Source organism: Tetrao urogallus, assembly GCF_951394365.1.
Source record: "Tetrao urogallus genome assembly, chromosome: 23".
Classification (NCBI taxonomy): Eukaryota; Metazoa; Chordata; class Aves; order Galliformes; family Phasianidae; genus Tetrao; species Tetrao urogallus.
The window spans coordinates 5,163,894-5,224,841 of NC_136836.1; the positions used below are offsets into that span (position 1 = coordinate 5,163,894).

Below are 60,948 nucleotides of genomic sequence, written 5' to 3' on the forward strand. Positions count from 1 at the left end.
ATCCTCTGCCTTGCTGCATTCTCCTCGCTGACAACCGGCTGACACGGTTTTCATTGCACTTAATCAGCTCCTTAAATGTAATGCCCCAATCGGCAGCATCTGCATTCCCAGGCCGAGGTGGTGGAGCTGGGGATGGGAAGCTGCCTCCAGCACCCACCAGCCCCATCCATCCCATCACCCGTGAGCCCTGATGGCATCCCGTCCAACATCACCAGCTGCCGCTGCCCCTACCCCTGTCTTCTTCAACCACGCAGCATGAGCACACTGCAGCCCTCTGCAGCTCTGCTGCTGGAGTCCTGCCTGCATCAGCACCGCTGCTCCTTCCTGGGAGGTTCAGCAAGCACTGGGAGCAATCGCAGCCCTGCAGCACGGCCTGGAACGTGTGGGGCAGCAGCAGCTCCTGGTGCTCTGACACAGCTGCATGGCCCTGCTCCAGAACTGCTGTCCCCAGCTGCCACGGGGCTGCTGAGCTCCTGCGGCCCTAAAAGGAGAAAGGTCCCAATGCACGGCTCCCACAGAGGGGCAACAAATCCCCCGAGATGATGGTGATAAAGAAGAGGACCCCAGCAGCACTGTGGGGACAGTGGATCGAGGTGATCCTGCAGCAAAGCAGCAGGGATGGCAGCAGGAGGAGGGAGCAGCAAAGCTGCCAGGCTGGGCTGTGCCAGCGAGGACTAAAAGCAGGAGGAAGAAAGCCATGCTGGGAGCAGGGGAGCACGACGAGGCGGGGGGCCGCTGCCAAGTTGGTGCTGCAGGGAGCTGTGATGGTTGGGCAGCACGGAGCTGCACGCCACTGCTGTGCAGAGACTGTGGGGGGATTCTGCCCCACCAGTGCACGTGCAAAGCAATGGGTGTGAGGGGCACCGGGAGATCTGGGGGCTGCAAGGGCAGCTTGGGCCGATCCCACATGGGCTGAATGCGGTGCTGCTGGGGAGCAGAACAGCAGTGGGGATGGAGCGACTTCCCGGGGACGGAGAGGCAGCCGGGGGCCCCCAAGGCCTCGTGGTGGTGGGGTTCTATTCCTCAGTGCACCCCACTCCCTGCTGTGGGCTTCCTCCCTCCCAGCACCCGAAATCCTGCCAGCACCAAACCCCATCCAGCAGCACGGCCCCCACTGCTCGCTGCGCTGCAGGGGAATTGGGACGGGCCGATTTTTCTCTCTTCACCTCTCTTTGTACTTTTATGCTAATGGCGATAAGAAGAATTAAACATCTCCTGTGCTGCGGAACAAAGGCTTCTATTGAGAGGAGATCAGTGTGACCGCGCTGACAGCCGGCGGCACGGCAGCCAGACAAAGAGCTCTCACTGCGCGTCGGGGTGGGGAGCACCCCTGCCTCCCCCAGCGCGGCCACAGCATCACCAGAACTGGGGCTCATCGGCCACGAGCGCCACGTGCCCCCCCGCACAGCAGCCCCAGCCCCAGAAAATGCCTTTGGAGGAAATTTCCCTCGCCCAAACGCGGCTGAACGGAGCTGAGCGCACGGCTACCCCCGCAGCCCCCCCAGCAGCCAGAGCCCGAGGGCAGCGCTCGCCCGGCCCCACGTGCTCTGCTCCGTGCAGGATGAGAGGGGGAAGGCGATCGCCTCGGATGCTCCGTGCTGCCCTACATTCCTCCTAAATATAGCCGGCCAGGTGCTGCCGCTTTGCCCGGCGGGGAGAGATGGGGGAGCATCGCCAGCTCCTGCTCGCCTCGTCCCGCGGGGCTCAGCCCTTCCCTGCCCCATCCCGTCCCACCCCATTCCGTTCAATCCCGTTCAATCCCAACCCCATCCCCGTGTCCTGAACCCCCATCAGAGCGGCTCTGTGCTCACTCCCTTCTTCAGCCCTGCTCGGGATGGCCGTCCTCAGCCACCACATCCGTGGGCAGAGTGCTGCGCTCCCGAAGCTCACAGAGCAGCAGCTGCCCCATCCCGCACTGCTGGGGCAGCCCCATGGCTGCTGGGGGGGCTGAGGGGCTCCGCTCCACAAACCCAGTGCGCAATCGTTTGCTCACCCCGGGGTGCCCATGCAGAAATGCAATGGGCGCTCGTGCGTGAGCTGAACAGCGCTCCAGCATCAATTATTCAGGTGCTCACATGTGAGCCCACTGTGCTCCTGCACGGCCCCCCCTGTGCCAGCGCAACAAGGGGCAAGGCAATGTAGGATGGTACGGCATGGCACAGTATGGTGTGGAACAGAGAACAGCATGGCACAGCACAGAGCGGCACAGGACAGCGTGGTGTGGCCCAGGACAGAATGGAGTGGCCCAGTATGGCCCAATATGGCACTGCATGGCCCAATATGGCACTGCATGGCCCAGTATGGCACTGCATGGCCCAGTATGGCACTGCATGGCCCGGCCTCGTGTCTGCCCCCCGCCTCTCTCCACTCCACGTGCTCCTGCCCTCAGCTCCCCCTCCCTGGGAGTTTCTGTGGGGGGGGAGGGGTCATGGCATGGAGCCCTGATCCCATTTAGGGCCTCCGGACGCTGCTGCCGAATAAAGGATGCTCTTTTAAAAGCTCCCCTATGCCCCAGCTCTGGCAGAAAGCTGCTGTTCACCTTGAAAAAGCCATTTGCTGAAGGCCAAAGATGCGATCTGTGCCGCAGTCAAAAGCTGCTCCGGTAATGGGTTCGCAGACAAAAGCACGGAGCTGGCAGCTGATGGCATGCAGGGCCACATCCCCACACTGCATGCCCACAAACCCACCCTGCTCCATGCTGTCCCCAAGAGCCCCAGGCTCACGTGGTGCTGGTTTGTGTGGGGCAGCCCCATCCCAGCACTGCTGTGCGCACAGCCCCGTCCTGACACATGCTGATACGGACAGCACACCCTGCACGTGTGGGATGTGGGGTGAGAGATGGAGGGTGTGGGATACAGGATGAGGGACAGAGGATGCAGGATGAGGGATAATGAGGGAAGCAGGATGAGGGATGTGGGATGCAGGATTGGGGATGAGGAACATGCAGGATGGGGGATGTAGGATGAGGGATGCAGGATGGGGATGCAGGATGGGGGATGTAGGATGAGGGATACAGGATGGGGGATGCAGGATGGGGATGCAGGATGGGGGATGCAGGATGGGGGATGCAGGATGGGGATGCAGGATGGGGATGCAGGATGGGGATGCAGGATGGGGGATGCAGGATGGGGGATGCAGGATGAGGGATGCAGGATGGGGGATGCAGGATGGGGATGCAGGATGGGGGATACAGGATGGGGATGCAGGATGGGGGATGCAGGATGGGGGATGCAGGATGGGGATGCAGGATGGGGGATGCAGGATGAGGGATGCAGGATGGGGGATGCAGGATGGGGATGCAGGATGGGGATGCAGGATGGGGGATGCAGGATGGGGGATACAGGATGGGGATGCAGGATGGGGGATACAGGATGGGGATGCAGGATGGGGGATGCAGGATGGGGGATGCAGGATGGGGATGCAGGATGGGGGATGAGGAACATGCAGGATGGGGGATACAGGATGGGGGATGCAGGATTGGGGATGAGGAACATGCAGGATGGGGGATGCAGGATGGGGATGCAGGATGGGGGATGCAGGATGGGGATGCAGGATGGGGGATGCAGGATGGGGATGCAGGATGGGGATGCAGGATGGGGATGCAGGATGGGGGATGCACTCTGCAGAGAGCAGTCGGTGCTCGCTGCAGGAAGGGAGCAGCACAGAGGCTGCAGCAGGATGGCTGCATGCTGCACCGTGCCAAAAACGCACTTTCTCCCGCCCCTCCTCCACCAGCACTGCTGGGTGGGGAGCAGATGCAGTGGCCCCATTGCAGTGACCCCATTGCAGTGGCCCCATTGCAGCTGCCCCTGTGAGCCCGCAGCCTGCAGGGCACCAGCAGCACTCACCCTGCCCGTAATTAGCTGCCATCGTTAGGGCCACCTGACACTGCTGTGAGAAGCCTAATTACAGCAGCACTGCGGGGTTAGATGAACATCTCGGGGGCTCCCTGCTGCCCCCCATTTGCTCTGTGCTTTTCCCATCTCTGCACATCAGAGTGCTGTGGGTGCAGGGAGAGCCCCGTCCCAAAGGCTCCCGGCAGCACCCAGCCCTCATTGGAACTGATGTGCGGAGGCGAGGAGACGCACAGCCCTTTTACACCGGGAAGCCACTCATAAATCCCAATATTTCAGATCACAATTGCCTTTTTTCCCCAAACTGCCCAACCTCATAAATATGCATTTCCCTCTTTCCGCTTTCTACAAATCTATTATTGTTTTTAACGACGACGGGAGACCGCAGTTTGCATTAGGAGTGCGTAATTTATCATTAAAACGTAATTTATAACATATAGAGCGCAGCATAATAAAGTCTGGATGCGGTGATGGATGGCGGGATGGGATGCGTCCGAAGGGGATCCTGTTTGCATTCCTGTGGGTCTGAGCAGAGGGAAATGAAATTGCTGTAACAGAATCACCTCCGTGCTCTGCAGTGCGCGGCCCCACGGCGCGGGGCTCCCATCGCAGCCCCCTCCCCTCGTTAGGGCTGACGAGCAGCAGCTCATGAACTGCCCTGGTGGGGAGAGGCATCCCGGGGCTGCAAACCCCGCAGTGCCGAGAGCCGAATTTGTCCCATTGTTTCCAACGCGTCTGCTTCCAAATTGCCGCTAAATAACACAGTTTATCTTTGGCTGATTGAGGCGAAGAATTTTGCAATTACAGACAAACGAGGACGTTCGGCACCACACATCATTTGCATTTTTAAGGACCGAGGTTTTTCCGCCCGCACGGCTGTTGCCTAACGATGTTTGGGTCTGGGGCTGACAACTGGATGCCATCCACGTCCGCCCCGTCCCAGGCAGCACCGAGCCGTGCTGCCCACACTGGGGGCTGGGGGAGAAAATGGGAGCCCTGATGGTGCTTGTGGTGCTGCTTCCCTTGCCCTGGCTGTGCTGGGGCCTTGGGGAGGACGGGGCGCCATCTCCGCACACGGGTGCCGATGCGATGCTGCGCCGCGCTCCAGCTTTTATCCCCTTCTCCCACCAGCACAGTGCAACCCGCTCCATTAGGGAGAGCTGCATCCTCCAGGCCCCTTTTTCTGCTCTAATTCCTTCCTTCTCCGAGCAGCCGCTGCCCCGCCAGCACCGCCGCCCTCATTGATCAACTTGTCCAAACTTTGCTCTCTGCTGGGCCGGCGCTGCGGCGAGGAAGAGGAGCACAAGAGGTGGAATTACTGCGAGCGGTGCCAGGGGTCTGAGCCGTATGAATGATTAATTGCCAGGCAGGCTGCACACCGGGAAGGGCTGCTAATGCACTAAGTGCTTCCCCTGCACCATCCCTGCCCTCCGCTCGGCCCGGTGGGAGCGATGCAACCGCGGAGCATCACGGGTGGGCGGCGCAGGGCTGAGTTCTGCCCCGGCCCCACAGCCCCCACTGCAGCCCCATGGGCGCTCAGCGAGGCCGCTGCTCCCCAGACCCCACGCGCCCATCGTCCCAACTCCCCTGGGTCGCAGCCGCTGCCTCTCGCCCTTCGCATCTGATCTCATTCACCCTGAGATGGAAAGATCAGGCGAGCGCTTGGGTTTGCGTGCATGGAAGCAGAGCGCTGCCCCACTGCCACACGCGGGATGCCGTGGCTGCAGGAGGGGGCTCAGCCCCACCGCACTGCACCCCCCCAGCCCAGCACTCCCTGCCTCACGACCTCCCTTTCACCCCCCTCCCCGTTTTATTGCTCTATTTATGGCGCTCAGTGCAATTAATTCCCCATTTGGGGATGGCTCAGGGCAGGGGCAGCCCTGCAGCACGGCTCCCCCGCAGCACGGACACCCAGCGCTCCAACTCACAGTCGTACGGTTTGGCGCTGTGACGGAAGAAGGACCTAATTAAAAAGGGAAATGAGGACGGCGTGGTAAAATTGTTCAATTACATTTATCTCATTATGGTTAATATTAGACGGGGAACTTTGCGCTTTTCAGACTTTACTCTAAAATTCGGAGCTGGCAGTTACAAACAGCACTGAATCACAGCCTCCCTCTTCCGAAAGGACACAGGGGATGGGGCAGGGAGGGGGGAAGGGGGAATTAAGAAGAATTTAATTAAATGCACACCTCGTTAAAGCTCAAGGGACTAACGAGGCCTTTTGGCGCTGCGCTGAGCGGGCACGGGGTCACATGGCCGCAGATCTGCCCCCCCCACGTCCCCCCATCCCTCGTGTCCCCTCGTCCCCGCTGTCACCCCGTCCCACCGCTCACCCCACAGCCATCAGCCGTGGCTGCAGCTGCGCTCGCACTCAGCGAATGGCAGCGAGGGAACAAAGCCACCGAGATGCTTGGATCCAATTAGCTGTAATTTATTGCGCGCTCATCAGCAGCGCCCGCCGGGGGATTGGCAGCTTCCTGGGGACACACAGCTCCTCTGTGCCCACAGAGCTGCGGCCCCGGGGGACGAGCTGCTCCCAGGGCAGCGCTGGTGGCACCGAGGGGCACCGGGAGCTCAGCGCATCGCCGGGAATCCCGGCTGGATCTGCTGAATGGGCAAAGCTCAGCGATGAACCGGAGATCCCAAGTGGGGAATGGGCAGAGTCGGCCCTGTGAACGCACCAAGTGGGGCTGGGCAGCCCTGCAGCGTTGCTCAGTGCCGCTCCTTGCGGCCTCTGCACCCCTCCGTGGATAACAGGAATCGCCCCCCATGCCCACCTGCAGCTCCAGCCCCAAATCCCACGGGCAGCCCTGGGGGCTGGGAGGTGCTGTGCCGGGTGGGGGCTCTAGGGCAGGCAGGCGCTTCCCCTCCTCCTTTAGGAGCTGCGCGGCTGAGGAGGGGAAGCAGATGTTGTTTTCTTCACAGAGGCTCTAATTTATGTCTGAACCCACACAGGAGGGGAAAGGAAGAGGAGGGAGGAATGGGGTTCTCTCCACAGTCCCTGAGGGAGCGGGGAGACCCAGGTGGAGCCGGGACACCTCTGGGTCCCTCCCAGCCCCGCTGTGACCCTTTGGTCCCCATCAGCTCCCACTGAGCACGCAGGGATGGGGATTTGGAGGCGTTGGCTGCTCACATGACATAGATATCATGGATACAGAGAGGCTCCAAAAGCAAATCGCACACATAGAGCGGTGTTAGTGCAGAAAGAAAATAATCCCCATACACACAGGAGGCGAGGAGCCCCAAAATCCCACTGCCACCCATCACACCCACGGATGGGGCTACGATGTTCCCTGCCCCACAGCTGCACTCCCCACAACCACAGCCCCACGGGGCTGTGAGCTGCACATTGGGGGGGGGAGGCTGAACTTCCGCTCCTTATAATCAGCCCTGATATTAACGAGGCATCAAATTGCCTCTGATTAAAAGAACCTTTTGCAGCCCCTGCAGCAGGTGGATGGAGCGATGCTGAGCCCCCACCCCCATCCAGAGCCCAGGGGGGCAGAGGTGCCAATGGGTTCAGCTGGAGGTGATGATCAGCACTGCAAGCGATGTGAGCACTTGTGGGGCATCACGGCCACCCCCCAGCAGAAGGGACAGGGACACAAAGACCCCGCAGGTGGGACGTGGTGCTCAGCATCACCTGCTGCTCACAGACCCCCACGTGCCAACCCCAGTGCCACGAGGCGGGGTGCTGAGCTCCCTGCCCCATTGCAGCCTCCATTTACCTCCCCAAGGTTTTTGGAGGGCAGATCCCAACCATGCAGCGATGGGATTGAACCAAGCAGCAACAGCTCCCACCCTCAGCATCCCTGCTCACCACCCCCATCGGCCGTGTCAGGGGGATGCAAGCAGGCTGCACAAACTCCACGACCTCCATCCCTACAGCCTCACACCGACAGGACTCAGCCCTCACTGCTCCACCACTGAAACGCAAAGGGACCCACGCAGAGCCCACGGGTGCTGCTGTGCCATAACTGCAGCCTGGAGCCCCGGCCCTGCAGGATGGGCCGCGCTGTCCGGGCAGAACTAACGGTGCTTATCTCCATTAAGCACCGCGGCTGTCAGTGAGGAATTGATTTCCGAGCGGCGAGAGATGAAAGTTCCCCATTTTTCAGGGAAATCTGCGCCGCGCAAAGCGGCTGGAGAAAAATAACTTCAACGTGATTAAAAACGATCCCCGTTTTATTAAGAATAATTCCAATTCGTCTCTCCCTCCAGCAGAATCCCCGCTCGGCGGCCCCAGACCGGGGAACGCCGCACCAACGGGGATGGAGACGGCAGCGTCCAGGACGCCAAAATCCTGGAAAACGGGGAGAAATGAGCGCACGGAGGGCCGGGAGCTGCGGGGGGAGATTGGTTTCATTGCACCCCTCCTCCCCATCGCGCTGCAGAAATTAATTCGCCGCGAACGAGACGGCGGCGCTCCGGAGCTCCGCAGCAAAACAGGACGGCGGTGCAGAACGCGGCGGCTGCCGGCGCTGCTCGGCTCGTTAAGGGCAATTAACAGCGCTCCCCCCGTGCTGGGCCCTGCTGGGAGCGGGGCGAAGGCTGCGGAGCGGGGTGGTCTCAGCCCCCGCAGAGCCGTTCATTCTCACCCAAATTCAGGGGATTGAGTCAATCCGCCGGATAAAAACGGCCCAACAAACGGAATCTTCCTCGCCTTCCAAAAATACCTCCGTGCGGAGCAGTGGGGGCTGCGGGGCCGCTCGGCTCACAGCTCCGCTCCGCTTTCATTGCGCTTCCCCGCCCGCCCCGCGCGGCTCTAATAATACTCCATTGTAACCCTCAAAGCCTTTTCCTTTCTGTGCGGTTCCGATTCTCTGCGTATCACAGAGCTCCGCTTTCCCTTCTTAACCACCGCGAGGCCGGATCGCAAATCATCATTCATCGGAATCAGAAGAAAATCCTGGGAAACGGGGACTCGGCGCGGACCGCAGGGCCCCAAAACGGCACGGAGGGGAAGGCCGGGACGGCGCCCCCCCCGCTCCTCATTGCCTCCCTTCCTCGCTTTCCGGTTGTTAATTGCTCCCCCCTCCTTTGCTGCCTTCCTCCACGCGCCGCTCCTCATTTCCCTCTCTGCTGCAGGTGCTGGCGGTAGCATTAACTTTTAATGCGGAGCGCTCGGGATCCGCGCGTTTGTTTTCCTCGTTACTGATGGATATTTAATTGGCGAGCGGCTGCCGGGCCGGCAGGGCATCCAGCAGGAGCCCAGTGCAAATACCGCTGCTGCTCCCTCGGCGATTGCCGAACGCGTTGAATAAACGAGGAGGGCCGCATCGGCGCCCGGCTGAGCGCCGTTCCACCCTCGTGGGACACCGAGAGCAGCGGGGCGCTGCGGCACAACTGGAAGCCAGGGCTGCCATCGCCCTTCCACAGCGCTGTGCTGGACCTGCAGCTTCCCCCCCCCCCACTCCCCAGCGCCGCGTTCTGGTGCGGCCCGAACCCAGCGCTGAGCCCCGACCTTTTCCCCCGTTCCCAGGTCACAGCTCAGCTCCACTGCAGCCCCGCTGCTGCTGTCCCCGCGTCACCTCCCACGCTCACACCGCATCCCCAGCACGGACACGCCGGGCATTGCAATGCTCTGCGGCCTCCCCTGCCCCCCACCACGCACTGCACACCACGGGCCGATGGCTTCAGCCCACGACGAGCGGCTCCTCCAGCTCCGATGGCCCCTCCGAGGGGCTGCGGCGCGGCCGGCACACGGCTGTGACCCCTCGAGCGGCAGCTGGACCCCAAACGTGGGGAAACTGAGGCACGGAAAGGGACAGAGCCAGCAGCCGGGCCCCGGCACGCCGCCTGCTCCGCGCTCAGCGCCGTAACCATGGCTCGCAGGGCCATTAACGAGAGCGGCTGCGATAATTAAAGACCTGTTAGCGATACAGTCATTACTGAGGGCAATAAAAGCCGCCTCTAGGCTCCCTACCGCCCGGCTCTGCCCTCAGCTCCGCTCAGCGCACCGCAGCGCCGCGCTGTGAGCCCCGGGCGCAGCCCTCCGTGCGGGGCCGCGACGGGTCAGCGCCTCCGCTCCTCCTCGCGGTGTCGGTAGCGCCGATTGCGGAGTAATTGCAGCTTAATTGCCTGCACAACCAGCACTGGAGGGAGGGAGGGCTGGGCTGAGGCGTGTGCCACGTGCGAACCGCTCCCATCATCGCTGCCCCGACTGCTCCCCGAGCTCTGAGGCCACCAAAGACATCGGGGAGGACCGGCAGGCGCTCAGCTGTACCGCAGGATGCGCCCATCACCCCCTACAGCCCCACGGCATCCCCTGATCCAGTGCCACCCCGAGGGCTGCAACACCAGGGGGGAAACCGAGGCACGGAGCGCTCTGAACTCACCCCTCCAGCGCTGCTTCTGCTGCTCCGCGGCACTGGGCGGCTCGGCTCCCTCCCTCCCCACGTTGGTAGCTGAGTGAGGGGCTCAGCCCCCCTCCCCACGCAGCTTTGCTCTGCCCTCAGCTGGCTCTGCAGCCGCCCAGGTGCGATGAGTTCAGGATGCTCAGCACCCCCCCAGGTGGCTCATCAGCACCTCGCCACAGCCCTGTGCGTTCCAAGAGCGCAGCTCTGTGGGGCCACAGGCAGCGATGTCCCCACGCTGACCCCTCAGCTCTCTCCCTGTCCCCATCCGAGCACAGCAGCTGACTGTTAGCAGTCCCAGCTGCTGCCTTGGCTCGGCGCTGTCATCTCATCCCCGGTCTGCTGCCACACAACAACCCAGCCATCTGCCTGTCCCCATCCGTGTCCCCACACAGAGGGACAGCACCAAACCTTCGGCTCTTCCGACACCCCACGGTGGGCACCTCCGGCTGCCGGACCCCACGGGGGGAGAGGGGGGAAATGGAGCCCTGTGCCCACGGCCAGCCCAGCCATTTCACACCATCCATCAGCGGTGCTCCATCCAGGCCGCTGGGCCCGGAACGCAGCCCGGGAGAGGGAAAGCATCTCTCAGAGCGAAGCATCCCGGCGTGCAGAGCATCCCTGTCCCCAGGAGGACGCGGGCAGGGAGCGGGGCTGCAGGAGCCGATGCGACGGCAATGGCAACGCGTCCCCGCTCACCTTCCCGGGATGTTTGATCTCCACGAAGCTTCGCACCGCTGCTGCTCCCTCCTCCTCCCCTCCGGCTTTTATTAGTTTAAACACATGGACGCATGAAAAATAAATGTTGCTCGGGAAAGACAGCGGCAGAGGGCTGGGAAGCAATTAGCATCCAAAGAGGCATAATTAGTGCTCAGAATGCAAGCGGCAGAGAAGAAATAAAGTAGCATTCGGATGCAATCAGGGTCGTGCCTGAATTACAAACCGTTAACTGAATTGCTAATTAAGCACCGCGTGTGAATCACGGCCTGTTAAGGGCCCGTAACCGCGGCTGGGACGGGCGGGGGGCATCGCGCCGGGCGGGGAGGGGGCTCGGGGGTCCCCAGTCCCTGCTGGGCAGCAGCAGCCGCGTGTCGCTGTGCCACAGCCACGGGATGACGGCCGCCCGCCTGCCAGCTGACCTGCTGCGATTAGGAGGATTTGCTCCGCTTGAACCATTTGGACAAATATTTGTCCGGGGAGCCCCGGTGGGGATGGAGGTGGGGGAGGTGGGATGGGGGCAGCCTCTGGGTTATGCCTGCACTTCCATCCGCATCTCCCCCCCCCTCGATGCCCGTCCCCACAGCACATCTCCCCCGTTGCTCCGCACCCAGCTTCACGTGCACGCAGAGCCCAACCCACACGGGGGAGGATTAATTATTCACATTTTACCAAATTCAGGCACGTCGTTCTAAAGGTCTAACAAGCTCTCTTTGCCCAGGGGGGCAGCTACCCTCGATTCCTGTCTTTTCTTTTCCCCGCCATTGTTTCTATCTTCACCTTCCCGTTGCCTTTCTGCCACCCCCAGCGTTTCGGCGACCCCCCTGTGAGCCCACATCCCCATTCCCACGGCGCAGCACCGGGTCCCACCGCGCACACCGGGCCGGGCAGCAGCTCCACGTGTTGCGGGGATGAAAGGAGGACGGCTTCGCTTGAAGCCTCGCAGTGGGGAAAGGTCTTCGGAACGGCGCGGCGGATCAAAGGCGGCTCTTCATCTATTTTAATAAGGCTCCGCTCGGCTCCGTGCGAGGAAGGGGCTTTCCGGAGGAGATCAAAGCGCAGGAACAGAAGCGGAGGGCTCAGGGGTGAGGAAGAGGAGGGAGGCAGGAGGCAGGGGTTGGGCATCGCCCGGAGCTCTGCTGGAAACCCCTCCTGGCCGAGCGGGAGGTGCTGAGCCGTGCGCCCACGGCGCGGCCGCGTCCCACAGGGCGGCTCCCCGCTGCACAGCTCGTCTCCAAACCCCAGCTCCCACCCGCGAGCAGCAGCAGGGCCGGGCACGCACCCAGCAGCCGTTCCCCACACCGGGGTCTCCCCACTGATCTGCAGTTTGAAAGAAGTGAGGGCGAAGCGAAGGCGCTCGGAAACGTGGAGCAAATGAAGACGCAGGGCTGGAGCCTTTATCGGCGCCGAGATGCGCCCTTTGGAGACGAAAGGCCTTTTTCTTTTGCAGACGATTTATGACGTTTTGTTTAAAAATCGCCGAGGCAGGTTCCCCGCTCGGATGAGCCTCAGCCCCGCGCTGCACTCCTGCCCTGACCCGGAGAGCAGCAGCAGCGCACGGTGGCACCGCGAGCTCCATCCTGCAGGGCGGCACGCAGCCCGGCCCCGCTGAGGGATTGCTTTGATTCCAAAGGAGGGAAGCCCAGCAGAGCCCCCCTGCGCTGCAGGGCTCACCTGGCTCCGTGCAGCACGGTTTCCTGGTGGCACACGCTGCGTTCCCCGGCTCCTCTGTGCCGTGCAGTGAACGCGACATCCCTGCGCTCACCCGGCAAGGCGAGGAGCGGCCCCAGCCCTGCTGCACCTCAGGAAAGCACCAGGTCTGGGGGCACCGGCAGATGGCAGCCCCGCGGCCCCCTCCCCAACTGGGGCGGCTCCGCGTCCCCGTGCAGCCCCGAAGGAAAAGGAAGGAGCCACCGCCCCAGGGAGCCAGCGGTCCCCACGGGAACCCGCCTCTGCTCCGTGGTTCCTCTGCCTGGGGCCACGGCATCGCCCCGTGTGCCGCACGGCTCCTCCTCGCTGATGGCTCAATTATCAGCATTCAGCTCCCGCCTGCCCGCAGATCCTGTAATCAACGTCTGCGTGTGTATTCTGGCAAAATTAATCATAATTGCTGAAAGCAAGGCACATCGCACTTGTAACTTTGGTCCGTTAATTAGGATTCTGTAATTGGATACAGCGCTGCCTGTAAATCCAATTACCTGGGATCAGAGCAGCCGTGGCCGGGCAGCGGCGCCGGGACCCCGGGGGCCGTGCAGACCCACAGAGCGCAGCAGCCCCAGGCTCTGCTCCCAGCCCCGGCGCCATCCGAGCTCCGTCCCCAGCACGGCCACGCAGGACCATTGGATCCAACTCGGCCCCGGCAGCCAGGACAGCACAGAAAGGCGCTGGGACGACCCTGGTGCGGTCAGGATGGGGCTGAGCCCCCCAGGGATGCACACAGATCCCCCACAGCAGGGCAGGACGCCCGCTTCCACACTGCGGGCAGCCCTATTAACGTAATTAATTATATCAGGGGCTGGTGGATTATCTAATTATAAGTGTGCCTAGCTTTGATTTTCCTGCTAATTGATTTGTATTATTTACATACAGCAACAGCTGCCCGGGCAGAGGTCGGAGCAAACGTCTCGTCAGTGCGTGGCACCAGGAGTGCATCCACAGGGCGGGGGGCAACGAGGGCTGAGCCCCGTGGCACAGGGCAGGGCAGAGGGCACCCAACGCAGCTCAGGGTCCTGCCGTGCTGCAGGCAATGCCAGCTGCTTTGGGTCGGTTTGTGGTGAGCCTGCAGAGGACAGCAGCAAAACTCACCGTATGGCTGTAAGGAGGGGGGGTCCCGAGGGACGTGCCCAGGTCTGAGGGACCCCAAAAGGACACGGCGGTGCCACGGGGCCCCCGGAAGGAGGCAGGCGGTTGGGCTTCACTAGAGGGCAGCAAACTGCTGCCATTCCCAGGGCTGCTGACACGGGGCACCCAGCACAGAGGCCACTTCTCCCTTGGGGTCCCCCACGCTGTCCCCTTGCCTGGGGCACAGGATCCTGCAGGCATCCCACAGCTGCACAGCCTCCCTGCTCCCACCCCGCCTGCACCAGCAGCGACACGAGGGTTCTGAGCCCAACTCTCCACAAAAGGAACCCTCCTCCTTCCCGAGCTGCCACCAATGGGGCAACCCACCCCAAACACATGGATGCAGCTCCAAGCTGACCACAGCTAAAAGTAAAGCTGGGCAGCAGCTCGCATTGATCACAGCCAGCAGCTGCAGAGCACAGCACAGCCATCTCAGCACTGCGCCCCTCCGTTCCCCAGGCATTGGGAGCAGCCCCAGGTTTGCTCACAGCTCCAACATCTCAGCGCCCACCCTTCACACCTGCCCAGAGCGTCTCCTGAGCTCCTGCTTTTAAAGCCAGAGGAGCAAAACGACACGAGATCATCGCTGTTATTTATGTGGTGCCCTTCAGATTTACCCAAGGCCGATGCATGCAACGCAGCACCAAGGTTGTTATTGCTATTAATCTCTATTATTTAGTTCTGACATTTATTAAGCGGCCTTCCTGCAGGCTGGGGCACGCGCTTCGCATTTCTCAGACCAGAAGCAAACAGTGGGAAGTGAAATACCCACCACCTGCCCACTGAAAGCCCCGCTCAGGGCTCCCCATCAGAGCTCCATCCTGGGGCAGGACGCAGCCAGGCCCCCTCTGTGAGGGATGGCACTGAAGCTCTGGGTTTGTTCCAGGCGCACCAACCTCCCCTGGAGCGAGCAGCAGCTTTGCTGTGTGCACTGCAGAGCAGCTCCGTGCCACGGAAAGGCAATCACAGCCCAAACAAGGTCTCACTGCCTTCACGCTTAAGGAGAGCAGCATCAGACGTGAGACTTCGCCTGCTAATTGCACGCAGCTCCCACAAAAGCCATCAGCATGCTGTGCACCATTGCCACCCATGAGCTGCTCTGCCCTCCCCAGCTCAGCACACAGCCTCGCTCCGCCCTGCCCTGCACGGGGCTCCCTTTGAAGGCACCTCTGCCTCCACCCCAACAAAACACAGAACCACAGACCTCAGCTCCCCTCCCCTGACACAGAACGCTCTGAGCAGGAGCACGGGGCCAGCACCGCTCTGATCTCCTACTGAAGGCATTTCAGAGCGTGAGCATCCAATTAAAATCTTTACCTCCCCAAACCTTCCTTCCACATTGGTGTGGGCAGCGGAGGAAAATCGTTACTGCTGGAGAGCTGCAGCCATGGCTCACACTGCCAGCTCATTAATGGCACAGCGGCGGCACGGTGCACACAACGACCGCTCTCACTGTAAGCAGGCTGGGACCATCACCTGCTGCCCAAGCCCCAGGTGCTGTTATGGGGGAGCTCTTCCCTTTCCCCAGGCTGGAGAACTCCCCCATGGTCCCTCAGCACTGCTTTATCTTTTTAGGATTAAGGTCTAATCCGCTCAGAGCGAGCCCAGGGCCTGCGCTACAGATGGGACTGCTGCTCGTCCAGGGCACGGGGAATTGGGGCAGAGCAGGAGGGAAGCACCGATCGCCTCCCTGCTGGTGGGGCGGGGTGATGTGGGGCCGTCCGAGACCCCAACCAGCACAGAGATCCCCTCCCCAACCCCTGTGCTGCTGCAGAGCTGCACTGAGAAGCCCTGGGCTCGGTACAGCAGTCTGTGTGCGATGGACCTGGAGCACGGCAGCCCTGATGCACTCACAGCAGTGCTAACGAGGCCCTACTAATTAGGAGGGACAGGAGCGGCAGGCAGAGGTCGACAGCTGCCTGAGGATGCTCCACGATTTGCTGCAGCACCGCAGCACGAAGGATCGCTGCCAGGAAGGCACCTCTGGGCCGGGGCTGCAGACCTCAGCCTCAACCTGAAGTGACAGCTGCTGCTCAGCAGAGCCTTCAGCCCAACCAGCGCAGGGCTGGAAACGAGCAGGAGAACAGCACGGGGCTTTCCCTGCCCCGCCAGGCTAAACCTGGCTAATCCACAGCCTTACTGGGACAAGGAGAGGGGTTAACAGCAGAGAGCTGAACGGCAGCCCTCCTCCAACATCCGCCTGCAGGGCGAAATCCATCACAGTGCAGCCCTTCTGTAGAGGCTGCGGGGATCTCCGTAATCCAATTGCCTGCTTCCTCCCTGCTCCGTTCATCAAAAGGCACGGAGGATCCGGACAGCCTGCCAGCAGAAGGAAAGAACTCAGAGGCAGATCTCGTGCCTTGGAGCTGCCACCCCGTAGTGCTGCCCAGCTCACAGCCGTTTCATGTGCTGGAAGTTAACGGCCCGGCCAGAAGGAGCAGGGATGAGGAGCACCCCAGGGAGAAGGGCATCACCCACAGCATCGCCAGCAGTTTTCCCCTTGTGTCACAGCAGACGTTCAGGAGAGGAAAACACGGGACGGGAATCTTTAGGGACAGGGTCACCTCCCAGCCCTGCACCCAAAGCTTCCGGGTGACTCCCAGCTGCTTGGCACCCTGGGCCAGCCCAGCATTGAGCCCAAATCCCCATTAAGCCAAGAGCCGTTTTTCCAAGGTCAGTGCCCTGGAAAGTCCCCCTTTGAAGGTGACTTCTCAAGCTGCTGAAATCCAGCATCTGCAGGATTTTCCCTTATAATAATAATAATCCTGTGGAGATTTAGCTAATCTCTGGGTGACTCACTCTCCTGCCTGTATCCCATCCTAATTACTGTAACGCTCCTCAGCCTCTCATGAATTCCATCTCCCTGTGTGGCCACACTTCAGTTCACCCCAGCCCTCTTTAAATAGCTTCTCCAGCCTGCAAAGAACCTCTCCCTCCTGCCAATACTCCCAAACCCCGGTGTGTGCAGAGCGCCCTCCTGCTGTACAGGAGCCTCCCCCTGCCCAGCCTTCCCCAGGGCTCTGCCGGACGGCAGCAGTGCAGGGAAGCAGCCCCTGCCCTCCTCCAGGCAGCACCTGGGAGCCTCCTGCTGCACACAGGACCTGGGGCAGATCTGGATGAGCCACCGTGGGGTGACACACTCATCCATCAGCATCCATTCCCTCCTCCATCATTTCAGAATCCCCTTTGGGAAGGGACGGCCGTGCCTCCCTGCTCCCCTCCGTGTCACTGCAAGGGACAGAGCCCCCAAACGGCTTCAAAAGGCAGCAAATCCCTCACCACGGCGACTCGGGCAGCTCCGCATCTCAGGTGAATTTGGAGTTCCATGCTGACCCGCTCTGCCACCTTCTGCAGGAGCAGAAATCGCCTGCAGCCTTCATCAGGTGAACCCTGAGCAGGGATGGAGCTCCAACCGCAATTCCCCCGCAGCACGGCCCTGCACAAAGCGATAGGCATTAACAACACTTGTTCACTCGACGCGAACCAACCGTGGCCAAACTCCCCGAAGAAGCTGCCGAAGCCAAGAAATTAGCAACACTCCAAGAAGAAGCATATGTTTGTATACATAACAGTGAATCATCTTGCAATAGTTAACAGCGCGCAGGAAAACGAGGGGGAAACATCTTCATCCCCTGCTTTGGGCAAATCCCTACCAGGACGGGCTGAGGTCAGCAGTGCCTCTACCTGGGGCAGCCCGCGCCTCCAGGAGTTCAACTGGAGACGCACAGCGTTCTCCCCATCCCACCGCACACACAGGCGATGATCCACTGTGGGTTAAAATGAAGGACGGCGGAGACCCGCGCTCCACCACCACCCCCAGACGTGGGACGTCTGCCTCCCTGGGGTGGACAGAGCCTCGCGCCGGGCCCAGCCGAAACAAAGCCTCGTTCAGCCACGGCTCCGCCGGGCCTCCTCCCCGCGCCCTCTCTTCCACGGTGTCTTCCCAGCCTCATTCTTTCACTGGCGAAAGCAGGTCACCATCTGCTCTCCCTCCTGACTCTGGCTGGATGACAGCGCCTGCCTCTGCAGGAGACAAAGCAGCCGCTCTGCAGAGCGCTTTCCCTGCCGCGCGTCGGGAGCTCGCAGATCTCCTCTCCCAGCCCGACGAGGACAGCGGTGACGGCTGTGGCAGGGAGCCCCGCAGGCTATGAAATAATGACCAGCAAAGTCCGCCGCACCCCTCAGCACACCCAGGAGAAGGGAAAGCTGCAGCGTCCCCTGCAAGGCAGGAATCCAACCTGCTCGACACGGAGCTTTAGTTTTCTGTCCTGCAGGGCGCATGGTGTGAAGCACTGAGCAGGTGACACACAAAGGCAGCGCCTCCTGCTCCCTGCCGTCGGCTCCGGAGGAGAAACCAGATTTATAAACAAGCACCCACCTGTCAACGGTGGAGAAAACAACAGAAAGCAATGGAATCAACGTGGGCTGCTTGCTGAACCCCCTTCCTCCCCTTTCCTGTCAGGATGGCCGTGCACAGTGACAGCCCACCTGATCCAGCTCAGACCCCCACCAGCACTGCCCACATCTCCCCTTCCCCGGGCTGAGCTGAACCTGGGCTGTCCAAGAGCAAAGCCCCCACGTGTCCCAGCTTCACGTCCCTTTGTCACCCCGGCGAAGCCGCGAGCGGCGCCGCTCCGCATCCATCCTGCATCCCAGCACGTTGGTTGCCACGGCAACGGCCGGTTTGGAGGCTGGAAGGTTTATTATCAGTTTCTCTATTGAATAAAACCTTGGACGGAATTTTGTTTTCTCCCCGCTGATGCAAAGTGTCACGGATTTGTTTCTGACCCCGCTGAAGCTCCCTCTTTATTTATAGATTATCGAGGCCAACCTTCAGAGCCTGCTATGGAAGCAGCGCCATGCGCACACAGGCAGAGCCGTGCCCGGATCCCCACACACGGCATCCGAGCCCTGGGGCAAAGCAGCTCGTCTGGACTCTTCCCAAATGCTGAACAAACACACTGCCTGCTGTTAATTAAAAGGCAATCAGCAGTCTCCTAAAAAACAAGAATAAAAGGCCCAACTTTCCTGCAGTTGCAGGGCGCTCCCTGGGGAGCTGCTCCCATCCCACAGCAGGGGCAGGGAGGTTGGTGAGTCTGCCCCAGGAATCTGGGAGAACTGGGTAGCAATGGCTCCTCAAACGGGAGATTCCCATCTTGGCAGAGCTCACCACTGCGGTGCCAGGACCTTTTCCCTGTGGCCCAATCGCCCTTGCCCTAAAACTCTCCAGAATGCATTCCCAGCACCCTTGAAGATGCTCACCCTCTCAGCACGTTCTATGAAGCACAACCACGGGACGTGAGAAGCACTGTGGGCTTTTAATGGGTTTCAGGAGCCCGGAGGAAGAAGGAGCGCAGAACCAGGGCAGCTCTGTGCCTCCCGCACCCAGCAAAGCCCTCCCAACAGGGGACATCCCCAGATGGGGGCTGTGTGTACTGTTGGCGTTACAGCAAAGATCTGCAGGTCGCTGCCCTCAGCATCACTGTTATCCTTGGAACATCCTCGTCAAGGGAATAAGAATCACTTCCTGCCTGACTTCTGCCAAGGCATCCAACCAGAATCCCTCCTTTGTCTCACACTGAACTGCGGTGCTTTATTGCCCTCCTCTCACTGGAGAGCAGCGCTGGGTTCCACGGAGCAGGAACTCCCTCAGCCTTCAGCTCCCACAGCTGCTCTCATCTGTTTTCTGCCTCAGCCACACAGCAGCCATGAGGGACTCGAGCTGATGATAGAAGCTTTATGAGGCGTGGAGACACGGCGTGACAGCGGCAGCGCGGTAATGGGACGGCGCTCAGTGCAGGGCACTGCCCAGCTGGGAAATCACTTCCCCAGCCTGCAGACATTCCTTCCACTTGTCACAGGAGGTCTTGAGGAGCAACAGGTCCAATCCTGCTCCATTTGCAGCACGTATCGACCTGCTATCGGCGCTCCCTGTCGGAGTTCCAGAGCAGCAGTGCTGCCATCAATTAGGAGATGCTCCCTGCTGCATTAAGCCCAGCAGGCAGAAGCCCTCCAAGTCGTGCCCGATTCCAAGCACGACTGCTTTCTGTGTTATTGCACTTTCAATATGAGGCTGGTCTCTATTTATCCCCCTTGCCAAAACTTGCTAACTGGACGGAGGACAGCGAGGGCACTGCAGATAGCTGGGCTCCACGTGCTGAGCAGGACGGGGCAGGGAGGAAAGCAGTGTGCTCTGATGCCGTGGTGGAGCGAGGTGAGCAGCATGCGCATGGACTGCAGGCAGCAAAGCAAACCCACGTGCTGTGCTGCTGAGAGGCATCCTTTCATGCTGCACAACTGCTTCCTCTAATCAGCTCACCGCTGAGGACTCAGACAACAGAACACGTTTTCTCCTCAAAACAAAGAGCTGATTGCTATTGATCCGGAGGTGGAAACAGCCCCCAGTTATCCCCAGCCAGGGACTGCCTCAGGGCCCCTGCGTCCCCCTGCAGCCCCAGAGCCCCAGCCAGGCTGCAACACCTGCAGTGCAGCCCAGGCCCACCTGCACTGCACAGCTGGACTCCTGTACAGCACAACAGCACGGGATTCCCCTCGGGATGGAGGCTGAGACGATGCTCAGCTCTTGCTGTGCTCAGCAGAAAGCTGTTTCCATTCCAACTCCTGTAGCTGTGCCTTCCTGCCGCGGATGGGTTTTGCAGTGCTGGTTGCTGGGTGGTGCGAGGGCTCTCCCCCAGGTTTATCACAGGGGGTGCAGCTGCATTCACACGCAGCACTGAGCTCCCTCCTCTGGGAGCAGGGTGGCAGCAGGCTGAAAGCTGTCCTGTCATGATACAACACTGCAGCAGGGACGAGCAGGTTTGGCTCCGTTTTGGTTTGTTGGGTTTTTTTCAAACATAAAAGCACAAGGAAATCGCTTTTAGATCTCGGAGACCAGAGCTGATCTGATATTTAAAGCCTGCCACAACTCTGTCACACAGGACTGGTAATTTCTTCTTCAATTTCTCAGCAGTCCCTCTAGAACGGCGTGCAGCAGATTTCCCTAATTCACATTATCAGCACCATTTGCCTCACGAAAGACAGAAGGACCACCCGAGACCGAAAGCAAAGCTGCTGCCCTCCAGGCTTCCCCTCTCGTGGGCTGCATCGTGCCTCTGCTTTCAGGCCCCGGCTGCGCCATGCAGTCTGAATCTGCTGCCCAGCAAACGAGCAGCACACACAGAACTCCCTGAAAGAGCAGCAAATCTATTCCCTCCCCAGGCTTTCAGACGCCACAGATAATTGATGCATGACTCCACGAGACAAAGAAATAAACCGTTCTTCCTTCTGACGGCCCCTCCTGCCTCCCGAGCCGGGCAGCCTTTGACCTTGAGCTCTCGCATTAATGCCTGCACGCAGGCGGCAGGATATCACACACACACCCCGCTCATCTCCTGGGGCTTCGCTTTCTTCTGCCCCTGAATAATGGCAGCTTTGTCCTGCGGTAAATGAAGGAGCAGCCACTTTATTGCAGGCCCAGCTTGTTGGCGAAGATAAACCCAGTGAAAAATGTCACCTGCCGATGCGATCCGCCCCGCGTGCCACTTTAGCAGCTGCTCTATCCCAAACACACATTATCATCAAACAGGTGGAGTAATGGCAGCGCGTACAGCACAAATACATAAACATGAGAGCAGGAGGAAAGGTGGCATTTCATCTCTCAGTGCTGCAGCCCCGGCTTGGAGACCCGCTTGGTTTAGCAGTGCCAGCAGCCAGGCCCACGGCGAAGCCCCTCTTCACCCCATTGGCACCGCAGTGCCCAGGAACGGAACTCCTGGGGGCGGGCAGCAGAACCCCTGCAGACAGCTGAGCTCAGGCAGGATCCTCAGCAACGGGGACAGAAGGGAAGCGCCCCAGAAGTGCAGAGCTGGTTGGGACTTCAGGCTGCAGCAGCTGAACGCACGGCTGCGCTCTGAGGCGCTGGGGCTGCCAGCCATCGCAGCCATGGGGCAGAAGGCAGACAGACACAAGTGCTGTTTGCAGAACAGCTGCCCAGAGCTGCCTCCCACCCCGGCTCTCACCAGAAGACTCAATGCTGTGAGCATCACTTAAAGCCATTTCCAAGCAAAGGCCAACAGTTTAATTCTGCCGCCCTTTGGCAACCTCTCTTTGATTTCTTACTGAGGTCCCGAAAGAAGTGGAAGGCTTGGATTCAGCTCAGCAGAACACAAACACGAAAGCCGTGTGATGAATTACCTCCGCAGGCACGACGGATCCACCTGGGACAGTGCTGCTACCCAGTAACCAGGCAGCAACCGCAGCTTATCAGCGTCACTCGGAGCTCCGTGATGTGAGCATGTGGGAGACACCGGCTCCATCCTGCTCCCAGCAGAGCCGCTCACAGCCGCGGGGCGACGGTGCGGCCGTGCAGCAGCAGCAGGCTGAGCCTTGGCAGCGCTGCGCAGCCCTCCTGGGGTGTTTAGATTTACTGTCATCATTAAGGACAAAGACGCAAATGTCAGACGTAAGGCATCCCGTAATGGATTTAATGTAGGCTGGAGAGGAGTTAACTGAAATGCAGAGCATTCGTCTCGCTTTAAGTAATTATCCTTGCAGGAAGAATACTGCTACCAAAAGCAAGCCCGCAGTCATTTCTGACACCTTCCCCATGACCCCTCTCCTACTTAAAATTTCTGGCTAGCTTTACAGAAAGGAAAGCGAGGCTGGCTCATTAACGGAGGCACAAAGAACGACTACAGTAGGTTGGGATGGAGTCCACACGGTAATCAAAACAAGGCTTTGTAGTTAGCACTGAATTCCTGCTGTCTCAATTACGTTTGTGGAGCCTAGCCCGTGCTGCACGCAGCTCTGCGTGGTGAGACTTTTCTTTGTGCCTTATTGGCTGCACAGAGTGGGACTGTGAAAGCAGTTTCCTTGACAACATTTTTTTTTATGGAATCTTTTTTTTCCCCCTCCCTTCCCCACTCTGTGGCTGCACGACGAGGCCTCGCTCGGAATCCTGACTCGGAATCCTGGTTGCAGAGATACCTGCAGTGTGAATGAGCATCACACACAGAAGTGCCCACCAGGTCCCTGTCCCAAGCACTGCAAACAGACGTGCAGCCTCGCTAACAGCTGTGAAGAGAGGCAGCAATTAGAATGAAGTGCATTCTGCAGCTCTTCCTCCAGGTTTTTCTCCCTGTTAGCCTGACCACATTTCACAACCAGTCACTTCATTCTCAGTGCCTAAGGAGTGAAGGGAAGAAACCTACAGCTCGCACAGACCCCACAGCCACCCCAACTCCGGTCACACAGAAGGTGCCCCGCCGTGCAGCACGCCCCACACTGCTCCAGCCCCCCAGGCAGCCCCCACAGCCCCAGGAGCCCACAGACCTGCACCCAGCTCCCTGCGCCCACGACTGGCTCGCTGCCCCCGAGCAGCACAAAAGCACGTGGCAGGACTGCTGAAATATCTTCCAGCAAAACAGACGCTCCCCTCCCTGCCAAACGCTGGAAGGACAGGATTGAAGCGTTCTGCAGGAACAAATCGATCCCTGCGTCATTCTCAGAAAAGCAGGAGGCTGCTGCTCTCCCAGCACTTTGCTCTCCTACCTGAGCTCGCAGGCAGCCCTGAGATCAAGAACCTTCTGGTGCTGCATGAACATCTCCCCCAGCCCCGCTCAGCCCCAGCCTGATGGGTTCTGCTGTCTTTTTCTCTAGGAGAATTTTCTTATTTCGGTCCTAAAGCTGTTTATATTTCACACAAGTGTCCTCTCCCCTTTCACTGCTGTAAATTGAAATTTGAAATGGCAATAAATCACAGACAAAGTGGCAAAACACTCAGGCTGCACGGAGAAATACTGCAGCTCAAGGTACCCCAAAGCACTGAGTCTGGTCAGTTGGAATAACCAGCAAGACCACAGCACCCAGCTAGCCCACGAGACAGCAGCCTTTTGGGTAGCAAGGACAACACAAATCAGAGACAAAACAGCAGCCCAGGAAGGTCAGCAGCTCAGCACGCTGGCCTTACCAAAGATCACGTCCTGCCGGGCAGAGCGCCACGCTGTGCCCCACTCTGCAGCACCACAACCAGCAGCAGCACCAGGAGCACAGGGCTGCTCCAGCGCCACAGCCTCCAACACGCACATCCCTGCAGGGCGCTCAGCACGGGGACGAGCCTTCAGTGAAGGGCTGCAGCCCCAGCGTTCAGCAAAGGCTCCCCGAAGGCCAAAGCGGCACCAAGAAGCACAGGAGGACGGCCTGGACCCACTCTGTGCCTGCTGCTGACGCAGTGCACAGCCCTAAAGGACTCACGGCACGACTCGGTGCCTTCGGTTTCCCTCACCAGGCAGAGAAGAAGCAACTGCTTACCCATTTCTTTTCTCACTGGAGCTCTTCTTATTCCTCCACAGGTTTGGATCAGGAATTTTCTTCCACCGTTGGCTCTCGGCGTCCCTCATTTGCATTCATCTACAAAGTTAAGCCCTGAAAGAAAGGGCACAGTCACAGCCACCTCCAATTCCAGCCACCCTGCCAGCATCACCGCAGCCGCTGCCCAAATAAAGCCCCCCGAGCTCTGTGTCTCACCCACAGCCCCGCTCCCAGCCCAGCTGCCCCACGCTGCAGGCTGTGCTCACACAGGGCCACCCCCAGCCAGGCTCTGCTCTGTGCTCCCCAGCCCAGGGCCTGAGATGCAGAACGCAGGCAGTGATCAGCATCTGCACCAACTGCCAGGTGAGCTCGGTGAGACGGCTTCCTTTGCTTGGTCCCACCAGCAGCACTACCCGGAACTACAGGAAATGCTTTGTAACTTGTTAGAATTGCACTACGATAGAAGAGCAGACCATGAGTCCAACAGTTTCCTATCCATGCAGTCACTCCATTTCTGCTTATTCTTAGCTGCTCCAGAAGGAACACTGATACGAGCAGGCACATGAGCAAGAGCGATCCCCATTAAAAGCACACATCAGGAACTGAAGTTACTTAGATAGGAGTGAAAAGAATTACCAAGAGAAACGAGCAGCTCCCATCACACAGAAACACCATCAGTGCAATTGGAATGGTGGTATTTTTATACTGATGAGCCTTCGGTTAAGAAAATGTTCCTTTACTGCACAGTAACTGAAGAGGTAAGAACTTGACAAGACAAAGCAAGAGCCTGGTGTTAAAAATCCCCAAAGGAACAACAAAACCACCACGCTGCACAAAGCCATCCTCACTGCAAGAGAGACACAACCCGACAGCCGCTGCTTCCAGCCTCGTGGTCAAAGTGCTTTATTATCTCCTTGCCAACAGGGACCAGAAATTTGTTCTAGTACACTGGTGGGAAAATCTGATAAATGCTAGGAAGGCGATTCCGGGCTGCTAGCAACATATTTCTGTGATGGCAGCAAAGAAAGTTGATTGGATTGATATCTACGACAGCAGAAAGTAGCACCTTAATGCCATTTCAATAAATAATGCATCTCAGCTGAGCGGCACTGAGCAACGGGGGGGAACCGGCCGGGATGCAGCACTGCAAACTGACTGATGGCCACCCCAAGGCAACGCACCCCGTCCAACACCTGCAGGCAGCACAGGACCTCGTTTTGTCCAGGGCACAACAGCAGGTTTGCACCAAAAACCTTTGACGGTTCTCAGGAACGCTGCCAAAGATGATGATGATGATGTTTTTGAAGAAGTCATTTTGAAGGAAGAAGACAGTTCTCTTCTCAGCACTGCTCCAAGGCAGCACAGCAGCTCCCAGCAGCTGCAAAGCCACCACCAAGCTCCAGCCGCATCGCAGTGTGGATGATGAGGAACAGGGGGGCACGGACAAACCGGTCCGAAGGCCTTTGTGGATGAGACCAAAGAAGAGCATTTAATGTTGATGACCTGCAATAAATTTATTAGGAGCCAGAGGGAAGAGACGTTTTACTGCGAGAACTTTATTGCCCTGCATCCAAGTGCTGAACCAAGGCTGTGCCTGCTGCACCCAGCTGCCCGTTCCCCTGTTCATCTGTGCCTACGCTGCATGACAGCCCAGTATTCTTCCCTCAATTAAGGCTGCAGTCATAGTAGGTGATAATTAGTACATTACAGATCAGAGTAAAAGCTGAAGGGAAGAATGCACAGTTATACATACAGCATGTAAAATATATTTAATTTTATTGTTCTTCAGAAGGCCCCGGGTTTTTGTTACCAGCCCAGCTCAACGCCTTCCCTCCAACCAAACCCCCAACACCTGCCCACTATTTCATCATACTAAAGACACCCATTTCCATTGCAGAAACAGTTACAGCATCAGCTTCTAGCTTGCGAGGGGAAAGCAAAAGCCAGAGCCAGCTGCCTTCAGCACGATCTGCCTTCTACACAGACTCAAAAATGACCAGATTCATTATTCCCCTACTGTAGGCACTGACAGCACTCACTTCTGTATCTCTCACCTACTGAAGAAATCTGAACCATTACACATCTTAAAGGGAAGAAGGAGCTTGGTGCAACAACACAGCTTGAGTCAGGCACGGACTGAGCTCAGTGCAGTGCAGTTTTTAGCTGCAGATCTCAAAGGTCTGGCTGGGCAAGTACCATTATTTTCTGCTAGATCCATAAATCCCTCTGAGGAAGAGAATTCTGAAGTGCAGCACTTGTTTTCTGAAAATATTTGTGCAGTTCAGCTGCAAATTAAAAACAGAACTGTCAAATGGGTGCAGTGAAGGCAGGTCATCCAGCCAGCAGCTGGTATTGGTGGAAGACAGGTACAGGTCTGCACCCAGCACAGGCAAAGACAAACAAAAACCTTTGGTGCCCCATGGTAAAACCTCACAGGAGATTATGCTCCTCAGCCTGAATCCAGAGCCTTTAATTGCTGAATGCTACAATGTCAGGTGAAAGCAAGGCGTCCTGCTGGCAGGGCACCAGGTTAACAGGGTTTGGTAGAAGCAGCCTGGATGAAACTGCTTTTTCAGTCTGTGAAATGATTGCCTTGATTCAGACTTCATCCGTGGGCTTACGTGGTGCCAGCCCACACAGCACACTTGTGGCCTGCCAACAGTGAACGCGTGCTGAGCACGTTGGTGTGTAACTGGAGATCCTCCCTCCAAAAGAGCCTAATGAAAAACAAGGCAATCAGTGGTTAAACTGAACTGTGCAGGCTGGGAAAATCCCCCAGGCATTTCTGTGTGGACATCTCTGTGTGCATACTATATTCACACCTCATGCACAATGCAAACGAGACCCCCCCCAAGCCCTGAATCACTGTTCAGCAAGGCAGAGCACCCAGGCAGCACCAAGGAGCCTTTTCCTCCTCCTCAAGACAGGCGAGTTAAACTTCACTCCTTGTCCAAGCTGCCCCTCACTGACGTCACTCCTGACCATCAGTCTTCTGCCAGGATAGATTTCTTTCATCTAACAACACAAAGACAAGCAACATCCCAGCCAAATGCTTTGGAGAAGTAAGATTTGGACAGACAGACACACAGCCAACGTCGTTAGCTCCCACCAATCAGAAAAGGCCTGCAGGAGATTCGCCACAGACACCCGGCTGAGGATCAATGCTGAAGCCCACCAGGAAGCTGCTCAGCCCCACCAGCGCAGCCACCAGGAATCCCAGGGCGCCCAGATGGGGCTGAAGGCCAGCAGGTCGCTCCCAGCGCTGCCAAGGCTTCTCCTCACGCCTGGCTGCTAAGGAAAGGCAGCGCTACTGAGGAGAGTCCCACTGCAACGGATGCAGCGGCCCTAATTGAGGGGGACTTTTCTCAGACCAAGAAAAAAAAATAGTTTCTGCACAAGCCAATGCTCTGCTGGTTTTCCTTAGACATAAAATTTACTTTATTTCTTTTCTTAAAAAGTTAAAAATACAGAGGGTTCGGAAACTCATTTTCTCCTTGCAGATGTTCAAACTGCAGCTTAAGGAGAAAATAATCCTTCACTGAAATGTTTCTCTTAATTTTTTATTTTATTTTTTCCAATCATCACCATCATTAGGACAGAGGTTGAGGAGCACTGACTCCACCGCTCATCTGATGACGCAGTTTGATTCCAGATTCACATTTCCAGGTGCCAAGAGTCCAGAAAACAGTGCCATCTTCATCTGAGATTTTCTACTGAACACAGCAGTGACTGTTGGCATCTTTGAAGCGTAATCGCATCTTAGGTCGGTATTTCTCAAGGTAAAGCAGCTGTTTGGAATTGAAAGCTCCCCTCCTTTTCCTAAAACAAACAGAACGAAGGCTGACATCAATGGCAAAAGTACTGCTTCAGTCACTGCGATACTCAAGCTCACACATTTCAAGGCCTTTCTGTATCCATAAAACAGTGTCTGCGATAAGCTGTGAGCCCACTGGCAACCCAGGGAAAGGAGCTGGGCCAGCGCATGCACTTCATTACCCACGTGCCAATATCACAATCAAAATCCCGTTAGCAAGTTTCAGGAGGTTTCCTTGCATTGGCAGAGTTTATTTCCATCAGCAGCAGCAGCCACTGAGCACCACAAGGTCACCCCTTCCCTGCAGATGCATGTGCTACTGAGATTAGCCAGGCAAGCCCGTGGCAGCCAGACAGAAACACGTAAGAGATGCTCAGAAAAGAACTTCTCAACGTGAAAGGTACTGTATCTAGGAAGAGGAAAAAAAGGAATTTAAGAAAGGGCGAAGTTCAGAAAAATCTTTTGACAGCAATATAGTTTACAAAGATAACCAAAGACCCTGGGAATCCATAAGGAGACAAATTGCTTTCTGGGCAAAGCTCATTCAACATCATCATACCCGCTGGGCTTCATTTCAAGATCCGATGCTATCAGCGCGCCAGCAGAGCTCCGCAGGCTCATCCTTTACCAGTTCTGCTATTTCCCAGATAAGGGGGCTGCTGACATCTCCTGAGTGGATGCTGCCCTCGTGCACAACGCTGCACAGTGCTGCCCTCGCTCGCTTGCTGGGAAAATGGTGCTGCTGGGGGCCCAAACCACCCTGGTTTTTTGGGCAAGGAGCAACCGGTTCACAGCCAGCCGCAACCACAGAGCTCACAGCCCTGCCTGCAGGCCTCCCCCAGCTCCAGAAGCTTTGGGGTCCTCGGTGCAGCGCCTCGATGTGTAAGCCAAGATTTACAATAAATCAGAAAGAAAAGAGAGCTGGGGGAAAACACCTCATCTGTAAACAGACAGAAAGGGCCAAAGCCTCAGCAACCGTGTCAAAGTCACGCCTGCCACAGTTAGCTCATAGCAAGAAGAAAACGAGTCAGAAATCAAATAAGCTCTGCTGAAGATGCATGCTGTCCAAATAGAACAAACAGAGAAAAGGAAGTTGAACTTACTGCCTTATAAACTGAACTGCATCTTCGTACTTCATTCCACATTCAAGGAGAGCAAGTGCAACCAGGACAGGAGCCCTGCAGGAGAAATCAGTACGTAAGGAATACCCAAGGAAACACTACACTGAATCCCTCCAAATACATCGAGTTTATCCATAAACAAACAGTTTAAACATCTTCTCTTTGAATGTTATCTACAGAAAGACATTTGCCTGCTGAGTATTTAATGCAGAACTTTCCAGCAGATAGCTCTGCTTGCAGTGTGCACACACAGAAATCCGCAGCCTCTTCAGTGTTTGGGGCACAAAACAATAATTCTCTATTTTCACGCTCTCTCATTTCACCATAACCTCGTTTTCTACTCTGCTAAAAGGAGCCTGCAGTATCTCTGGGATGCACTTTGCTTCTTATGACACCGCAGGTTTAGCTGTGCGTGGGACAGGAGCACAAAGCATTCAACGGACGACTTCCAGAGATAAATCTTTAATACATGCTGCACACGTACCTGGGTGTCCCAGCAGCAATAAAGTCAAGTTCCCTACTTTGGGATCCTCATCTCAGGTATCAGTGAAGTGCAAAGAGCCGGCTTCACAAACAAGCTGGAGTCACGGAGCACACTGACTTGCTCCTGGATGGATTTCGCTCTGCTAAGCACACACAGGTGCAGCAGGCGCCCTGACAGCAGTGAGGGATTAAGCAGGTGTCAGCAGTTGGACGGCTTGTGCTTAGAGCCACACAGAAAAGTGGTTCAGCAGAAAACCGCCACCGCCGTCCTGCACACACATAAATAGCGATTCTCTCTCCAAGGGGAACAATCTGAAATCTCAGAAGCCACTTTAAAAATACAGATGTATCAACCTCCTACAGCTGAGGTTTAACGCTCTGCTACGCGACACCGACCTTCCCAACCCTGCAACACAGTGAACAGCAACACAACATCCGCTCTCTTCACGGAATTTGGTTTTCAACAGGTTGAGCCAGTCGTCAACGATCTGACTGGGGGGTGGCGCTCCGTCATCGAACGGCCAGTCCTGGAAGGGAAGCACAGGTCAGCTCCTGGGGCACCGCAGGCAGATGCACACAGTTTTCAACACGTGGTTACCAGCAAGGTAACTAATGGGCAGAGCAGGGCACTGCACGGCACGCTGGCCGTTCTGGGGCTCTTTTTCTAGTTAGAAGTTCACCAGTCGATATCGTAATGCGCTGCTAATTAGACTTTTCAATACAATTTCAATAAAACCCTACGTTAGCTTCCTCACAGTATAGAATTCTTAGAGAAATAGCTGCCTTTAAAATCTCACTGCATTATGAATGTGTGAAAATCAATAGGCGTTTCCAATAAATATCTGAAAGATGAAAACTCTGTAGACTTGCCTGTGGTTGTGACCACCTTTCATAGCCCTATTTGTACTACAGACGGTGTGCGAAGGTCCTCCACAACAGCCCCACACACAGCCTGCCCGCCTGCACAGCGTCCCACCAGCGAGGCTCAAAGCTGCCCGGGTATTTCCAAATTAAAAATAAATAAATAATCAAACATCTCACAAATAGGAAAAAAGAAGTGCTTGGAGAAGGGCAAAAACAGCAGCCAAGCAGCATTTCAAACTTCACTTCTGCCCATAAAAGGAGTTGCCAACATTTAAATCCTCTAGGCCGCACGCAGCGCCATCAGCACGGCTGCACATCAGAACTGCACACAGAAGCTCCCCATGGCCTGCAGGTCACAGCTCTCCTGGATGCTGTGCTAAGAGCAGTGCTGCACGCCTGCATCCCCAGCCCAGCACAGCGCTGCCACCTCCTCCACCGCAGCGGGGCTGCAAAGCGCTGCTCTGTGCAGGGGAAGGAAGACTTCCCGGTCGTTTGGCACTTTCATGGGCAGTCTGCAAGGCAATCTGATAAAAGGCTCATAACCAGAGCTTCGTATTGTCTGAGGAACTCTTCAGATGGAAAGGAAACGGCTTTGAAAGGAGTCGTCCTCCTCCTCACTGCCTAGAGCCAAGCTTCTCACGGAGTTTCTGAAGGACGGCTTCACATCCAGACACGTTCGCTGAAGCTGCAAGAACACGGGCAAACTGAACGTGCACGAGGGTTGAAAAATCGTTGTTGTTCAGCTTGAAATGCACTTCCAGCCACACCAATGCCTCCTGCAGAGCAGGCACAGCCGTGCAGCATCAAGGAGTGCAGCCCAGGAGCGCCTCACAGGCAACAAGAAGCTGTGAGGAGCAGCTCTGCCTTACAGCTACAAACACAGAAGCTTTGGGTTACCGAAATAACTTTGTGATCAATGCTGAAAGACACAAAGTCTGCAGAGTGCTGCAAACTCCTTCACAAAGGAAGCAGGAAAATGAAATTACCTGGGACAACGTGGCAAAATAAAAGGTTACGGAAACAAGAAAAGTAAACCTTGTTTGTCCCAATCAAAGGCTTTTCCAAGAAGTTCCACTCAATCCCACCCTGGGAGCGGTGTTATTTCAGGCCCAGTGTCACCCACTGCCCCACTGCAGGATGCTTCCTTTCGAAGCTCACAGCAGAGAACAGGATTTATGTCTCTGGCTCTGGGTCGGATTGAAATCCTTTCCTGCAGACCAAATACGGGATGCTGCTGTTATTTTGCTTTTGTTTACGTGTTAATCCTCACGTCCACACACGTCTTGTGCTGGTCTGAATTAATGACAGCCCTCGTTTCCTCACAGAGCATCGCCTTCGCAGTAGCAGCACAGCACCAACATCAAATTAGCACTGGAGGGACGCTGCCCAGAATGAGAAACACGCATAATTCTGGGACCACAGGAGTAATAGCAACAAAGTTCTGCAAGTTTTTCTCTGCTAATTATGAGTTCTGCCAGCAATCCTTTGAATTCCTGTCAGTCAGCAGAGAAAACAAATTGCTAGGCTCTGCGACCAAAACAATCATTAGTAACCAGGATGATGCACTGGGTTTGCACAAACAGCAAACGCAGCTCGGCTGTGCCACCCTGCAGCAGCTGGGAAGGAAGATAGGCAAGAAGAGGGTGGTTTTATTCACCCTCTGTCTGGAGGACTCTGCTCAGCAGCACAGCCTGCAGCACCCACAGGACTGCCAACGCACAACAGAGGTGCCCGAGGAGCTGCAGCAGGACTCAAGTGACAAAGATCCCTTTTCCCAAATGCTCCCAGAACAGGGCAAGACTGTGCCACCGGTGTGGGAGCTTCTCACCTTTACCAGCAACCCATGGCCACGCTGCGTGCAGCTGCTGGACAGGAAGCCACCCCCCACCTCCCCTGGGGGCACTTATGGAGCAAGTTCTGCTCCAGGAGCACACAGTCAGAGCAGGACAGGCAGAAGCACAACAACAAAACGTGCCCCAGATCCACAGAACAAAACTCGTTGGCTGCTACTCAGCAAGAACACTTTCAGGAAAAAACAAGCTTTTCTTGACATACCATTTCTACACTGAGCCCTTACATGTCAACACAACTGTAAGAACCACACAGAAACCCACAGGAACTGAACCCATCCCCACCTCCTGCCTCCTGGATTTAATCTCTGTTGATAAACACGTGTGCAGTAGTGCTACACCAAGCACAGAGCCTCTAATTCTCTGGTTTCTCACTGTGCCATCTGCCAAAGCATCTCCCTGCTCCTCCCCTCCTGCCAGCACACAGCACTGCACCATGGCACGAGGGCAGGCTTTGCTGAAATGCTCTCATTTTCTGGGGCTCCCCTGCGCTTCCGACCTCAACAGTTTTAAAATAGACCCTAATCTCCCCCAGGCTGTTTTTAATCTTCATGACTTCTATGAGCCATCAGCTCTAAGTAACGACCTGTTGTGCTTTCAGCCAGTAACTCAACACTGCTTCTGAACAGCAACAGGACTCCGTTTTGGAGAAGCACGCATTAACAGGAAGGAAAAGCAGGAGGTGGCCATGTCAGCAGCCAGCTAAACTTATCTCACATCCCAAAACACCACTGCAGTACAGTGAGTTACTAACACAGCATCGTGACCGGGATCATCAGCACCAGCAATGACGCCGGCAGCAAACCCTCCCATCTCCTCCTGCCTTCTGCTGCACACAACAGATGTCTGCTGGATTTACAGCCTCCCCTTCTGCCTCCTGCAGCAGAGAAAGGCTCAGAAGAGCTGTGCTGTGCTGAACGTGGGAAGGCAAACGTGCGCGGGCACATGACTGCGTGTTACTCAAAGTGAGAGGCTCTTCAGGAGAATTATGCTTAGCAGAACTGGTGGAAACACCATTTCCAGTTTTTGAAAAGCTTCCTCAAAAAACGGCTTTCAGTTCAAACCTCGCCAACAAGTTGGGTTTTGTTTTGTTTATTTCTTGGGAACTGCAATCCCCGGCCCCTTTCAGAAGCTCCACAGCACAGAGCACTCAGGCTCCTGCTGCTGAGGGCAAGGGGGGCTGCACGCCGGCTGCGGGGCCAAGGGCAGCAGAACAGCAGGGGAGCAGCCCTCAGGAGGGACACACATCTCTGCTCTCCCACAGCAACGCAAACACTTAAGCCCCAGCTTAAGGCAGGGCTCTGATGGCTTACACAGCACGCCTTTAATCCTTCCATTTTCTGGCAACCCCAGGAGTATCACAGCTGGAGTGCTGAACACACAGCACAGCCTGAGCCCAAGGCAGCTCTGAGGAGCAGAAACGCTGTTCCACATCCAGCCGCTGGAACCTGAGCGGCTGATCTTTCCAACAACACAGGCACACGTGGCTGCCTGGAACCGGAGTAGATGTGCACTGGGACCTGGAGCCAAGGAACCTGACTGACCTGCATGTGGAGCTTCCAGCTTTTGCAGCTGTGCCGGGGTACGAGTTTTTCTCCTAATGGAAAACCATGCAGGCTTTCCTCCGATCGAGCCATTAAAATCCAAAAAGCAAAACACCAGCACCCACAACCAATAGGGACTACCTGCAAGAAGGTTAGGTGCAATTTCTGGCCTCACAACAGCATTACTCCAGTAAAATAAACTGATTATATCTAACGCCCTATCATAACCCGGAAGAAGTGCCTGGAAAAATACTGCCTGCAAGTGCAGGGTGAGCACACGGCTGTACAAAAATCCTGCCCTAAGCACCAAGCAGGAGCAGACAGCACAGCCACTGTGCAACGCTCACGGTGAGAGCAGCAGCTCAGGGCAGCACTGCAGTGGAGGCGAGCAGGGAAGTGCTGCCATCAGCAGCTGCTCCTGCGAGCTGTGGGAGCCTCGTGTTTGCACAAAAAGCAGCCTCTCAATGCTCAGTGGTCTCATAAGGCAGCAGTTTGAACGTGTGAGAGCAGAGCTTTATCTTCATCCTGAGAAGGCCAACAGCAATGCCAAGTGCTGTATCAGGGGAAAAGGACTGAGATGAACTGCATGAAACACAAGGCTGAACAGACCACAAACTGTGAGTTCACACTGGATTAGTATCAGCCCAGTCACTAAAATGCAACCCAAAATATCTCAACAAACCCAGGAATAGACATTTCTATTCCAAGTGAAGCTGTAGAAATGAATCAGCAAGTACATTTCAGGGAGGCACAGCAAGCATCTCAAAGCCAGCTCTGCCTGACGCAGGGATCACACAGCTTTTGGCCAGTCTGAGACAGCCAGCTCCTCCCAAGGCACAGAGGCTATCCCCACCCTCATCTGCAAGTGATTTCCAATGTCAAGACAGTTTTAAAAGGCAACTCACTAGAACTTGGATTCCTTCCTTTTCGATAGGAGCTTTATCATAGGTGGCATCACAGACTCGCACCAAGGTTGTCACTCCATACTTCTTCAGCTCCTTTGAGAAGAAGGAAAAACAAATGAGTGCAGCGGGAGGGGGAGAAACGGAGCAGCACCAAAACCAAACACTCTCACATGGATCAAAGGTGACTGCGCAGCGAGGGAGGGAGGGCCAGCCCTGAAAGGAGCAGCCCTGACCTGCTGAACGGTTACAAGGGACAGGAACGAGCATGAAACTTCTCAGAACTTTCTTTCCAGGGAAAAGTCAGGCTGCAAACAAAGAACGCACGTGAGAAAATGAAAATAGCTGCTTATCCTCCCCACACAGCTTCTTTTTCTCTTTAAATAGAAGCCTGGGACTGTTGGCTTCAGCCAGCACTGGCAGGGAGGAGCAGAACACGCCACCGTGCAGTAAGCAGCACACTGTGCTTGATAAATAATCAGAAGATCAAACAAAGGCCGCTCCAGTTCACTTTGAAGGTTCACACAGCAAGCACAATTTCCTCTCGTGTTTGCACCGAGCCCCTGTACCTTGGGCCAATTAGCAGCAATATCTGTTCAGGCAGAAGCCTGCTGATGAAGGAAGGCAATCCACAGTAAGACCAAAAGCCACGCGGCATTCAGACAGGATGAAGCACTAATATCTGTGCTCTGTGCTGAGCTGCAGCCTGACAACAGCATCTGGTGGAACAGAGTGCTTTGCAATGGAAGTGACCTAAAAGGGCACAAAGATTGGGCAGATTTGGAGCAAACCAGAGCGCAGGCTGCCCCACTGGTTTTTCCATTATACCACCTGTTAATTTTCCAGACAACCAAGGATTCAATTTTGTGTTATTTCTGACTTTTGTGTCAATAATGCTCTGATCCACCATCCATCAAAGATGGCTCCCTGTCGCTGGACCAGGCAGATGGCATTTCTCAGGGACAAATTCTGGGACCTGAAATACCTGACAACTCAGGGAGCAGAAGGGTTTGGAGAAAACACCCTGCAAGCCAAAACATCCACGTAAGTACTGCGTGAATCCTATTTTAGGGATAACAAAGATCATAAACCAGTTATAATTCCATCAGCTACTACTTTCAAAGCCAAAAGATCAGCAATATATTAGAAGCAATGTATTACTTAATGAAAACTAACGTTTAGAGTCACAGAACATGCAGTCCTTTCCAAGCCAGGACAACAACAATGGCAAAGATGCAGGCCTGCATTCTTAAAATGGAAACTCCTTCAATCTCTCAATGACTGATTACTTTTTTCCAAATCCTGCACTCGTGTGAATTCTTGCACTGTCAAGAGAATATCAATTATGTATTAAGGACAAAATCACAGAACGGCCACGGTTGGAAGGGGCCTCAAAGATCACGAATCTCCAACCCCCTGCCACATGCAGGGAAAAAGCCAGCATGTAATGCACAGCACAGCTTTGTGAACAAGAGGTGTGAATGCAGCACAGTGCTGCTCAGCGGTGCAGAAAGCAGGAGCGGGTCAGGGAGGAAGGAAGGACGAGGCTGATGGACGCCTTACCTCTATGAACCTGCAGAGGGTCGCATTGGTGGGGTTGTGAGTGATGAGGAAACGCATGCCGTCGTAGCTGATCTCCACGGGGGCTGGACGGTTCATAATGGCAGCAAAATGTGTGAGGGGCCAAAAAATTTAAAAAAAGAGGAAAAAAAAAAAAGGAAAAGGAAAAAAAAAAAAAAAAAAAATCAATAACCTTGGAAACGTTTCACAGCAGAAAACATTAAAAGACCACTAAAATGGCTGGGATTGATCAGAGCTTGTTTGTTCCTTAAAGATCTCGCTTCTACAAAAGCAGGTTTGCTTCAGAATCCACGTGAATTCAACTTCGGCCTCGGTTGCTGCAGGTGGTTTCCTTCAGACTCCACAGCTCCACGTGCAAGACTAGGCAGCCTGTTCTACATTTAGGCACTGGTGAGGCAAAAAAGTAAGGGCAGGTTTTCTCTCCACTTTGTTTTCTTGACGCTTAGTTTTGCTAGAGTCAGTAAAAGGAACACGCTTCCCAGGTGCAGGAGATATCCCATATATCTGCGTGTGCTCGCTGTGCCGGAGTCCTCGAGGCAATGCGGGTCTGGCACCAAGGCCCTGCGCTCACTCGTCGGCCAGGGCGCTGTGCTGGGCCTGGCAGAACTCTGCCCTCACGCTCAGAATCGCCATAAATGTGCGGCGTAAATTCCAACAGAACACCTGAGGAGAGAAGGACAGCAGGTCAGAGGGGGCAGCTGCCCTGGCGGCAGCACCAGGCGCTGCTGTGGCTCCAGGCCTTCGCAGCAGTGCGGGTGGAGATGAGAGGACGCCAACGTCGGCTCCGCTGTCAGCGCAGCACAAAGCAGGGCTCCTTCCCCGCCTGTGGAGGATTCTGATCAAATGCAGTTTCAGACTTTGATCAACCATTGCCCTGAGAGCCCCGAAAACAAACTGTTCAGAAGAAGCCTCAGCGCATCTGATGCTCATAAACATTTCATAAGAGAAAACAGCAGACCAATCCTACACAAACAAATTGTACCTTTGAATCAAGCTTGTACCATTTATAACCATTTATGAAAACAAGGATGACTAAAACTGCCCAGAAAAAAAAACCAACCACGTTTCCAGTGACTGCCACCCTTAGCAAGCAAGGCAATAACGAGCAGAAAGCAAACAGGAGTGAATGTTTTGTACGTCAATGCTTCAGAGCACTCGGAACGGGGCAAACCAAAAACCTCCAGGTGCAGCAGAAAGCTGAGGACATCCCAGGGCCAAACAGCAACACAGGAGCTGCAGTCACGGAGGCAGAACCAGCAGCTGCTGTTACTGCTGCTCCCCAGCCCTGACTTCAATCACTGATGTGGTGACAGTTCCAGCTCCTTCCCAGCTCTGCTGCACGCTGTTAACAAAGCACGCGTTGGGAACTGCGCTGTGCTACAGCTTCGTTTTTGGAATGAGAAAAGAAAGGAGGGTGCGAGTGCCGTGTGTGTGAGCTGCTGCTGGCACAGAAGCACCTCCAGCCTCACCAGCAGCCGCCCCGCAGCAGCACACACCCCTAGAATCTGTCATCTCCAAAGCAACACAGGGCTCATTTCACAGTAACAACTTCCAGTTATTCGCAGCCCTACCCGTTTACAGCCCAGGGCATCCAGGCAGCAGCTCCCAACCTTAACACGGAGGATTCAAAGCACAGCTGGTTTAGCAACAGCAAGAAAAGCCACAACGGCACAGCTCTACCCCAGCCCTTAGGGGAATGGAAGCAGAGCAAAGTGATGCTAGCTCAATACTGGAGACCCAGAGCTGACCCAGCACACAGAGCAGCTTTCCGCGCACGCAGCTGAGCCGCGTGGGACCGCGCTCTCCCTGCAGCACAGCTCAGGAGGCTCCGATGTGACATCACAGCAGGTTGAAGTTTAACTGCAGGCAGAACATTCCACGTCTCACTTCCTGCTGTTTCGCAACGCAGCCCTCCTGGATCTGGTGACAGCAAACCTAAGTAGGTCAGTAATGTGTCACATCCAAAGGCGTGGAACAAAGAGCTCCATCACCTCCCGGGGCACAGAGAACGCAGAGCACTGCCTGTGGGTCCTCAGAGAAGGAAAACAGCTCTGCTGGGCAGAAAAACTTCACCAAATGGCATCGGCTATTTTGGAATACCGAAACAGACCCTTAAACTCAATAAGAGAAAGCGTAAAGCCAAAGAATCACCAAGACTTGTGCTAAAGACAGCAGCAAACAGCTGCAGGCAGGCAGAGCTGCGCCCTGGAGCCGCTCCGTGCCCAATGGAGGTCAGAGCAGCGCCCTGCCATTCTGCAATGAGGGGCACGCAGGGAAGTTCCACCCCAAACCTCAGCAGCACTCAGCCCTTTAATGAGACCCTCATCTCAAAACAGACAAATTAAGGACGGCAGAATTACCTCTTTCACTGACACCAAGTCAAAAATCACCCAGAGAACAGCAATTATTTCCTTAAAGAACAGCTCTCAATGCCAAAAAAATGCATTAATTAGGTTGCCAGAGGCAAGAACAAAGATGTTTTCAATAACCTCCCCCAGTCTCAAAGCAGTTCTTCCTCCGAGGGACTCAAATATAAGTTTCAGAGAGGAATCCAGGGATAATTTATCAGCACAGGGACTGTGGGATCAGGGCTCACCCTGGCTGGCAGAGTCCCTCTGAACTCACAACGTTTGAGTCCTTAAGTGCCAGCTCCTGCAATCTGTCCCAACTTTACCATGCGTTCCACCACATCTCAGACTTCTCAGAGCACAGCAGCCTGCCAGAGCCGCGGTGCTGAGCCAAGCACCCACAGTGCCCAGGCACTGCACAGCACCACGCAGGGAGGCCTTGTTGACAGGTACCGCAAGGGGTGCCCCATCCCAGCACCCCCTGACATCACCTGGCACATCCTGGCCTGAAGCCTCACATCCCAGAACAGCTCCAAAACCACCCCGAGGCCCCAGCAGGGTCATTTAAAACACAAACAGCCGCCAGCAGATCTTGGCACAGGAGAGGAGGATTGGATTGGAGTAGCAGAGGCTTGCAGCATTACAGAGTACTGCCGTCCGAGGCACAAGTGCCATATTTAAACAAACCCCGTGGACGTTTTTCTCTACAGCACCATCACGGCATTGGAAGAGCATCACCCAGCACCACCGGAGCCGCGCGTCCCAACAGATCACGTCGCTGCAGTTACAATTCTCCTCCCCTGAGCAAATCAGCGAGAGAACTTCAACACAATTACCTGAAAGGCGTTTTAGAAGCACTGTTCACCCAGGCATTCAGGTGGCTCCTCCTGTCACCTCAGCAGCCCCGGCCGCACAGCCTGACCTGCAGCGCTCAGCCTGCGGTGCAGCGATGGCAGCGCGCCTCCCGAGGCACGGCGTGAGCGCGCTTAATTAGCTAATGGCTCGGGAGTGATTAAGAACGTGAAGCGCTGTATTTAAGTCTGAAAAATGATTTCCAGAAGGATAAGTAGTTTATGCAGCACCCGCTCCTATTTTTAAAACAGCTTCATTACTGACACATGCATCCCTTCCTCCTGTGACTTCCAACTGCATTTTGCTGAAGTTCAGCAAGGAAGATCGGGCTTTTAATTAGCAAATCCAGAAAACCCCTTGCCTAAGCCTCCTGAACTCCCCGGGTAGTGCTGTCAGATTTCTCCCTCCTCATGTCAGCAATTTGCACTTCTAAGACCTGAGCACCATCAAATTGATGACAGTAAACAGCAGCAAAGTTTATCTACAACATAAGAGACAAGAAACAGCTTTTCAGCAAATTAACCTTCAGCTTTTTGTACTTGGAAAGCGAGATGGAAACCAAAGAACGATGACATGTCTTACATGGCTGCTGGGACGGGGAGCACCCAGTGCTGAGAATGGGGAGCAGCAGCCCAGTGGGACCCAGCAGGATGAGCACAGGCAGCAGCAGCTCATGCATCTGAAAGGCACCGGGCATGCCTGCGAGTCGGTTGGCACCTGGTGTCATTTAACTTAATTAGCAGGGAACAACAATCTGTCAAGATGCCCATCTCACAGCCAGGCTGAGTGCGCCGACTGATGCGAGTTACAACTGAGGCCCCCTGGGCTCCCACCCCTCGTGCTCAGCTCCAGACACTGACAGAGCTCGAGGAAGCCCAGTGAGGCCAATTTGAGAGGAATGTTTTTCAAGATACTACAAACATGCACAAATATGATTGAAATGTAAGCAAGGGGCAGACCTGTTCATCGCCTCTGCCTGTTTATTTAGGCTAGTTAACTAATTGAGAAAGAACGCTTCCATGGATTCCTGCCATGAAAGACATTTCACCTGAGATTGCCCTGAGTAAAACCAAGGCACCAACAAAACCACCTCCAGCAGCTGCCCTGCGCAGCAGCAGAGCAACTCCTGAACCAGCCAGCAGCTTGCTCTTCTGAACTGCACATCAGCACGTCCAGGGAGAGAGCTGACGAGAAACAAGGGACAGCACCAGGCATTCCTCACTCCAAAGCACGCAGTTGGAAGTGCTTCCTTCTCTGCACAGATCAACAGCTTGCAACAGCTGCAGCTTCCACCCATTGCAAAACGCAGATACCTCCGAAAGGTCACTGGGATCACCTTCCAAAACGAGCTGGAGTGCAGGATGTGGTACAAAGCTGAGCCATCACTGTGTGAGGATACTGAAGGTCTGCATTGTGAAACCATCTCAACTCACTTTGTCCCCATTAAGTGGGAATTCACGTTCGGTGTTAATGAGTCGGTAACTCCGCAGCTTTTATTTCCCTCTCTGCAAGGCCTTCCCTGCAGCGTGCACTCAGCACCCACAGCACTGCCAGCACAAAGCTCAACTCCCAGAAAATTTCTGTTCTGAACAACACTGCAGTGCTGTGAGACTTTTCCCGCTACGTTCCACTTCCCCATCCCACCCCGTACCTCTGAACGACCCACATCCCACCAACAGATGCTCGGAAGCATCCTCAATTTTGGTTTCTTCAAAGCATGAGGTGCTTTAAAGTGCAAGACTTCAGCGAGACCCTCAGCAGAAGGGCACCTTAGTGACCCCGACACGACACCTCTCCTCTCACGTGCCCTGCTGCACACAGACTCCAGAAGCAGCATTCCTGGATGAGGTCCCTGTGCCTGAGCTGCTGGGGCAGACACGTGCCTGAGGGCTGCACTCTGACACAGCACAGCCTGCTGCAGCACAGCCCCGCGCTGCAGTGACTCATGCATTTCCTTTGCTCGAACGCAGGACTGCGAGCAGCAGCAGATATCAATCTGCCCCAGCAAGATTGAGAAGAAAAAAAACCACCTCAGTTAAGAAGTGATGCGTCAGGAAACAGCGAGAACCGTCACAGGTAGCACGTAACGCTGCACAGCAAAAGCACAGCTCCAAACCAGAACCCAAAGCTGGGCGCCACGCAGAGCTTCACCACCACCTGCACTGCACAGAGCTGCACGCTGCTCCTCCCTGCAGCTCACAGCACACCTCTGCCACTCGGGATTTTCTGAGCGCCTTCCCCACCCACCATCGAGCTTAAAAAGAAAAAAAACTTCAGAAGACATTTGAATATTATTTGCATAGCGCATCCGAAAAGTTCGGTGTTCCTGAAAGTGAAGTGAAAGCCAGAAGTGCCCCCTCCCCCAAGAAAAAGGAATTCAAGTTACTGCTTTACCCTTCCAGCCATAAAATCCCACTTAACTTGAAATACACACAATCAGAAGGAACTTCGACAACAGCCCACCACTGTGTGATGTTAAACTGATCCCTAACAGCACAGTGAGTTCAGGTGCAGCACCTGCTGGGGTTTGAACACAGCTCCACCAGAACGTCAGCATCCCTGGCAGCTGAGGAAATATTCTCACACTTTGGGATGAAACATCTCAAAAAAAAAAAAAAAAGCATTAACAAGTCAAGCAGGACTTGAAAGCAACTTCAAACCACACAGCAGCAGGGATATTATTCTATGAAGCTACAGAGTTGAATTACTTGCACCTTACTCATCTCGCTGCTTTGAATTTGTCAGACACCTCTGCAGGCAGAATGACAGCGCAGAGCCCCGGCGCTCCTGCAGGAGTCACATCGGGCCCCACAACTGAAACTTAAGCGGATGAATTTCACCGCATGCACACAAAGTTGCAATTGTTCAAACGCAGGGTCCATTATTTCAAGCAGTGCCTGACTTCCAGCTCAAGTCACCAGAAGGAACATAACTGTAGCACAGAAAAGAGAAAGGAGGGGTAACAAAACAAAGGCACAGCTGAAAGCGACCTGAATAGAGGCAGCAGTTCAGCACCTCAAGTGTCAGCACAGAGAAGGCATCAAGAGACCGAAGGCTGCTTCAGCCTCACGACCGGCCCAGGGCCGCGGGACGGGGCAGCAGGCACACAGCAGCAGGTCTGTGCCATGCAGCCTGTCGCCATGCGTCACAGGGAGCCACCCCACACCTCAGCCCAGGGCTCTGCCCCTCAGTGCTCAGACAGAGCTGTTCCACACCTTTAAGAGCCAACGCCGCCTCACTCATCCGAGCCCCAGAGCCCTGCGCTCCTCTGCTGGCTCAGCACGGTGCATCGCTGACGAGTCTCCTCCAAAGACTTTATCAAAACCCGCAATCCGTGCCACTCTCAGCCCCGACCCACAGCCTGGGTGCTGCCTTCAGCTGTGCATTGCAGCCAAGGGCAGGCAGGGCCCAGCCGGCTCCGGGCCAAGGCCGCTGCTCAGGGGCAAAGTGCAGCGTCACAGCTGCACCCACAGCCAGGGCAGCAGCGCAGGTAACTGAGCCCGAGGGCAGGGGCTGCGTCCTCAGAGCCGAACACGAAGGGGTCACCAGCAGAGCCGTGCAGCCATACACGTGCAGACGCCGCCTCCTACTTTAATTCAGATTAAGGCTGATCCTTTCTTTCCAATAATTGAGTTCAGCGAAGTATTTCTATATGTTGAGTCATAAGAAGATAGAGTTTTTAGGCTGTTGCCAGTGGTGGTTTTATCATTTTTTCTTCTTTAAATACTAACTGCAGTTCTGAGTCAGAACCCGACTGGCTCATCTGGGGAGTTTCAAAGCCGGTTTCCATTTATACAGCAGCCTTTAAAAGCCAACTTTCTGCCTCCTCACGCTGTGAGCAATGAGCACACAGCCGCCCCGGGAGGACACAGCTCACGGCCAACCACGCCAAGGAGCCACGGCCACCGCCCAGCAGGGGCCACCCCTGCCATGGCCCCACATGGTGACACCCCCACAGCAGCCACCTCCACCCTCCACGACCGTGTTACCTCCCCCCAACACGTGCCCCAAGCAGCAGACCCTGCAGACAGCGTTCCTTGCTTCAGAGCACCCCACAGTTGCCTTCAGCACTCCCTGCAGCCCCTGCCCCGTCCCCCCCTCCCCGGGCCTCACAGGGCTGTCCCTCTATTACACAGAAAGTCCTGCCCTCCGCCAAGCCCCATGAGAGCCACCACATCCCGGACACCCTTCCTCCCCAGCTCCACCCCCGGCCCGAAGGGAACCCCCAGCACCGCTCCCAGCTTTCTACTCTCCACTTCCAGCCGGGATCCCGGAAAATCTCATCTTTTACAGCCCACCTCCAGACCAAGCGCAGGACAGCCCCTTCCGCCACAGTCTGGGGGCTTCCCACCCCCTCCCAAACAAATCCTCACCCACCCGTGCACAAACACAACAATAACCACAGACCCCCTTCTCTCGGACACTGCTATCACGAGCCAAGACCCCATTCACCAACACCAACACCCCCTTCCCACTAACTGCCGCCCCGCACACCCCGAGCACCCCGAGCCCAGGCCGTTACTCTCACGCAGACTCACAGATGAAGCGGGACCCCCCCGGCCGCTGACATCCCCGGGAAGGGGGGGGTAGCACCGCACAGCACCACGTCCCACGGGCCGCCCTCCCCAGCCGTGCCCAGCTCCCGGCACCGCGAACCGCAGCAGCACCGCCGGACGGCGCCGCACGGGACGGCGGAGGCCCGGGCCGGACAGCGAAGCCCCGCGGCGGCCGCAGCCCTCGGAACGCCGAACCGCCCCGGCCGGGCGGTGTCCCGCGGCGCACAAAGGCCGCGCTACGCGAGGCCCCTGGCCGCCTCCGCCCCCCGAGCGGCCCCAGCGGCCAGGGGCGCCCCGAGGAGCCCCCCGGCCCGCGGCCCCCCCCCCGCCAGGCCCGCCCCGGGGCGGGTCCCGGTCCGCACGCGGCCTCCTCCTCACCCGCAGCCCCCCCGGCTCCTCACCCCGGGCATTGAGCGCGGCGCCGTTCTTCCGACCGGGCCCGGCGCCTCCCACACCGCGGGCCGGGGGGCGCGACGGGGGCAGGAAGGGGCGGCGGCGGCGGTGCGGAGCGGCGGGGCCCGGGACGGGGCTGGGCTGCGCGCGACCCGCTGCGGCCCGAGCGGCGGAGACACCCGAGAGCCCCCGCGCCGCCACACGGCTCCCCGCGCACGGGCCGCTCCCTCCCCGCCCTGCCGCGTGGTTCGGCCCGCCCGGCGCTGATTGGCACGGCGCGCCGCACACCCGCGCCCGGCGTTGGTACGGTCCGCCCCCTCCCACCGCCCCTCCCGGCAGCGCTCACTCGGTGCCGTCGCGGGGGGGTCCCGCGCCCGCCCGGGCCGTGAGAGGAGCGCCGCCGAGCTCCGTGCCGCGGGTCCGCGCGAGCCGAGCCCCTTCCCGTGCCTCGGGGAACCGCCGCTCCCATCCCTCCGCCCTCGGAACGCCGCGCACCCTCCCCGCCCGGCAGCCGGCGTTGGTACTGCCCGTTTCTCCCCCTGGGGCGTCGCTGCGGCCCGTCCAGGGCGGCCGAGCCGCGCGGGGCCGCCTTTGGAACGCCCCGCTTCCCCTCGCTGTACTTGGACCGGTCCTCCCGCACCACGTGCGGCGCGGCCTTTCACGCCGGCACCCCCCCGCGCCCAGGGGCGGTGGAACAGCCCTCCCCCCCCCCCCCCCCCCGCCCGGTGGTTCTGTCCGCACGGCGGTTCCCACGGCTTCCGCGGCTCGGAGCCGCGACGGCACCTGGCAACAGGCACGGCGTTAACAATTAAAATCCCGGGGCAGGGATGCAGCCACGCGCCCCGTTACTTTGGGCCGGGTGCGACCGTCCTGGAACGGGAACAAGAGCGCCTCTGTGCTCTGCCTGCAGGGAGCTCCAGCGGGGCCCCTCGCTGCCCTTCCGCCGCACGTCCATCTGCACATCGCACAACATCGAGCCTTCCAGCCCACCAGGCCCCTTCTGCAGCTAAACAAAAGCTTTTTATCAGAGAGCTCACTGATTAACACCCCGTTATCTCAGTAGCAGGGGGTAAGAGGGGCGGTGATCACATCCACACCAGCTACACTCTGCTCCTGGCAGAGGAGCAAACGCTGGGAGCAGGGATGGCAGCACGCCCAGCCCCAAAGCAGTCCAGCTCCTGTCTTCAGCCAGAGAAAAGCCCATTGCTCCTCTGCCCACCAGCCAGCGCTGCCTGGAAGGGCACCACATCCATTTTAACACCCGGGCACTGTTTTAGTGGCACCTGGAGGCTCTGGCCAAGCCCAGGGCTGCACTGCGTTGTTCTGTGGGCTCCACAAGGTTGTAACAAAGGAACATCCCAGCTCCTCGGCACCCCAAGCAGATCAGACACCTCAGCAGGGCACAGCACACCTCCCCCCAGCCCAAGAGGTGCTGAGCCTCAGCTGATGGGCTCCGGCCGTCCTGCTCAGCCAGGAGAAAACGACCTGCCCTGGACAGAAGGTCAGTTTGCTGAAGAGTTTGAATTAATTGCTAAAACACTGATTTTATCACCAGGTATCAAACCCAGCCGCCCCCACACAGCCCAGCCCGGCCCACCTGCCTTTTTCTTCTTGCTCCAGCAGTGGGCAGCGGCCAGCCCACACCAGGCAGCCACCAATCGCTCGGAGCAGAGCCCCACAGCACAAAGACACCAGGACCAGGCACCGCACCGCAGGGCCACGCACAGCCCCGGACCGGGCACCGCACGGCACCGCACCCATCAGACCGCGGCGGCCCTTCACACCTCCTCTCCAGAACTGCTCTGAGCGCATGCGCACAACCTCTCAAGTCTGGCGCCACAGCGCTGCGCGTGCGCACTCACGGCGAAGGGGGCGATAAGCCCCTCCTACGCACGTGCTCGTCTCCCTATCACATCCTCAGCACTACGCGTGCGCTCCAGCAGAACGTTTCTTTCTCCACCCGCCCACGGCGTTACGCGCATGCGTACCGCGGGGCGGCGGGGCGGCGTGCCGCCAGGAGTGAGACGGCGTGCCGGCGCAGGCGCAAAGCCGCGTGGGGTGGTCGCGCGGGAACCGCTGGGGAGGGGGTGGGGGGAGCGCTGTGAGGGATGGGGCGGTACTTCCGGCCCCTCACTTCCGGCCCCAGCGCTGCGGCGGTCGGTGTGGCAGCGCCGTTCGGGCCCGTTCCGCACCGCGCCCGCCCCTCCGCCCGCATGCAGCGCCGCGACGACCCCTCCGCCCGCATGGGCCGGGGTCCGGGGGGGCCCGGAGGCGCCCGCCAAGGGGGGCCCAATCAGCGGCGGTCGCCCCGAGGCGGGGGGGGCCGTGGGGCCGGGGCCCAGCAGCCGCAGCCGCTGCTGACCGGCGGAGCGGCCGCCGGCTCCTCGGGCGCGCAGGGCCCCGCCGCCGCCTCCCCTGCCCCGCTGCTGCCCGGGGGCGCCGGCAAGATGGAGCCCGAGAACAAATACCTGCCCGAGCTGATGGCTGAGAAGGACAGCCTGGACCCGTCCTTCACGCACGCCATGCAGCTCCTCAGCGCAGGTACCGCGCGGGGCTCGGCGGGGCGGGGCGGCCCGGCCCCGTTGCGGGGTGCCGAGGGCTGGGGTGGCTGTTTGTCGAACGGTGGGCTCGTGTTCGATGTGAGACACGGGGCGGGTGAGGCTCGGAGCTGAGGGTTCGTTTTAAAGCGGGACGTGGTGAGCCTGGCCGCTGTCAGCCCCGGGGATGAGGGGGTCCGCAGGGGGGGGGCGGTCCGAGCTGAGATTTCCATCAACCGCCGCTCGACGTCGGGACTGCGAGCTCTGATTTTCCACTCGGGTAATCCGTAGAGAGCTCGTTTCGTGCTGCTGCTGAACCTCAATAGGGAATGGAAATGGCAGTCTTTGTTCTGTGCCCGGAGCAGCCTTCTCCTTCCTCGTCGCCGCTGTCCAATCGCCTGCCGCCTCTCATTCCTCCCCATCTCCCCGTGCAGCTGCTGCTCCGCGCCGTGCGGGGTGGGCTCAGCTGCCTCCGATACCTGGCAATAAAATCAGAGCCTTCAGCATTTAACTCAGACTCTTCAGCAAACTGACCTTCTGTCTCGGGAAGGTTGTTTTTCCCAGATAAGCAGGACAGCTGCTAAAAGCAGAGTTTCAACATTCCACGAGCTGCGGGGAGGTACCCTGCTGGGGTTGAGAGTATGGGCAGCATGACAGGTTGGAGTACTAATTGGGAATGCAGTCAACAGCCGTGTTTTTTGTAAAAAGAAAAAGAAAAGTCTTGACAGAATGAGGGACCTGGCCTTTGTCACACCCAGCCTCTTGCCTGGATGGCATCTCCCAGTGGAACCCACGGCCACCACAGACCCCTTTCCAAGAATGCCACGTTAACACAGCGCATGCTCAACGTTAGGTTTTAAGTCACGTTGTGGTTATGTATCAATGTTTACGTGCCTAAAATATGTCAGATCTGTGTGCTGAAGCTGCTGGATGCGCGCTCAGAGGTGCCGTCCTCGCTGCACTACAGTGATGTCGGCTTGCTGACCTGCCCTGGGGTTGGCAACTTTCATTCCTGGATTTCGGTGACACCTGCAGACCCCGGAATCAGCTTAAAACAGGAACAGCTTAAAATATTGGCTGCCACTTTGAGCTTAATCTGCGTGCAGTGCCGAGCAGGTGGTGCCGGCACAGGGACACGGCAGACTGAAGCAGCACAGAGCTCCATGCTCTGCCGTCTGTCATTCCTCTCAGAAATGATTTTTTAAGGTCTTTATACTGCTGTATATTGCTGTAGTTGTCGCAGCACTCAGGGCTTTTTTCATTCCTCCTTTAATGTGGGAAATAATTCTTAAGAATTGCTGTCTCCTGTTATGCAAATAGCTGAGGTACATCATCATGGGTAACTTGGCATCACTTGTGGACACCTCCATCTAAATAAATCAGTTTTATAATCCGATTTGCCATCAATGGAATGTTTTTCATTAATAAAAGCATTTAGCCAGCTGATGCTCGCAGCTCTGTGGTAATGCTTTCCAGCGACACGAAACCCAAGGATGGAGGAGTGTGCTGATTCCCAAAGAGCAGCATTCTCAGCCCGCTGCGCACAGCTTTGTTTGCAGAGCAGTGTGACAAGGATTTATGAGTTTTTCTATTAATTTAAAATCTGCTACTGGTAAACTGCAGCTTTGTGAGGTGTCAGATTGGAGGAACGCCAGGTGCTTCCTGCTTGCTTTGGGTATTTTGAAAATTGGGGTTCTGGGGCCGCGTTCAGCAGCAAACCGAATTCAACCAGAGCAAGAAGCTGATGAAAGAGTTCCTGAAATAAAGCGCCTCAAAGCACAGCTTTGCACAGCTGGCCAACTGCTCCCCAACTCATCTGGAGTGCTCAGAATTTCTCCATTGCCGTGGCAGCCCATGAGGAAGTCATGTTGGAGGACTTGCTGTAGAGCTTGCTTGGGAACTTGGGCCAGTGATTGTAGTGCATCCGTGCAGCACACCTGAAGCACGGTGGTTTTCAGATTCACAAAAAGAGTGATTACTGAATGTCAGCCCCATTCCTCCTCCTCGTTTCAGGAGTGCAAGTTGCTTGTCCTGCCTCTTTCTGGAGGGAAACCACAGGGAGGTTTTTTGCATTGTAACTGAGGCTTCTTGTTTAAAATAGTGTCTAAAAGTAGCCTTAAAGTACCTTTGTAATTCTGGAGCTGTTCAGTGTTTCTGAAGAAAAATCAGCATTGTTTGGGATTGAGATGAAAGGCCGTACAGTGACGTAATGCTGATTCTGAAACAATGCACTGTGTGATACAACAGCACCGAAGTGGGTGGACTGTGGGATTCTGTTACACGGCACCCTGAACAGACGTTGCAAACTGGAATTCTTGCACCTTGGCATGAGGTTCCTCACTCCCACGGCTCAGGGTCTGCATGAGCTTCCTTTTCCATAGGAAGAAGGAAACCCCTTTTCTTGCTTCGATTTATGCTCTGCCTGCTGTGGGCACAGGGCTGGAGGTGCTGTGAGGCGCAGCCCTGCTTCCATGCGCTGGGGAGTCGGGCAGCATCCCGTGCCGTGTCAGCCAGGTGGAGGTGTTCTGCAAGTTCTTGCTTTAATCTGAGCTTAATCTCCGAGCTTCCTGTGCTACACAAGTGAGCCGCCTCTCCGCTCTGCTTGCACCTTAACCTGTAGCATCTTGAAGCCCTTCGTGCTCCCGGCAATGTGGGATGGTGAGGAGGGCAGAGCACAGATGGGCCGCAGGACCACCTTCAGAGAGGTTTTGCTAGGGAAGAGCCTGGGCTGAGATCAGGAGTGGCACTGTGGCTGCTGAGCCTCCTTCATGCAATGCAGCGGCGTCACCAAGCCCCCTTCACCTGCCCTGCAGGATTCCTTCTGAGACAAAGCAATCGCTGCCTCACATGAAGTCCAGGAAGCCGCTGCCATGTGTGCCGCCAGCCTGCTGACATTGCTGGTGGCAGGAAGGTTACCTGCTGCTGCGCCTTAAAGAATCAGCACTGAAGTGAGGCGTGCTTAATCCCTCAGGCGTTACTGCGCTCCTCCTGCATGTCAGTAAGCGGTTCAACAAACTGCTGCTGCTGTCAGCTCAGCCAGCGCTGCTTTGAGTTCGTAGCTCACGGGGCAGGAGGACGAGAGCAGTGGGACACGTCTCAGGTGATGCAGGGCTGCTCCTTCCTCACGCCTGTTTGAGGCTTGGGTTCCTTCTGTGCTGTGACGGAGACCGTGAGGCCACCTGCATTGACCCGAAGGAGCTTTGCGGGTTGCTTTTTGGGTCGGGGTTTTTTCTTCTCTCTGGTTTTGGGTTTCACTTGCAGAATTAGTGATGCTGGACCTGAGGCTTCTCTCAGCAAAGCTTTAACTGTTTGTTGCTCCCCCAGCCTCACTCCCAGGCGTTGCTGCTGTTGCATCAGGCAGATCAGGTTCTGCTGTGTGCTGTGGAGGCCCTTCTCTGCTTTTCAGAGGCTTATGTCTGATGGTGATGTTCTGGCAAGGCAGCCTAAGGGTGCTTTTCTTCTTGTGTGTGTGTTGAAAGTCCTTTTTGTTAATATGCAGAATACTCTTACAAATATTCTCACTGGTTTTGGAGAACCAAAGTGTTGGAGAGAGAATCCAACTGTGCTGTAGGATGTGAAGCTGTGCTTAACCAACGCTGAGCGCTCCTTGTGTGCCACGTCCCGATTCTCTGATGTGTTCTTACAGCTAACATTAACAGGCTGTGCGTAAAGCTGACCCAGGCATCTCCTTGGTCTGTTTTGTAGATTTGACAGAGCTCCAACTGCATTTGCATACTGTCCTCAGGAGATCATTTCTTTGCAAAGCAAAAATCAGCTCATCTTCCTCAAAGCCAGTTGTATCCCGTCTTTGTTTTTTTTAACTGAGGAGTCATGGTAACACTCTTGTAAGTGATCCAAAGAGCTGTTCCAAGTGAAAATTTGAAAAATTGGGCTTTTTTCATAATTATGCAATGTAATAGCCAAGTTATGTGGTTAGATCTCTGAACTAAATGTGTATATGTATGTATAGCCCCCATCCTTGGGGCTGCTGGAAGGTGCCAGGTGCCTCCATGCAGGCTGCACAACTGTAACCCGCTGTGCCTGTCTGGGTTTGGAGTCTGAGAGTGTTACTGGGAGGACAACGTGCCAAGCATCTGATGGCAGCCAGTCTTCATAAACACGGACGCTGAATGCAAAGCATATAGGTGGTGACATGGGCAGAAACGTGAGGCAGCGCGGCTGCTTCTGCAAGTCCCGGGAACTGAGCAGGCTGTCCTGCAGCTCTAATGCAGTTCTGTGTGGTCTTGGGAAAGTGTCTCTGCCCCCCTGAGATGTGAGCAGTTGTATCTGGAGCACGTTGGACTCAGAAGAGAGATTTACAGCTCCTGGGTTTGCTGGTGAAATGGCGAGCTTCAGCTTTAAGGAGGGGTCCTCACTCAGCATCCAAAGTAATCAGGGGGCAGGGCTGCACCGAGGAGCGCGTGGCGTTCTGTCAGCACTTGGGGTTAATGCTGATGCACCGACTGTAAATCTGGGGGCACCTGAGATCTCATTGTTGGCCATTAAATAAAACTCAGGCGTGACCAGAGAGCTTGGAGGAGAAAAAGCTTTGGCAGAGCACTGAGGGTTTGCCTCCCTGGAGGGCAGGTGTGTTACAGCAGGGATGGCTGGGAGCATGGAGGGTGGCTCTTGGTGTCCTGTGGGTCCCCTCCTGCGTTTCGCTGCAAGTTTAATTTCCAGCCAGACCAGAGGAGGTGTTGCTGCCTCCTAATTGATCTCCCTTAATGACCCGCTTCCAGGAGGTGATGAGGCCTTTCCTCAGACCCCCCAGGCTTCAGTTCGCCTCCACATCACTCAGCCCAGCCCCCACAGCTCCTAGCGTTCAATTAAAACTCAGAATCTTGCTGTGACAGTCAGCATTTGTGGTTACATTGGCTGAATCAGGTTGGGGCATCTCTAGGGCTCATGTGCCTGAGGCTCACAGCTTGAAGCCCTGAACTGCTGGTGATAAAGGTGCATCTCTGGCAGGAGAACTGTCAGTTCCAGAAGCCAGTCTGACTGCAGGCTGCCTCTGACAGAGTTCTGGTTATGAAGAATGTTGTCAACATTACTGGGATTCACAGTGTCGGTCCGTGCTGCTGCCACTACGTAAGTGACAGATTCAGAATAGTGCATCAGCTTCAAAAATCAGTCGAAGATTTGCCTGCTTTGCTGGTCTCTGCTGCACTGAGGTGGAGGGGTGCAGCCCGTGGGGCTCAGGGCTCTGCCTGGGAACTGCGCTCACATGGAGGCACAGCACAAGTGATGCATGGAGCTACTCCAGTTTCCTCCCCTGAGCGATGAGGTGACTGTAGGGCGTTCCCTGCTGCTCTCGTGTCCCCCTCATTGTCCTGGATTTGGCCTTCTGGAATCCTCAGGTGTGAAGGGAAGGAGAGGCGAGCTGGGCTGGCGTCCAGGCTGTCCTGTAAAGCAGAACCCATTTGTGCAAAGTAACCGGATCGATGTTGGTGTGCGGACAGAGGATGAGGGTGGTACGTCCTGTGCGCTTCCAACGCTGAAATGATGCTTGTTTGAGGAATATAAGCAGCCCTATTTTTATCTTGTTTAGAAATTGAAAAAATTCAGAAGGGTGAAACAACAAAGAAGGATGAGGAAGAGAACTACCTGGATTTATTTTCTCACAAGAATATGAAACTGAAAGAACGAGTTCTGATCCCTGTCAAACAGTACCCCAAGGTGAGGGCCAGAAAACAGCTTCCTGAATCTCTGTGATTTGCTTGTTTTCTATGGATGTTATGGCAGAATGTTGGAGATAGTGGCTGTCAGTGTGTCAGCAGGAGTTACACCAGGGTGCCGCTATCGCTGTGGAATTCTTCTGTGCAAGCTTGCAGGATCTCATTTCTAACATATTACATGCATTACATTTCTAGAATGTCTAGGGATAAAGCTAAACGGTGCTGCGTAGCTGTGATGTTTCTCTACAAGAATAGACTCATATGCAGAGCTCTGTGTTTTACAGTTAAGACCACACTTAACTCTTAAGACTGCCTGTAAATCTGCTAGAGAGTAGTAGTTAGAATTAAGCTCGTTTTCCGTGAGTTAATTTAGCTTGATTTGCTGGTGGAGCTTTTTAATTTGGAATTTAATTTTTCCTGTGTGTTTTTGGTCTAATTACTTTTGGTGTGACTAGATTTGTAATCCAGGTTAACATTAAGAGAAGTTTTCGTTAAGGTTGCAGAGTTTTGGGGCTAAATGTTTCTTTTTTATTTTCAGTTCAACTTTGTTGGAAAGATTTTGGGACCTCAAGGTAACACCATCAAGAGGCTTCAGGAAGAAACTGGTGCTAAGATCTCTGTGCTTGGGAAGGGTTCAATGCGAGATAAGGCAAAGGTAACGTCCCCCCCTTGGGACCATACACATACATGAATGCCTTTCAATCTGATGTGAGAAGCAGATGATCCCAAAGCTTTGTATAAATCAGCATTGGAAAGCGAAGGCAGTAGGAAGTCACCTTTGTGAAATTGCTGTGCTTGCTGGGAGCATTCTCAATTGAGCACGCTGTGATGGATGCTTTCCCCATAAGTGATACTTGCAGAAACCCGTCATCTTCTGATGTACTGCACCTCAGGTGTACAGATAGCTTATCTGGAAGGTGATGTACAAGGTCTTTAAAGCACGAACCAATTCTGCTGCTTGGTGAGAAGTCATTTGCTGAAGTAATACGTTTCCCCTTCAGAAAAACCCCAGCATTTCCCATTTCCAGCAGTCCCCTCTGAGGTCTGTAAATTCTCGTGCTTTACGGAACGCTCTGGAGCAGTGTGTTGCTGGTGATCCTTAGTGAATCACAGAGAGCCCGAAGGCTTCCTGGGCAGGAAAAAAATGGATTTTTTTTTATTTGCTTGCTCCTACAATTGAGCGAACAATCAATCAGCGGCGCTGTAACTTCATTCCGCTTTCACTTCAGCAGCCTGAGAAGTTTTTACGCTCCAGTTTATTTATAGCTTCTTAAAGCCAGCTGAATAATGCAGGTATCCAAGAGCAGAATTAGAGCACGAGCGTTTGAGATGTCAGACTTCACTTCCACTGTGAGAACACCTGAGGCAGTAGGGGTGTAGAACAGCAGAACATCGCTTCCGTGTGCTTAGTGGGAAAAGTTTCTGGCATCACTGCCTTCACACTGATATCACAGCCAGCTGGAAAGGCAGCTGTGAAAAGCTGGGGGTGTGGGCTTGCAGGTTGTGCTTGGGGCTTCTTGTAAAACTGCGTGCTCTGTGCATGGGATGTGAACGTGATCGATGTGATCAGACACAGCTAAAATGCCTTGCAAGCCTACTGAGGCTCGGGAAACAGGAAAAGAAAAGCAGTTTTGCTGCATCTTGTTCAGTTTTAGGACTCTCTGATACACTTTTTTTCAGGAGGAAGAGCTGCGTAAAGGGGGAGATCCTAAATATGCTCATCTAAATATGGATTTGCATGTCTTCATTGAAGTGTTTGGACCCCCTTGTGAAGCATATGCTCTGATGGCTCATGCCATGGAAGAAGTCAAGAAGTTCCTTGTCCCAGTATGTATACTGATGCTCTTTCCTTGTTTAAGGAGGTAGATGTGCAGTGTTCATCTCAAAGTGGTGCACAACAAACTTGGGATAGGTATTTCTTTCCAGTATTAGCTGTGGACACAGGGGGTGGAGAGCTTGTCCAGCTCCATATGTCAGTGTCAGCAGGTGAATAATGTCTGTGTCTGAATGTCTGAAGAGATTTCCATAGAATTGGTCAGGACAGAAGCTCTGTGCACAGAAGAGTTTGATGAAATGAGGGTGAGGAGGGTGGCTGCCCAGGAGCTTGGTGGTGGTGTGCTGGTGTTGTAGGCAGTTCTGAGACACAGCTGTTACACCAGTATTTCTGTGACCTCAAATTGGTGAGATGTGAAGGGACCTGTTTTTGCTACTGGGGCATTTACACAACTGACATTTCTTGTCCTTTTGGGGATTCCTGCTGGTGAAGTTTCTGAGACCTTCATGTTCAACTGGATGTTAGTCTTACATTATGTAGCATAACAAAGCTAGAGCATCGCCCCTAGAATTGCAGAATCTGGAGGAGTCTCACATACGTTATTGAAATGGAGGTATTGCTCACCAAACTGGGAAGAAAACAAATTGGGGATGAAGCACGCAGTGCTCCCGGCTTCTGGCTGGCCCAGCCTGTGATTCAGAGCCCTAGCAGGCAGAGAGCTGAGCGCAGCGCCGTGCTGCATGGAGCTCGGCTGAGATGGAGAGCTCAGATGTTCTGTCTGAAACAAAAAGGGCGGGTGGAATCCAAGAGCTGCAGGTAGTGGGGAAGTGTGGCAGAGCTTGTGGTGGCTGGGTGGTTTCCGTGAGTCTGACACAGAGAGATGACTGTGTGAAGAGCCTTTGAAGGAAAGAGGTCATCTTCAAGGAGACCCTCGGATGTACAGAACTCTGCCTCGCTAAGGCGAGCGTGCAGCCTTGCTATTTAAAGTGTCTGATCTATCGGTGCCTTCAAACAACGTGTTAAACTTGTGAAAACTGACAGAGCAGTCACTATGGAAGCCAGCAGCGCTGTGAAGACGCAGCTGGTAGGAGACTCCTTGCTTTGTGGAGTTGCCATGGCAGCATGAAGATCCCCCCTGTGCTCAGGGAGGGGGGGGCCAAGGCCCTCTGACGGCTCGCGGGGCTCAGGGGACTCGGCGCATTGCTGAAGCTGGATCCCCTGGGGCGATAGAAACGCACAAAGCACAGGCGTTCTGTGTTTGTGAGACTGCAGAAGGCAGCCTGCATTTGCACGCTGGTATTTACTCTTCTCCTGTTCCTTCAGCGTGTCAGGAGCACAGCAGTGTGCTGTTACCTTACGTGGGCTCGTTGCCACCTGCCTGCCTTTAAATAGAGGCGTAAGGTGCTTGAGGGGAGATATATCTTGCCTGACTTAACCTCTGAACTCTCCAACATTTGCAAATAAAACTTGCCAGTGTCCCTAGGGTGCTGAGTATCGGATGCCTCCAGAGCTCCCGCAGGCAGGTCCTCCTCCCAGGGACCATCTGCAGCACACGCACAGAGTACTGTGCTCTTCTCAGCTGCTTTGGAGTAAGCTGGCACTCGTGTGCTGCTGTCTGCTGAGAAGATCCCGGGAAAACCAACCAGCAGGCTTTCATTGAGCACCGTTGGGTCATTTTTATTCTAGCACGGTGGCTTATGGTACCCTGGAGCAGAGACTCTAGTTAGCTGCTCTTTGGAGCTGACTCTCTCCCCTCTTTAGGATATGATGGATGATATCTGTCAGGAGCAATTCTTGGAGCTCTCCTATCTGAACGGTGTACCAGAGCCAACTCGTGGCCGAGGAGGCCCTGTGCGGGGAAGGGGAGCAGCTCCACCACCGCCTCCACCTGTTCCAAGGTACCTTTCCCAAAAGCATGGACCTGGAAATGCTGCATCTTGCTCAGAGTGGTGCTGCGAGATCAGGTTAAGCTGCTTATTCTTGTACATCAGCTGTTGACTTTGACCTTGGCTTTTGGCCAAAGCTTTCTAGCCTTGTTTTGCAGGCTTGCTTTAGCAAGCTGACATCAAATATTCTGTATGTTTTGAGTTGCAGTAGTTATAGTTTTGCTCAATGGATGTTTTCTTTATTGTCTTTGCTGTCTGAAATCATTAGCATCACAAAATAGCCATTAAAAAAACGGAAAGGATAGCTAGAAAATTGTTTTTTAAAAAGAAAATCTGCCTGCAAAACCACGCGCAGATGTTTTGTGTTTGCTTCTACAACCTCCAGCAGAATACATATTTTCAGTTTAAACCGACCTTCCTTTGAAAGTCACAGGGGGGTGTTACTCTGTCACTGCTGTCAAGGCGTTGAGATAAATTGGTGTAACACTGTTGCTGTATTGCTTCCCGACATATTTCACAGGGGCAGCCTTCACTTCTGTCTGACCGTTCAGCCCAGCAATGTCCCCGCTCCCCTCAGCGGTGGTTTTACAGTGCTGAGGGGTGGCAGTCGCTGCTGGTCAGTGACAGGGCAGTAGGAAGGAGCTCTGAGAGGCGCCTCGGCTGACGTCCCGTGTTGGATTTATCCCTGTGCAGCGCATGATGCGCACTGTCCCCCATCCCAGAAGAGGCTTTTTTTTAAGTGATGCAATCTTAACAATTCATTCTTGACCAACAATCCGTAGCTTAACGAACGGTAACCGAATTTACTTGCCGAGCGCTTGCGTTGTCAGGTTGCAGCTCACAGCCGTTCTCCTCTCCTTGCAGGGGGCGCGGTGTTGGGCCTCCCCCTCCGCCGCCTCCTCCCCGGGGGGCCCTGGTGCGAGGAGCCCCGGTGCGGGGTGCCATTGCCAGGGGAGCAGCTGTAGCCCGTGGAGTTCCGCCCCCCCCAGCAGTCCGGGGAGCTCCTGCCCCCAGAGCGCGTGCGGCCGGCATCCAGCGGATACCGCTTCCTCCTCCTCCAGCACCAGAAACCTACGAGGAATACGTAAGGAGCCGCCTGCCGTCGGGTGTCATTCCTGGTGTCATTCCTGCTAGCTGGGCTCGTGTCAGTTATTGGACGCTGTGGATGTAAAGGCTGCACCGCGAGCGCTGCACCAAGCAGTGAGCAGTAGTGCAAACGCTGGTACGGTGCTGGGCGACCTGCGCTGCCTGCTTCCAAAGGAGCTGCTGGTGTCGTGAATAGCGTAAAGCTGAAATGGGCCCAGCAGCATTCTGGGGAGCTGTCACAAATAAGGCAACTTGAAAAATCCTGCTCTTCGTCCCAGTAAAACTTGTGATGTTTTTTTGTCTGTCTGTGAATCTGTGTATTGGGTATCGCAGTTACAGACTTCCCAGTGCGTGGGTTTGTACTGTAGACAAGCTGTAGCCTTGGACATGTAAGTCGCTTTCTAATCCACTCTTTGTAAAGATCAGTGTGGTTCATTCCTTGCACACAAGCAGTTTTTAGTTGCCCACTCATGTTTTCTGCTCAGTCCCTTCCCTGTGGCAGGCAGGGACTCATGAGCTGCTCCAAAAACTGCTGTAACCTGAATTCACTTCTGCTGCTACCTTTGGTCAGTCATTAACCTTCCATCTTTCCGTTGATGCCATTTGTGTCATCTGTTTCAGGGTTATGATGATGCATATGCAGACCAGAGCTATGAGGGCTATGAAGGCTACTACAGCCAGGGCCAAGGGTAAGTCTCCCACCGGTTACTGGGAAAATTATGCATGATCTTTTTTTCTTTTAAGAGAACAGAAACACTTATTTCTGCGTGTGAGCTGTAGGGAAAGTGCCCTCTTCTGCTACAATCCTGGAGTCCCTGGGAAATAACTTTTGGGAGTGTCCCAGTTCGAAGCAACGAACGCCCACCACAGCCACGAAGAGCAAAGATGCCCCGTATTGCTCAGGTGTTCGTGCAGGTTGTGTCAGCTCAGGAATGCCATTTCTGCACTGCGTGTAACCAGCATGATTACTCTTCCAGGGACACAGAATACTATGATTATGGACACGGGGAGGCACAGGAAACCTATGAAGCTTATGGTATGTCTGGGAATCCTGTTTTTTTGTAGGGAAGGGGCTGCACGTAGCTGGGAGTTGCCTGCACATAGCAGCTGTGTGTGGTTGGGAATTGCTTGTAGTCGGTCAGCTGTTCTCCAGTGCTGCTCCACACTGAGCAGAAACTTCTGACACTGAGGAGGACCTCAAATAGTTTTCATGGTAGAACTTCTTTACACATTACCCAGATCAGAGCAACTGAAGGCATTATGTGGTTTTTTTAGATTCTTATGTAGCTCGATTGTCTCAAAGGTGATGAAAAATTCCATTTTTAACTGTGGAAATATCTTTCCATTTCCTGGTAGCTTTAGAGTATTTTAAGAGCTATGGATTTCCACCCACAGCACTGCTTTTGCTGCAGTCTGGTTTCATGAATTATATTTTGTTGAGCTGCGTGAATGCGTAGCTCCATCTGCTTCCTTATCTCCAAACCCTTCCAGCTGACTGCACTACACGTTGGCTTTAAAAATGGTTTTAAATGTCATATTAAGGCCTGTTCCTTGACTAGCTGGGAAAATGTTCTTCGCTATGACTTGCAGGTAGTCTGTGAAGTTTGGCTAATGTGCATTACCTGAGGCCATCAACTTAGGCTAGACTGAGGAGTGTGGGAGGCCAATTTAAGCACAGCGATGTAAATCACAGACTGTCGAAAGCCATAGGCCTTCTATCTGAGGTGCAGGCAATAAAGGATTAGGTGCGTTGTTTTTTAAGCTAGTTCAGATATCTGAGCTTATGAGTGGCATCTGCATATGGCGAGAAGAAGGGCTCGTTTTCCTTTCTCTGTAAGCAGCAAAAGGCTCACAGTGAGCTGCTCAGTGGTGTGGAAATACACAGGATGGAAGGCAGTGCCTGCAGCAAAGCTTCCATCAGTCGCCTGAGGCTGTGAGCAAACTGAGCCAGCGATGGTAATGACCATCAGTCTTTGCACAGAGAGGCTTCTGGTGTTCTCAGAAGCAGGGAATCCCTCCGCCCTGCTGTTGCTGGGAGCTGTGAGCAAAGCCAGACCTGCCTCTGGGTGTGCCCTGGGCGTGAGCTGTGAGAAGGGCAAATTCAGGTGCTTATCAGGGCTGCTTTTCCAGTCTGAGGTGGGTGTGAATAGACAGCTGCTGTCAGCAGCGCTGGGTATCTCCGTGCCTCTGTGCAGAATGGCTCTGGGATGGCTTGGGTTGCTGCCTGTGTCAGTCGTGCAGCACAAAGAGGCTTTTGTGCCTCCTGCTTGGTAGGAGAGCGGTGTTGTCTGGGGTCTGAAGGCCAAAACGCTCGTTGCACACTTGGCATGAAGTTGCCACAGTTAATCTGTTTATCCACAGTAATTTCCTTTGGTCTCTGCTTTCATGAAAACAAAATCAGAAGAATAAATTGTCGAGCCAGGCTGGAGACTTGTGAGAATCAGAGCATGTTCCATGGCAGCAGGAATAGTGGCCGGCTGGCCTCGGGGTCCAGGAGGTTGCTTTGCTGAAGTGGGGACTGCAGAGAACAGCAGGCACAGCAGTATGGGTGCTGCAAGCACCGAACGGAAAGCTGAGCTCAGTTGTTTGGGGCGTGAAGCAGCTCAGGAACAGCGGGGTGCAAACTCTGTTTGCTTCAGAGGCAGTTGTGCACGGCAGCAGTTTGTGGCTGCCCTGCCTGTGTGTTGTCCCGGCGGTGCTGGTGCAGTGCTGGAATGCAGGTCTGCAGCCCAGCAGATGCTGCACGGCTGCAAATGGCCCCTGGTGTGGATGTGTTGGGGCACAGGAGCGGCCCGGCCTGGTGCTCCGTGAGGAGGAACGCGACCTGCAGCCGTGTTGGGCCTGGAGGTCGGCGCTGATGGCTGAGGCTGCGATGTGGGCCTGCGTGGGGCTGGCTGCCACGGCCGCCTTGAGAGCTGGCTGCAGCGCTGCTGAAATTACTCATCAAAGGCACTGGGTTTGTCCAAGCCTGGGCTGAGCGGGGAATCCCGGCCAGCAGCTTTTCCCAAGGCCAGCGACGTTCTGCAGAGATTCCTGTAGCACTGGGGGCGAGGGCTGCAGCACAGCGGCCTGTCGGGGCCGCGCCGGGCCCTGAGCGCGCTGCTCGCTGCCGGCGCTGATCTGTCGCTCTCTCTTCCGCAGGCCAAGATGACTGGAACGGCACCAGGCCCTCCCTGAAGGCCCCCCCAGCCCGGCCGGTGAAGGGCGCCTACAGGGAGCACCCATACGGACGTTACTAAAAACAAAATGAGGGAAAAATAGCAGTTATGAGCAAACAGTTGTTACTGATTCTTGTATCTCCCAGGATTCCTGTTGCTTTGCCCACACCAGACAAGTAATTGTCTAACTGTTTTTCTTCGTGGCCCTTTTTCTCCCACTCCATCCTCACCCTGCATTCTGGCTTCTGTACGTAGTATTTTAAAATGAGTTAAATAGACGTAGAGCACCAATTTTAATTTTTTTTTTTTGAGTGTGTAGATGGCTTTTCTTTCTTTGTTGTTTAGATAAATAAAACTGTACCTTTTTCATAAAAGAAAAACAGTTTAAAATGTTAGTTTCAAAAGTGACATGCTTGCTTAGCAGATATGAAACTAAGGTTTTGTT

The 60,948-nt window shown here is 55.5% G+C and overlaps 2 protein-coding genes across 6 annotated transcripts; one reads left to right on the forward strand and one right to left on the reverse strand.

Moving 5' to 3' along the window:
• Nucleotides 1–27,495: 27,495 nt before the first annotated feature.
• On the reverse strand, nucleotides 27,496–36,316 carry PTP4A2 (protein tyrosine phosphatase 4A2; the record flags this gene model as incomplete). Of its 4 annotated transcripts, none has more annotated exons than XM_079546050.1 (5): nucleotides 27,496–27,898; nucleotides 28,997–29,071; nucleotides 29,894–29,985; nucleotides 34,661–34,753; nucleotides 36,221–36,316. In XM_079546050.1, the coding sequence occupies 5 exons, from the start codon at nucleotides 36,314–36,316 to the stop codon at nucleotides 27,790–27,792; spliced, it is 465 nt and encodes a 154-aa protein (XP_079402176.1). In that variant the 3' UTR covers nucleotides 27,496–27,789. The 4 variants fall into 4 exon arrangements, with proteins under 4 accessions (XP_079402176.1, XP_079402175.1, XP_079402177.1 ...); XM_079546049.1 differs by having other exon boundaries at nucleotides 29,894–30,024; XM_079546051.1 differs by lacking the exon at nucleotides 34,661–34,753 and having other exon boundaries at nucleotides 29,894–30,024.
• A 10,284-nt stretch (nucleotides 36,317–46,600) lies between these two features.
• KHDRBS1 (KH RNA binding domain containing, signal transduction associated 1) lies at nucleotides 46,601–60,584 on the forward strand (the record flags this gene model as incomplete). Of its 2 annotated transcripts, none has more annotated exons than XM_079545937.1 (9): nucleotides 46,601–46,928; nucleotides 52,473–52,600; nucleotides 53,138–53,254; nucleotides 54,280–54,426; nucleotides 56,135–56,337; nucleotides 57,124–57,343; nucleotides 57,967–58,034; nucleotides 58,323–58,381; nucleotides 60,487–60,584. In XM_079545937.1, the coding sequence occupies 9 exons, from the start codon at nucleotides 46,601–46,603 to the stop codon at nucleotides 60,582–60,584; spliced, it is 1,368 nt and encodes a 455-aa protein (XP_079402063.1). The 2 variants fall into 2 exon arrangements, with proteins under 2 accessions (XP_079402063.1, XP_079402064.1); XM_079545938.1 differs by having other exon boundaries at nucleotides 56,135–56,271.
• Between the last annotated feature and the right edge of the window lie 364 nt (nucleotides 60,585–60,948).